The sequence below is a fragment of the Mustela nivalis genome, assembly GCF_964662115.1.
Source record: "Mustela nivalis genome assembly, contig: HAP1_SCAFFOLD_2565, whole genome shotgun sequence".
Classification (NCBI taxonomy): Eukaryota; Metazoa; Chordata; class Mammalia; order Carnivora; family Mustelidae; genus Mustela; species Mustela nivalis.
In genome coordinates this window covers 1-56,000 of record NW_028134100.1, presented here as the reverse complement: position 1 = coordinate 56,000, position 56,000 = coordinate 1, and the positions used below count along the sequence as shown (strand labels likewise).

The following is a 56,000-nucleotide window of genomic DNA, read 5'->3' as shown; positions in this document are numbered from 1 at the left end:
TGAGCATATATTTGTGGGCTTATTTGCCATCTGTATATCTTCTTTGAACTGTCCAAATCCTTTGTCATTTTAAAAATTGGGTTTTCTTACCTGTTGAGTTTTGAGAATTCTTTGTATATTCTAGATATAGTTCCTTTATCACCTGTATTTTTTTTTGCAGAGATTTTCTCTCAGTCTATGACTTTTCATTCTCTCAGCAATATCTTTTTAAGAGCAATTTTTCTTTTTTGATAAAGTCCAGTTTATACCTTTGTTATTTTATGAATTTTTGCTTTTGGTGTTCCTATATGAGAAATATTTGCCTAGCACAAGGTCAAAGGTTTTCTCTCTGCTTTCTTTTAGAAGTTTTTCAGTTGAATAACAAAGTTTTATAGTTTTAGGTCTTACATTTCGATCTGTGATCCATGAGATCCAGTTTGTATTCTTTTTTTTTTTTTTTAAGATTCTATTTGTTTATTTATTTATTTATTTGACATAGAAAGCATGAGCAGGGGGAATGGCAGGCTGAGGGAGATGGAGAAACAGTCTCCCAGCTGAGCAGAGGGCTGGACATGGGGCTTGATCCCAGGACCCGTGAATCATGACCTGAGCTGAAGGCAGCCACTTAACTGACTGAGCCATGCAAGGACCCCCATTTTGAATTCTTTTTTATTTGTGATACAGGGTATGGGTCCAGGTTTATTCTTGAACTTAGTAAGTTTACTTATTAGTTTTAGTAGCTTTTAAAAAAATTCTGTCAGATTTTTCTACATAACCAAAGTTTATCAAACTTTTTTTAAACTACTATTTTACTAATTTCTTAAGGTGGAGCCAAAGGTCATCAGTTTGAGGCTTTTCTTCTTTTTTAGTACATACATTCAGTGCTATAAATGTTCATGTGAGTGCTGCTACTGCAAGATTCCAGAAATTCTTATGTGTTATATGTTCATTTCCATTCAGTTCAGAATATTTTCTAATTTCTTTTTTCTTTACTTCTTTGACCCAGGGGTTATTTAAAATTTTATTTATTTGAGAGAGAGAGAGAGAGAGAGCATGATTGGGAGGGGGGAAGAAGACTCCCCTCTAAGCAGGGATCCCAGAGTGGGGATTGATCCCAGGACCCTGAGATCATGACCTGAGCCGAAGGTAGACACTTAACTGACTGAGCCACCCAGGCGCCCTGACCCAGGGTTTATTTAGATGTGTGTTAATTAGTTTGCAAATATTTGAGTATTCTCCAGAGATATTTTTATTCTTGATTTCTAATTTGATTTCTTTGTGGTCATAAAACACACTCTTATGACTTCAGTTCTTTTGACTTACTTCTCCTATTATAATTTATTTTATGATCCAGAATATCATCTCTTTCGGTAAGTGTTCCATGGATGCTTGAGAAGAACAGTGGTGGTCAAGTCTACTATGTCCTTGCTGATTTTCTGCCTACTGAAATCTCAGACTATAATTGTGAATTTGCTTGTTCCTCTGAAGTTCTGTCAATTTTACTTTATGTATTTTGAACCTGTTAATAAATGCATAAACATTTAGGTTTATTATGCTTCCTTTAGTTGACTGTTTTATCATTATTAAATGAACTTATTTACTGCTGCTAATGTTTTTTGTTTTGAAAACTATTTTGTGTGGTATTAATGTAACCGCTCATGCTCAGCTTTCTTTTGCCCAGTGTTAGTGTGGTCTGTCATGTTTCTGGCCTCTTAACACATTTTTAGTTTTTACATTTAAAATGCATTTTTTAATAGGTGGCAGATAGCTGGGTCTTCCTTTTTTATCCATTTTGATGTCTGCCATTTCATTGAGGCTTTTAGACCATTTTCATTTAATGTGATTATTGATGTAGTCGATTTGAATCTGTCATCATGTTGTTTGACTTCAATTTGTCCTTTCCGTTCTTCATTGCATTCTCTTCTTTTCTGATTTCTTTCAGATTGAGCAAGTAATTTTTATGATTTAGTTTTATTTATGTGTGTGTGTGTGTATGTATGTATTTTTCTTACTAGCTGTAACTCTGTAGTTTTGCTATTTTGATGATTAGAGCCTAAAGTATATGACCTAAGCATCATAGTCCTCCATCTAGTAATGTTATAACAGATCATATGTCGTTTAAGAAAATTATAAAGGTTTACTTCCTTTTCTTCACTCCTAGCCAGATCCTTCTAGATCTGTGGGTTTGTAGTTTTCATTAAGTTTAGAAAGGTTTTGGCCATTTTTTCTTTTCTTTTTTTAAAAAAGATTGTATTCATTTATTTGAGAGAGAGAAGGAGAAAGAGAGAGTTCACGAGCCAGGGAGGAGTGGCAGAAGGAGGGGGAGAATCAGACTCCCCTCTAATCAGGGAGTCTAACACCGGGCTTGATCCTAGGACCCTGAGATCATGAGATCATGACCTGAGCTGAAGGTGGACACCCACTGACGAATCCACTTAGATGCCTCCATCGTTTTTTCTTCAAATATTTTTTCTTGTTCCTTTCCTCTACCTCTTTGGGGAACTGTATATTAGTTACTCTAAGTTTCTCACAGTTTTCCGATGTCAAATTTCAGTCTTTTATTTTGAGCTGTCTAATATGTGTTTATTACAATCCAGTGTGTTTTTCATGTCTGACATAATTTACATCTCTGTAAGTGCTATTTGGTTTTTCAAAAATTAGCTTCTATGCCTCCACTTACCTTTTTATGCTTTCTTTGGAGTTACAGCTCAGTTAATGACAAACAGTTTGATCCTTTCCCATTCTGCTTTTATGAATTGTTAGGTGAATCCAGAGTAGTGTTCAGCCTAGAGCTCATAATTCCCCACTGCTGAGGCACGACCTACTTAACTCTACTCATTGTGCTGCGGGTTATGAGTTTTTCCAGCATGGCTAATGGGGATAGATACTGCCCCTGGTGCTATGTGAGCTCCAGGAAGGGTTTCCTCTGCTCTTTCTAGATGGATCTTTCCCGCGGTCGCAGGAGATTTCCTTACGGGCATGCATTGGTTATTACTCTTCTGATCTCCAGGGTTCTTTCTTTGTTCTGCTTTCTCCTCACCAGGGCTTTGACCTCTGATCTCATCTGTCTTAGTTTCCTCAGACTCAGTTTCATCACCTCAACTCAGGGAGTCTGGTGGAGTTTGTCCGTTTTTTCACCTGTGTCATGGCCTGGAAATTGTCCCAAGGCAGTGAGCTCAGGTATGTGTTAGGCTAACTTCCTATGTTTTCAGGGATCATTGTCCTTCATTGCCTGAATTCCTTTGAAAATGATTTTAAAGTGTATTTTACCTGTTTTTGTTTGGCTTTTTTCAGGTAGGAAGATAAATCAGTACCTGTTATTCCATCATGGCCAGAAGCAGATTGCAATAGAACTTTGGCACATGCTGTAGACTGTCTTTAATGCTCTCCTTCCTCGTTTGCTCACATGCTTCCTGCTCCTCCTTCATTTCTCAGAATAGTTCCTCAGGGAAATCTTCCCTTCTTACCATAGATCAAGTTATGTTATGTGGTCATAGAACTCTTTTATTATAGGAACTATCTGAATTTATAATTGTGTTCTCCTTCACTAGACTTTAAGCTAAATAAAAGCCAGAGATCTGCAGAGCTTAGTGTAATATGTTTTGCTTTTTAAAAAATTTTATTAATTTAAGAGACAGAGTGCATAAGCAGGGGGAGGGGCATGGACAGGGGGAGAAGCAGACTCTCCACTGAGTGGAGAGCCCAATGTAGAGCTTGATCCCAGGACCCTGGGATTATGACCTGAGTTGAAGGCAGATGCTTAACCAACTGAGACACCCAGGCATCCCAGTAATATATTTGATATTGAAATCATTCAATATATATTTGTTTAATGTATGAATGAGTGAATGTGAAAGCATACAGTCTTTTATATGCAAAAAGTACTCATATATTTTATTTAATTTTCTTTTTTTATATTTAATTAATTTATTTGAGAACGAACATGACTGGGGGTGTGGGAAAGAACAGAGCAGGAGGGAGGAAGGGTGGATAGAATCTCAAGCAGACTCTGTGCTGAGTGGAGCCCAATGCAGGGCTCGATACGACGACTCTGGGATTATGTATGACCTGAGCTGAAACCAAGAGTCAGATGCTTAACCAGCTGAGCCACCCAGGTGCCCTATATATTTTATTTGTTTTTGTTTTTTCTCTGATGTAGATTCTGTCAGTTTATTGAAAACCCAGAATGTGGTTCTTTCATATGAAAGACTAATAAAATTTAAAAAAGATCAATGTGAACAACTTAAAAGAAAAAATAAAAAAATGGAAAATATGGCTAAGGGACTACAAAAGAATCTATCAAAGACAAAAGAAATCATATCTAAGTTGGAGCTTCAAAAAATAAAATGGGAGGATGAACTCTGCAGTTTGAGGTATGATATCTTGGTTTTAAGGAAATACTTGTACTATTTACCTTGTGTGGTTTTTTTTTTTTTAATAGGCTCACACAAAATATATGTAGGGCTTGAAGTCAAGAGTGATACCAAGAGTCACATGTTCTACCAGTTGAGCCAACGAGGCACCCCTTGAATTATTTTATCTACAGATGCATAGATGTTTTGAAATTGCTAACTTACCTTGGATTTTATAGGGAAGAAAACTTCTTTAGTATTGTGAAGTATGAGATTCTTCAAAATAATATAGCAAGTTCTTAATAGTGAATACTTTTAATAATTTAATGAATATTCCAAATCATAATCTTAATGACCATATAGAAACCCATTATGTGGAAACCTCATTATTTACCAAATTGAATTTTGGGTTTTTTACCCCCATTTTTCTATACTTTAATTAATGCTGTAAGGAATGTTTTTTATATAAATCTGTTTCTACATTTCTGGTTACTCGGAATAAATTCTTAAATGTAGTGTTGTTAAAGTATAAAAATTTTTAAAGAACATCTTTGATCCTATTTTTAAAATGTTGTCACGAAATTTTATATTAATTTATATGTCCATCAACAGAATAGAAAATGGCCATTTTTCTCAAGACAGAAAAAAATTTAAAAACTAGTTTTAAACATATGTGTGATTAAAAGGTGAAATAGAAAATGATTACTGCTAAGTTTTTCAGCATCTCTCTTATATGTTGATGAAAGTAATTCAAAAGTCTATGCTGCAAGCACATATTACTCTTTATTATTTACTTAATATAGATCCTGTGTTGTTATAAAAAGAGTTTTCAAATGATTTATTAAATGGATAATAGGGGAAACCAATAATACATTATATGTTATGCTGAGTGAAATAAGTCAAGCAGAGAGAGTCAGTTATCATATGGTTTCACTTATTTGTGGAGCATAACAAATAGCATGGAGGACATGGGGAGATAGGAGAAGGGAGTTGGGGGAAATTGGAAGGGGAGGTGAACCATGGGAGACTATGGACTCTGAAAAACAATGTGAGGGTTTTGAAGGGGCGGGGGGTGGGAGGTCAGGGTACAAGGTGGTGGGTATTATAGAGGGCACAGATTGCATGGAGCACTGGGTGTGGTGCAAAAATAATGAATACTTTATGCTGAAAATAAATGAAAAATAAATTAAAAAAAGAAAAAAGATGTATAAGTGTGTAATTTGAGTGTCACCTGCGATGAGAATTGGCAAGCTGTATATTTGAGTATTCTGTTATCTAAAACTGAAAATTTGCTATAGACCATTTTCTCCAAAATAATCCATATGTTTCTGTTATAGAGCTACAGTCCAAATTCACATGTATAATCTTCAACAGAAGGCTTTTCACATACATTTTTTAAAAATTAATTTGTTTTTTTCTTTTATTTTTTATATTTTTAATGTATTTTTTATTTATTTTCAGCATAACAGTATTCATTATTTTTGCACCACACCCAGTGTTCCATGTAATCCATGCCCTCTATAATACCCACCACCTGCTACACTGACCTCCCATCCCCTGCCCCTCCAAACCCCTCAGATTGTTTTTCAGAGTCCATAGACTCTCGTGATTCACCTCCCCTTCCAATTTACACCAACTCCCTTCTCCTCTCTAACACCCCTTGTCCTCCTTGCTATTTGTTATGCTCCACAAATAAGTAAAACCATATGATAATTGACTCTCTCTGCTTGACTTATTTCACTCAGAATAATCTCTTCCAGTCCCGTCCATGTTGCTACAAAAGTTGGGTATTCATCCTTTCTGATGGAGGCATAATACTCCATAGTGTATATGGACCACACCTTCCTTATCCATTCGCCCGTTGAAGGGCATCTTGATTCTTTCCACAGTTTGGCGATCGTGGCCATTGCTGCTATAAACACTGGGGTACAGATGGCCCTTCTTTTCACTACATCTGTATTTTTGGGGTTAATACCCAATAGTACATTTGCAGGGTCATGGGGAAGTTGTATTTTTAATTTCTTGAGGAATCTCTACACTGTTCTCCAAAGTGGCTGCACTAACTTGCATTTCCACCAACAGTGGAAGAGAGTTCCCCTTTCTCCACATGCCCTCCAACACATGTTGTTTCCTGTCTTGCTAATTTTGGCCATTCTAACTGGTGTAAGGTGGTATCTCAATGTGGTTTTAATTTGAATCTCCCTGATGGCTAGTGATGATGAACATTTTTCCATGTGTCTGATAGCCTTTTGTTTGTCTTCATTGGAGAAGTGTCTGTTCATATCTTCTGCCCATTTTTTTGTTATGATTGTCTCTTTTGTGTGTGTTGAGTATGAGGACTTCTTTATAGATCCTGGATATCAACCTTTTGTCTGTACTGTCATTTGCAAATATCTACTCCCATTCCGTGGGTTGTCTCTTTGTTTTCCTGACTGTTTCCTTTTCTGTGCAGAAGCTTTTGATTTTGATGAAGTCCTAAAAGTTCATTTTCACTTTTGTTTCCTTTGCCTTTGGAGAAATATCTTGAAAGAATTGCTGTGGCTTATATCGAAGAGATTACTGCCTATGTTCTCCTCTAGTATTCTGATGGAGTCCTGTCTCACATTGAGGTCTTTTATCCATGTAGAAGAATGAAACTCGACCATTCTCTTAAACCATACACAAAGATAAACTCAAAATGGATAAAAGACCTCCGTGTGAGACAGGAACTTCTCTTTTTAAATAGTAACTAAATTATCTTTTTTTTAAATTAGAAATTAACAATTTTTATTGAACATACCTAAATTTGGAGTAGGGGGGGTCACAGAGTGGGGTCAGGGCACAGGGTACACGGTGCTACAGAAGGGACGGGTGCAGGCCAGGCCTCACTCTCGGGGGTCCATTAGGACCCCTCGCTCGCCGCGGCGCTGCCTAAGATGAAGCCCAGGGCCAGGGACACGGTCTGGTCGAAGGAGCCGCGCAGCTGCTCCACGTGCTGGTTCAGGGTCAGCAGCTGGTCGCGCAGGGGGCCCAGGATGGCCACGATGTCGCCCAGGTGCCCCAGGGTCTGCAGGAGGGCTGCATTCAGCGACGGGGCTGCGGACTGCAGTGGCGCGTGGTCCTCCGGGCGGCTGGGCAGCGAGTCTGGATCCTCCTGGGCGGGGTCCAGAACCGGCGGCGGCAGGGATCCCGGAACGCGGAAAGGCGCGCGGTCCTCGGGCCAGCCCGACGCGGGGCTGGCCATGGAGAGCGCCGTCGCCGTCGGGGAGCCGGGAGCTCGAGGGGCGTCCGCAGACTTGGGCGGGGTCGGGCTGAACCTGAGCGTCCAGGACCGGTCCGCTTCGGGGCCGCGCGTGGCCGCCGGCGGCGGGACGTCTGGCTCCGCGGGCGAGAAGGGCACGGCGGGGGCCGGGCGGCGTCCGCGCGGGGGGCTCCCGGGCCTCGGGGAGCGGCGGCGGCCGCCGCGCGGGTTTCCGTTGTCGCCCAGCAGCCCCATGAGCTCGCGGATCTGTGCGTCGAAGGGCCCGGGCGGCTGGCCCTGCGCGTCACGGAGCTTGTCCTTGAGGCACTTGTAGCGGCGGCGGCACTGCGCGGGCGTGCGGCGCACCTGCTGGCGGGCCAGCGCGGCCGACACGCGGCGGCAGGTGGGCAGCGCCTGGCGGCGGTCCAGCAGCAGCGCGGGCCACACGGCCGGCTGCAGCAGCGTGCCCAGCAGCAGCAGCTCCGTCTCGCGGGCGCTCCAGGGCGTGCGCTGCGCCGAGCCCGGGGACTCGGGCGACCCGGGGAGGCCGGGGGACCCGGGGGACGCGGACGCCGCCAGCGCGCCGGGTGAGGCGGGCCGCCCCGGCGGGGTTCCCGGCGCGCCCCCGGCCCGCTGCGGCTCGGGGTCCGGGCTGGCTGGCGATGCCGGCGCGGGGGCGCGGGGCGCGCGGGGGGCTCGGGCGGGGGCGGCCGCCGCGGCCGGAGCAACATCCCGGGGCCGGCGGAGCTCGCAGGGTCGCGGCGGCGGCCGGCCTAAATTATCTTTTCTAATGGAGGAGTAATTACTAGTATGTGGAAAAAACAATAATTTTCCATTCTTTCTTGAATAATTTCAAAATTCCTTTCCCTACAGTATCTCCCAGAGATGTCTTCCAGAGATACTAGTACTAAGCAGCATAATGCTTTTTCATTGCTTCTTTTCAACTATATATGTCTTTTGGAAGAGATTGAAGTGAGAAATTACAAACATGAGCCCTAGAAAGGAAAATAATTGAGAACATAGAAATTTCATTTGGATAATAAACGAGCATATGTGGCACCAGATCATAACATGAGCTTTTTATTGTTTACAAAACAAATTTTAAAATAAGCACATTTATTTGCAGATTTACTCTAAAACAAGAAATACAAAAAAGAGTAAATGCTGAAATGTTATATGGAAGAATTCAGGAGGAACTAACAAAAAGAGAAGAGCAGTATAAGAAAGAAGTTGAAACGAAACAAGAACTTGAATTTAATCTTACAGCACTAGATGTGGAATTGAGGAATCTAAGAAATAATGTCAATCAGGTAAGTCTTTGATAAAAATTGCATATTTCCATCACTATTATTTATAATATCCCTTTGATTTAATGTATATTACTTAGGTATAAAATAGATGAAAAATTTAGTTTTATACTAATAGGAACTATGATATTTATAGCTAAAATCATTAATTTATTGGAATTCTTGGTTTCTCATATAAACCCTATGTGTATTTTCTGAATGAAGGGATGGAGGGTAAATTGAAATAAATATGCATGTTGGCTATTTTTAAAAAAATATTTCATTTATTTTTAGAGAGAGAGAGCATGAGTAGGGGATGTGTAGAGGGGGAGGGAAAAGGAGGGATAAGAATCTCAAGCAGACTCTGAGTGCAGAGCCTGACTCAGGGTTGGATCTTAAAACCTTGAGATCATGACCCGAGCTGAAACCAAGAGTAGGACACTTAACCAACTGAGCTACCCAGGCACCCCAGTTTTGGATCTTTTATATTAAAATATAGGCTAAATCACCTTGAGACTATGATGGAATTAGTTAAGTGTTTTGTAAAAAAATTTTATTTCACATACTATATCTACCTGTATATCTATGACAAATTTAGCTGTCATTTTTATTAAAATTTGTGTTCATGTAGGATAAAAATCCTTGTATTTAAAAAGGCTACTTCTTTTGAACATTTTTTTTAAGTTCTCTTAAACTTTTACTTTTTTAAATATATATTTATAAAATATAAAATAAAAAATATATATATTATATATAAAATATATGTATATATGTATATGTATATATGTATATATATGTATATATATGTGTTTGTATATATATATTTTCTCCATGTATATATGTATATATATTTTAAAAGCCAACACTGCAAACATAGAGGATTTTTAAAGCATGCATATTTTGAAATTGATATTCAATTAAGTGGATTAACTTGACAGTTAGCTCCAGATTTCCCAAGTGAACTGAATAAAAAGTACAGTATCTCAGTACTTTTTATCCATATATACAGGTATATATTTATAAGTATAAATATATGTATATATGTATATACATATATACTTTAATATATGTGTACATTTATGCAAACTATACATAGTACCTTTATATACATTTTAGGTTGGCTCGATTTTATTATTTATGTAAATTTGAATTTTTAGTCTGAAATCGTGTATCCTTATGACCTTTCAATCCTTTGAAGGCCCTTCCTTTTCATTAAATCATAATTTGGGGCAATTGTGATGAGCTTTAGCAAAACTATATTTGATTTAATCTTCCCACTGCTATTTATAATTTTTTAAGCTATTTTACAAATAATTTGCTCATTTCAAATCTCAGTTACTATCATTTGGGCCTAAGTTTATCCAACAGAAAGAGAATTGTATCTCTGTAATTTATTAACTGGGCATTGGATCTCCATTTTCAGATTAATGAGGGGTGGCAGAATTCTTGTGTAGCAGGAATGGAGGTCAGGGAGAGAGGTGAAAGCCAGGTCATCTAGGGTCTTGAAGGCCATTAGAATGACTTCACTTATGTTCTGAGATAGTTATCTATTAAAAGGATTTGAGCAGAGGATTGAACATGTGAGGAACTCTGACATTAATTGAAGCCTCTAATAAAAAAGAAGGAAAACATTTCATACTGTAGAATTTACCAATGCTAGTCCCACCTATATACCCATTTCTTTTTGAGACTTCAGTCGATTGGGAAGCTTTGGGAAAATTCACCTACAAGGAAAGGGTAGTGGGGCTGAATTAATTAACTAAGTAACATAATACTGACTAGGCAGATAACATCTTTTTGTGTATTTAACCAAATTCATTAAACAGCCATAATGTGTACATGTTAGGAAAAGGAGATGAATCGATGTTTGTAGTGAAATTTTCCAGGTAAATAGGTTAAAGTTATATATTGTTAACATATCTTAATAGTAAGATGATTTATAAAACCAGTAACAGAAATGTCTTATTAGGCTTCTATGAGACAACTTCAAGAAGAACTGGCCAATACCCTAAAAACACTGTCTATGTCAGAGGCTTCACTGGAGGTGAAATCACGTTGTTGTACAAATTTAGAAGATGAGGTAAAAGACTTAAAGGAAAAACTGGCTCAGAGTAAGAATCAGGTATGTATGAAATGTAACATGTCAAGTTAATCTGTAGTTGGTTAAATAATATGAAGTGTTTTAGGATGCTTATTTCCATGGACCACTTCCTTCTCTTTTTCATTATAATTAATTTAGTATAATTTTAGTATCTTCACAATATACTTATTTCTTAAACTTTGACTTTCATTCTGTTATTTGTTTTATACATGTTTTTCTTATGGTAGTTACCCTTAGGAAAGTTGAAACTTATACATCATTCTTCACAGAAATTGGGACTTTTTTTCCTACTAAATAATTTTTTTAAAGACTTATTTATTTATTTATGGTGGGGCGGTTGGAGAGGCAGAGGGAGATGGAGAGAATTTCAAGCAGACCCCTGCCCAGCAGAGAGCCCCAAGCTGGCTTGATTCCATGACCCATAAGATCATGACCTGAGATAAAATCCTGAGTTGGATGCTTGAACAACTGAGCCACCCAGGTGTGCTAAATAATGTTTTTAAATGATCTCTCTGTTACCATCATGAGCTAAGCCATGTAAAAGCAGAAGATAATCTTTAATAGAATGTTTCAGAAAATTGTCTTATTTCTCATCTTCTTTTTTTGAATGGATACAGAATCTGTACTGATTTCAGGATAACTTGTACAGAAAAGTGATTTCACAAACCAGTTGAACTTAGGCATTTCCTTCATTTTCTTTTCCTTTTTAATATATAATAAATGCACAGAAATATTTAGATCATGTATACTATATATACCCAAAAGAGAGAATTAAGAAAATTATCTTGGCCTTGCGATTGGATTTTTTTAAAAGCTGTATTGAGATGGAATGCACATTCCATACAGTTCACCCATTTAATATTTGTAGTTCAATGTTTGGGTATATTGATAGAGTTGGGCAACCATTACTGCCATCAAGTAGAACATTTTAATTACCCTGAAAAGAAACCCTTAATCCTTGCCCCCAGGCTCAGGCAACCACCAGTCTACTTTCTGCCTCTATAGAGTTGCCCATTCTGAATATTTCATATATGGGGAATCACACAATGTGTGGTCCTTTATGACTAGCTTCCTTCGCTTAATGTTTTTGGGGTTCATCTGTGTCATAGCATATATCAGTGCTTCATTCCTTATTATCAAACAGTACTCCATTGTGGGCTAAAACTGTTGTTCATTCATCATTTGATGCACCTTTGGGTTGTTTCCACTTTTTGGCCATTAATAATGCTTCTGTGAACGTTCATTTAGTTATTGTCTGGACATCTCTTTTTATTTTCCTGCCATCACATTTTATCCTCTCAGTTAATTGGGTTGATTTCACCATCTCTCAGTCCTTTTTTTTAAATTAACATATAATGTATTATTTGTTTCAGGGGTACAGGTCTATGGTTCATTAGTCTTACACAATTCACAACATTCAGCATAGCATATACCCTCCCCAGTGTTCATCACCCGGCCACCCCATCCCTTGCACCTCCCTCTTCACCAGCAACCCTCAGTTTGTTTCCTGAGATTAAGTTTGTTTCCCTCCCCGGTCCCATCTTGTTTCATTTTTTCCTTTCCTACTCCCCAAACCCCCCAAGTTGCCTCTCAAATTTCTCATATCAGAGAGCTCATATCATAATTGTCTTTCTCTGATTGACTTATTTCACTCAGCATAATACCCTCCCTCTAGTTCCATCCACGTCATTGCAAATGGCAAGATTTCATTTCTTTTGATGGCTGCATAGTAGTCCATTGTGCGTATATATTTTATTTTATTTTATTATTATTTTTTTAATATAATTTTTTATTTTTTATAAACATATATTTTTATCTCCAGGGGTATAGGTCTGTGAATCACCAGGTTTACACACTTCACAGCACTCACCAAAACACATACCCTCCCCAATGTCCATAATACCACCCCCTTCTCCCAAACCCCCTCCCCCCAGCAACCCTCAGTTTGTTTTGTGAGATTAAGAGTCACTTATGGTTTGTCTCCCTCCCAATCCCATCTTCTTTCATTGTGCGTATATACCACATCTTCTTTATCCATTCATCTGTTGATGGACATCTAGGTTCTTTCCATCATTTGGCTGTTATGGACATTGCTGCTATAAACATTTGGATGCACGTGTCCCTTTGGATACCTACATTTGTATCTTTAGGGTAAATACTGAGTAGTGTGGTTGCTGGGTCATAGGGTAGCTCTATTTTCAATTTCATGAGGAACCTTCATGCTGTTTTCCAGAGTCGCTGCACCAGCTTACATTCCCACCAACAGTGTAGGAGGGTTTCCCTTTCTTTGCATCCTTGCCAACACCTGATGTTTCCTGACTTGTTAATTTTAGCCATTCTGACTAGTATGAGACGGTATCTCAGTGTAGTTTTGATTTGTATTTTCTTGATGCCAAGTGATGTTGAGCACTTTTTTATCTGTCTGTTGGCCATTTGGGTGTCTTCTTTGCAGAAATGTCTGTTTATGTCCTCCGCCCATTTCCTGATTGGATTATTTGTTCTTTGGGTGTTGCATATGATGAGATCTTTATAGATTTTGGATACAGCCCTTTATCTGATATGTCATTTGCAAGTATCTTTTCCCATTCTGTCAGTTGTCTTTTGGTTGTGTTGACCATTTCCTTTGCTGTGCAAAAGCTTTTGCTCTTGATGAAGTCCCAATAGTTCATTTTTGCCCTTTCTCCCCTTGCTTTTGGGGAAGTTTCTAGGAAGAAATTGCTGCGGCTGAGGTCAAAGAGGTTGCCGTCTGTGTTCTCCTCAAGGATTATGATGGATTCCTGTCTCACATTGAGGTCTTTCATCTATCTGGAGTCTATTTTTGTGTGTGGTATAGGACGATGGTCCAGTTTCATTCTTCTGCTTGTGGCTGTTCAATTTTCCCAACACCATTTGTTGAAGAGACTGTCTTTTTTTCCATTGGACATTTTTTCCTGCATTGTCGAAGATTAGTTGACCATAGACTTGAGGGTCCATTTCTCAGCTCTCTATTCTTTTTTATTGATCTGTGTGTCTGTTTTTGTGCCAGTACTACACTGTCTTGATGATGACAGCTTTGTCATAGAGCTTGAAGTCTGGAATTGTGATACCTCCGGCATCAAGCCCTGCATTAGGCTCCCTGCTCAGCAGAGGGCCTGCTTCTCCCTCTTCGTCTGCAACTCCCCCTGCTTGTGTTCTCTCTGTCTGTCAAATACACAAACAAAATATTTAAAAAACCCCACAAAAACTTAATTATGTTGAGCATCTCATCTTTTTATGTGTGTTATTATCCATTTCTATATCTTCCTTATAGACTGAATCAATTATTTTGCCCATTTCTTTATTGGGTTATCTTTTCATTATTGTAAGAGTTATTTGTGTATCCTAAATACAGATCCCTTATCAGATATAAGATTTTCAAATCTTTTCTCTTATTCAGTAGCTTGACTTTTCACTTTATTGATGGTGACGTTTGAAGCAAAGACGTTTTTAATTTTGATGAAATATACTTAATCATTTTTTGTCTTTTGGTGTCATATCTAAGAAACTGTTGCCAAATCCAGTCACAAATGATACACCTATGTTTTTTTTCTGAGAGTTTTATAGTTTTAGCTCTTATGTTTTGAGTTAATTTTGTATATATGTTATGAGGTAGAGTTCTAATATTATTACTTTGCATGTGGATATCCATTTGTCCTAGTACCACTTGTTAAACATGGGGGCTTAAGTGGGTACGAGAAGAATAAATGAAAGAAGATGGGATTGGGAGGGAGACAAACCATACGTGACTCTTAATCTCACAAAACAAACTGAGGGTTGCTGGGGGGAGGGTGTTTGGGAGAAGGGGGTGGTATTATGGACATTGGGGAGGGTATGTGTTTTGGTGAGTGCTGTGAAGTGTGTAAACCTGGTGATTCACAGACCTGTACCCCTGGGGATAAAAATATATGTTTATAAAAAATAAAAAATTATATTAAAAAAAAAAGACTATTCTTATTCCATTTAATTGTTTTATACCCTCATTGTACATCAGTTCACCATAATGTAGCATTTTCTTTTTATATGGTCAATTCTAATACAATGATCTATATGTCTATCCTTATGCCACTGTCCAATCAAATTTTATGAGACATCTTCCCTAGTCCTCTTGCAAATTACCACTCACTTATGTAATAATAAAAATCACTGTAGTAGAACTTAACCTTACTCCTGTAGACATTTTTTGCTTCTTAAAAAGGAGAATTTTACCAACTTATGCCTTGCTGACTCCATGATCCGATGAGAAGTTAGGCTCAAAAAGCTAGAGTCTTGTTTCTTTTCTCCATTCATATCTTCAGTCTCTCATTCAGTGCCTCCCATATCCATTTTCATCAAATCTTGGTTGTAGGATCTACTGTCTACTATTTACTTCATTACGTTTTATGAACTTGTTATAAAGTGTAGACTCATCCATAAATTTCACCATCTAGGAAGGAAAAGATGAACTCTGGGCCTTTAACTTTCCTGTTTTGAAATCTTGCTAATCCAAAATTGCAACTCACAATTAGATACTCTTTTGACCTGGTTCTTGTGTATAACACTGGTGTTGATCCTGTTCTCGGCACAGATCCTACATTCTCAGAAAACACAGTTGCCTTTACCCGTCTTCTTTTAGTTTAAATAGAAAGATATGTACTTTAATAGCTCAATACATAATTAATGGAATAAACATTTATTACATTATTTCAAGGATAGAGCTGTAAATTATCAGGTTTTATTTAATGGAGTTCTCAGAGACAAATACTAGATAATCAGTTTGAATAAATTCAAAGCCTGTTTGTTTTATATGGGAAAGCTTTGTGGCACAACATAAAGATGAGATGGTCTTACTTACCTCCCCACATAAATAAGCTTGGAGTAAGATAAAGGAGAAGTTATACTCAATTTAAATAAAGCCAAAGGACAGTACCTTTGGTTTTCTACTGAAAAGATTAAAAATGATTCCATAATGTTCTCTTTATTTCCTCACTGATGAAAGAAGAATAAAGATTGAGTAGTAGATTGATTAAAAACTACTCAAAGCTGTCTATTTCTTTTAGAATTTCAGTTAATGGAAATCAGGTAAAAGGTCAAATTTTGGTTACCGAACCATTTCTAGTTTTTCAGCTATTATACTTCAAATCATATCGTCTCTCTGCTTGCGAGTTTTTCTTTTCCCCTAACTTGAGGGAGAAATCTGAAAAGGTGTTCCTGCCAGTTGTAATAATTTGTAATTGATGGGAAACTTAGAAAAATATCTCAAGAGTAAAGAAGATGGTGGCAGAGTAAGAGAAACCTAGGTTCACCTAATCCCCGAAGACTAAGAGAACAAAGTCCACTATTAGAGAGGAGGCCACACCAAAGAAGGTAGGAAGTACAGAAATGTGGTTTAGGAGAGAAACAGATCCTGGCTGCTGCAGAGGAGAGGGAGTCATGGTCATGGAGAAAAGCAGGAGGGAGACACGGGACTGTGCAAAAAGAATGCTTTCCTGTAGCCACTGGCTACACTGGAAAGTGAGAGGAGCTTAATTTCATGAGTTCTTACAACTAGGGGGGCTTAAAACCTGGAATTCTACAGGTCATTGGCCTTGGCTGTGATAGAGCTTGTAGTGCACTGTGATGCTCTTGGAGAAAAGGCAGGCAAACAACCTGGGAGCATACACCATGAAAATAATGATCTGAACAGTGTCTGGGGTATACGGTAGGGAAATTACTCACTCTTTTCAGAGCATTTCCCTGAGAGGAAGTGTTCACAGAGACAACTCTCTAGTAACAAAGGAACCAGCTGGTACCATTTCCCTCCAGTGCCCCCCAGCACAAGCACAAGAGCCACCTGAGCGAAGCAGTGCAGCTCTTACACTGGCTGCCTAATCTGCCTACACTGAGCAACATCCCCTTGCATTCCAGTGGAACTGCCCTGCTCAATCATTCTTATTGAACTGAGGCAAGCCTCAGTTCCACCACAGCAGGCCATTCCCCCAGAAAATCAGCACAAGCCCCTGCCCACACCCCTTCTGACAAGATTCAGGAGGGCCTCAGTACCAGTGGAGGTGGTGACAGGTCTCATTTCACAAGCACACCAGGGCACACCTAGGTAAAAGTTGCTACATTCAGGCCAGGTACAAAACACTGCCCACAGCAGTGAGGGAGAGCCTCTGCAGATGTCTGGCCTGAAGGATAGAGCAGCCAGAACACAACAGCAGAGTGCATGCTGCACACACTAGATATACTCCCCTAAGCACAAGACCCTGGGTGCTACATGACGTCTTCTGTCATAAGTCCATTACTTTTGGGAGCAGATGACATAACTGGCTTTTCTAACACAGAGAAGCTGGTAGAGACTTAGATAAGATGAGAAAACAGAGGATTTTATCTCAAATGAAAGAACAGGATAAAGCCACGGGTCCAGAGATTGAAGTGAGACAGATGTAAATATCACGGCTGATGGAGGATTTAAAGCAGTGATCATAGGGACACTCACCAGACTTGAGAAAAGAACGACAACATCATTGAGACCCTTACAACAGAGATAAAAGAGTTAAAAAAGAATCATAGTTGAAGAGTGGAATAAATGAGTTAAGAAACACACCTAATGCAATGAACAGCAGGCTGGAAAAAACAGAGGAACAAATTAACAACTAAGAAGTCAAAGTAATGGAAAGCAATGAAGCCAAAGAAGGGGGAGAAAGAAGAATTATGCAGAGACCAGACCTAGGGAACTCAGTGACTCCATCAAATGTAATAACATTCATGTTATAGGAGTCCCAGTAGAAGAAGACAGAAAAAAGGTGTAAGAAAACTTGTTTCTAGAAATATAGCTGAAAATGTCCCTAATCTAGGGAAGACAACAGACATCAAGATCCAGGAGACACAGAAAACTATCAACATCAACAATAGTAGACTAACACTAAGACCTATTGTAATCGAATTTTCTAAATATACTGATAAAAAAAAAAACATCTTAAAAGCAGGAAAGCAAGTCAGTAACTTCCAGGGGAAACCCCTTAAGGCTAGCAGGAACTTTTTCAGCAGAAACTTTGCAAGCCAGAAGGGAGTGGTATTATCTATTCAACGTGGTGAATGGGAAAAATCTGTAGCCAAGAATACTCTATCCAGCAAGCCTATTACTCAGAATAGGAGAGATAGAGTTTCCCAGATAAAAACTAAAGGAGTTTGTGACTACTAAACTAGCCCCACAAGAAATATTAAAGGGGACTCTTTGAGTGGAAAGAAGAGACCAAATGTGACACTATAAAGGCAGGAAACACAAAAGTAGCAAAAATGAACATTTATATAAAAAATAAGTTTAGGAACTCAGGAAAAACGGATATAAAATGTAATACTTTACCTAAAGCATGGGGAGAAGTGAAAAGAATGGGCTCAAACTTAAAGACCAGCAGCTTAATATAGACTGCTATATGCAGAAGAGGTTATATACAAATTATATATCAAAACCCACTAATAGTGGTGCCTGTGTGGCTTAGTTGGTTAAACATCTGACTTGATTTCAGCTCAGGTCATAATCTCAGGATTGTGAGATTGAACCATGCACTGCACTCTATTCTGGCCATGGAGTCTGCTTAAGATTATCTTTCCCTCTCCCCACTCCACTCATGCCCTCTCAAAAAAAAACAAACAAACAAACAAACAAACCACTGATAAACACTCAAAGAGGAGAAAGAAATCCAAATATATCACTAAAGAAAACCAGTAAAACATTGAAGACACAAAAATGATCAGAGAAAATCTCCAGAAACAACCACAAAGCAAGTAGTAAAATGACAAATACATATCTATCAATAATTACTTTGGATATAAATGGGGTAAGTGCTCCAATCAAAATACATAGGATGTCAGAGTGGATTAAAAAAAGGAAGAAGAAGAAAAAACAAAAAAAAAAAAACAAGACCCATGGTATAAGCCACTTGCAAGAGTTTTATTTTTGTCATAAGGACACCTGCAGATTGGAAGTCAGGGGATGGAAAAAACATGTATCCTACAAATGGATATAAAAAGAAAGCCAGAATAGTAATACTTATATTGGACAAAATAGAATCTAAAAGAACGACTGCAGTAAAAGACAAGAGCACTATATCATAATGAAGAGGACAATCTGACAGGAAGAAGAACTATTGTAAATATTTATGCATCCAATATGGGATCACCCATGTACATAAAACAATTAATGACTAACATAAAAGATAATAGTACAATAATAGTAGGGTCCTTTAATTTTATTATATATGTTTTAAATGAAATTCATTTCTTTTATTCCCACTTGCAAAAGTATCCATGAAGACAATGTACAATTCGGATATTTTAGGAAGGAATAGAAATAATCAATAGTTGGGTACTTTAACTCACCACTTACATCAATGGACAGATCAGAAAGTCAACAAAGAAACAGTGGCTTTATATGATGCACTGGACTAGATGGACTAAGGAGATATATTCAAAATATTCCATCCTTAAACAACAGAATAACACATTCTGGAACATTCTGTAGAATAGATCGCATGTTAGGCAACAAAACAAGTCTTTTTTTAAAATTTAATTTTTTTTCAGTGTTCCCAAATTCATTGTTTATGCACCACACCCAGTGCTCCATGCAATACGTGCCCTCCATAATCCACAAAACCGGTCTTAATAAATACAAGAAGACTGAAGTCATACCATGCACCTTTTCTGATCACAATACTATTAAATTTGAAGTCAGCCATAGGTAACAATCTGAAAGACCACAAATACATGTTGGTTAAGTAACATTCTACTAAACAATGAATGGACCAACAAGGAAATAAGAGAATAAATTTTTAAAAATACATGGAAGCAAATGAAAATGAAAACACAATTGCCCAAACTTTTGAGATACAGTAAATATGGTTCTAAGAGGGAAGTATATAGATAGCAATGCAGGCCTACCTCAAGAAATAAGAAAAATCTACAACAACCTAACCATCACCTAAAGAAGCTAGAAAAAGAACAACAAATGAAGCCTAAAGGCAGCAGAAGGAAGGAGATAATAAAAATTAGAGCAGTAGTAGTAGTAGGTAGCTCAGTTGGTTAAGCAGCAGACTCTTGATTTCAGCTCAGGTCATGATCTCAGAGTCCTGGAATTGAACCCTGCTTTTGGCTCTGTGCTCAGCAGGGAGTCTACTTGAGGATTCTCTCTCTCCCTCTCCATTTGACCCTCTTCCCGCTTTCTCTCTCTCTCAAATACATTAAAAAAAAAAAAAAAACTAGAGCAGAAGTAAACACTATAGAAACCTTAAAAAGAAAAAAATAGGAGAGATCAATGAAACCAGGAGCTGGTTCCTTGAAAAAATTAATAAAACCGATAAGGCTTTAGCCAGAGTTATCAGAAAGAAGAGAAAAAGGACCCCAATAAAATCACAGATGAGAGAGGAGAAATAACAATCAACACCACAGAAATGCAAACAATTATAAAATCATATTATGAACGACTATATGCCAACAATTTGGATGATGTAGAAGAAATGGATAAATTCCTAGAAACATATAAATTACCAGAACTGAAACAAGAATAGAAAATTTGAACAGACTGACAACCAGCAAAGAAATGGAATCATTAATCCAAAAACTATGAACAAACACAAGTCCAGGACCAGAGGCAAATTCTACTGAGCATTTTAAAGGAAGAGTTAGTACCTATTCTCAAACTATTCCAAAAAGTAGAAAAGGAATCTGAGAGTTTTGAAGTGGTGGTGGGGGGGGAGGTTGGGGTACCAGGTGGTGGGTATTATAGAGGGCACAATTGCATGGAGCACTGGGTGTGGTGAAAAAATAATGAATACTGGTTTTCTGAAAATAAATTAATTAAAAAAAACCTTCAAAAAGTAGGTTTAGAAGGAATATACTTCAACATAATAAAGGCCATATATAAAAAATGCACGGGTAATGACATCCTAAATGGGGGAAAACAGAAAGAAAAACTTCTTAGGTCTTGCTTCTAGTTATGGGCGTCTTCTCATTAGCACTGTTTGTCATTATTAAATTAATCTTAGGGCCACCTCGGTGACTAAGATGGTTAAGTGTCTGCCTTCGGCTCAGGTCATGATCTCCCGGTCCTGGGATCGAGTCCTATTTCAGGCTCCCAGCTCAGCAGGGAGTCTGCTTCTCCCTCTCCTCTGCCTCTCCCCCTGCTGGTTCTCTGTCTCTCTGTATCTCTCCCAAATGAATAAATATTTTAAAATTAAAAAAAATTAATCTTACCCTTCTTTTACTTCCCACTTAAATGGAGACCAATTTCTAATATATAAATTATGTATCTTATTAACTCTTTTTGCATTCCATTTTTCTATCTGTTTGTTTTTTCTTAACAAACTCCCCAAAGTTTAGTGGCTTAAATAAATAACGTTTATTTTGTTCACAAATCTACTGTTAGGAAAAGTGTGGCTAGGACAGCTTGTTCTCTTCCCCTAGCTTCAGGTGGGGCAGCTGAAAGGCTTGGGGCTGGAACTGTTTGAAGATTTGTTCACTCATATCTGGTGGTGTTGATGCTGGCTATTGTCTAGGACTATAGTTGGGGCAGGCAGCCAAAACACTTACATGGGCACACCTAGACACTTTGTGGCCTGAATTTTCTTACAAGATGGGGGGCTAAATTCCAATCCAAAAAAGCTGCCTGAACTGCAGAGCAAGGCAGAAGCTCTATTGTCTTTTGTAACCTAGCCTTGGAATACACAGAGCATCACATTCACCATATTCTGTTAGGAGAAAGTCACAAAGGTAGGCCCATGGTCTTTTTTTTTTTTTAATGGGATGAATATTTAAAAAGCTATAGACACATTTTAAAAGCAGCATGATTTAACCACTGGCCACAATTTTTTGTATTCCTCCCACATGAAAAATACACTTGCCTCCCCCCTCCCATACCTCCCACAAATCTCAGTTCTTCATTGGGTTTGGGCTTGAGTCCCAAGATCTTACCATCTTAATCAGGTACAGCAGGGATAAGGTGCCTGAAGTGTAGTCCCTTGAGTGCAAGTCCCCTCCATCTGAACACTTGGGAATTAAGGAAGACAGTTCTCTACCACTCAAAATGGAACACTCTGGTAACCTGTTAAGGACTCTCCCATTGAAAGAAAATGGGAGGCACACTAGTCCATAGCAGTTTTGAAACACAGCCTGAAGCATGCTGTCAGTTCTTCAGTGAGGACTTAGTCCTAACCATGGGAATGCTTCTCCATGGTTGTTTGCTTTACTTTTTGAGCTCTCGGTTCTGTCCTTTTCATGAGGAATGACCTGTGTTTGTAGCTGCTTTTTCAGCCTTCTTCCTCCTGGTGGGAATTCTAAGACTCAAGGCCTATTTTTAGTTTGTACTATCTTGGTCTCTTTTAGTCCAAGCTCGCAAACAGTGTTTTTGCTACTATAATTCTCTTAGTTTTTTGAGTTTTCCATGAATACGATTTGATTTCATGCCATTAGAAAAGCCATTCTCCTGGGTCTTTTGAAATAAGCTTTCACCTCAGGTTTCCTGTGCAGCTCTCATTTGACAATGCCTTTCAAATTCTCACACTCTTAAGATCCTTAAAGAAATTTGAGGCACACCTTAAGTCCTTCTCAAGTCTTAATAAAGGGTTTATAGTTTTGGTTTCATCCATAGGCCATGTCTACCTGGATTTGCTTTTAACCCAGAAACCATTTCTTTATTTTAGCATTATTTGAGAATACAGCATGTGGAGAGGCTATAAATGAGGGAACAGATAGATGAACCCAGTAAGTCCTGGTTCCTTCATATTGAATAGTCTTTCTTTAGCTTATCTCTCCTACCAGATTTACATTCATGTGGTTTGTGGCACAAGTTCCTTTTCCCTCTAGTGTCATTTTCTTCACTTGTCTAGAAGCCTTTGCTGTAAGCCCCTTCAAGGGACATCAGGTTTCCACTCACAGTCTCTTGGAAACCCATTTGGTTTTCATTCTTACTCTTCTCTACTTCTCACTCTTACTCTTCTTTCAGGTTCCACCCACCTCCTGGTTCAAAGAAGGTTTAGTTTCAGTTTTTTGGTTTTCTTTTTTAATGGCAGCACCCCATTTTAATGTCAGTATCTGTGCCAGTTATTTATTGCCATATAATAAACCATCTCAAAACCTAGTGGCTCAAAAACAGCATTTATCTTGTTCACAAATCTTTGGACAAGGCTGAGTAAGACCAACTCATTTCTTATTCATTTGGCATCACCTAGGATGACTGGAAACTGGGAACTAGAATCATCTAAAACCTTTTTCATGCACATGTTTGGCTGTTGAGGCTGGCTTTTGGCTAGGATGTTAGCTTGGGCAGTCTCAGCTGGAATATTTGCATGAAGACTCTCTAGGTACCCTGGGCTTTCCCACAACAGCTGGATTCTAAGGGGGAGGTTTCCTAGAAGAAGAAAGTCATATGGAAGCTATATCACATTTTCTTACCTCACCTTAAAAATCACACAGCAGCTCTTCCATATTCTGTTCACTAGGAACCAGTTACTAAGGCCAGCACATATGAAAGGGAGGGATTGTCACGGGAGAAGTGTCAGTTTATAAACCCACCACATCCACTTGTCTTTCCAGTCATATTTAAAGGAAAGGAGTTCTTCCCAACTCAGCATCACTGAAACTCCAGCAAGTTTTTTGGTTGTTTTCATTGCTTAGTATATTCTCTTAGTTTGTGGGAAGTATCAAAGGATTGTAACACTGTCGAGTTAAAGAATATTTTTTAATCCAAAAATATATGAATCATCTCACTAAATTTTTCCCCACTACTATTTTTCTTTTTTACTGAGAGATGTGATTTCTTAATCTTGTGAATCATTTCTCCTCAGAATGCAATTCAAATTAGCATAAGACATTTGTAATTCAGAAAAAAGGCTTATGGCAATAGAATCAGCATTTATAGATTCATTAATTAGAGTCTTATTTTCAATGTCTTATTTTGGTAAGCATTTATTGGCTCAGACCTACATAAGTCAATATGGTATTCCTAAAACTTCTTTAAAAATTATGGAGTACATGGGCACCTGGGTGGCTCAGTTAAGTGCCTTTGGCTTGGGTCGTGATCCTGGGATGCTGGGATTGAGCCACATGCTTGGCTTCCTGATCAGTGGGGAGTCTGTTTCTCCCTCTCCCTGCTCTTGTGCTCTTGCTGTCTTGCTCTCTCTCCCTCTCAAATACAGATATAAAATTTTTAAAAATATTATGGGGCATTAAGATGAGGGAAGGGTTAAGAGACTTTCTACTAAGACGTGACTTACAGTTATCTTATGGAGGAAAAATCTGAAACAATCAGAAAAATAAAAGTATAACAATTAAATAGAAATGTGTGGCAAAGAGGATGACAGCAGAGATCGATTTTAGCAACTCTTAGTGGTTTGAATTTTGTTCATTTTCTGAGTTATTTGAGGTTCTGCATTCCAAGACTGTACTACAATATAGATAATGTTTTGTTGAAAATGAACTTATTTTAAGATTTGAGCACCTGCCCGGAGCAGTCAGTAATGTATGTGACTCTTGATCTTGGGGGTGTGAGTTCAAGCCCCATATTTGGTGCAGATATTTAAAATCTTTGAAAAAATTTTGGGCTCTTAGTTTTGCATTAGACTCTTTTCACTTTACTTCCAAACTGTATTATTTTATTCATGCAGGTGGATGATCTTACAGCAAGAAACCAGGTTCTTTTTAAGGAATTATCATCTATGAAAGAAATACAAACAAAATGTGAAGAGCTAGAAAAGAATAAAAAGAAGTTGGAACAACAAGTAGTAAAGCTCAGAAGTTGTGTAGAAGTCAACATGTTAAAATATAGTGAAATGGAACAATATAAACGGGATTTTGAAGAAACTACAAGATTGAACGTAGCAGAAAAATTAAAAGAAGTTGATCTATTTTTAGAGGTTAATTTATTTGTCTATAAAATGTTTTAATTCATTTAACTGCAAATTACATTTTGGTTATATGCAGTGTAGAGTTTTCCTCTACTTCCTTTATAGCAATTTGGTAAATTTCTGGAAGCATTTGTTCCTTCCCTTTAAAATTTTTAGTTTTCATTATTATTCACACTAATTGATCTTTCAGAATGATTCACTGTAGAAAGTCATTTTATTTTTTAAGACCAGTTAGTATAAAACAAGGCGATTGAGAGGAAAAGAAAAAACTGTGCTTTAAAAATTTTGATCATGTGGTACATGGGTGGCTCAGTCAGTTGCTTGTTTGGGCTCCATTCTGGGCATTCCTACATAAAAGAAGAAATGGTACCATACTTGGATTATTCCTTTTTTTAAAATATTAATTATCTTATTTACTTATTTGGAAAGCAGGAGTGGGGGATGGACAGGTAGAGAGAAAATTCCAGGCATATTTCATGCTGAGTAGGACACAGGGCTTTATCCCAGGACCCTGAGAACACTAGCAGAAACCAAGCGTCAGGCACTCAGATGACTGAGTCAGCCAGGCACTCCAGGTACCTCTCTTATTCTTAAGTTGTATTGTTCACTTTTTAAAAATTTAAATGATTTTATTATTCTTTGAATTATCAGATTGCATGAGCTCTAATGTAAGAATGAACATTATTCACATTTAATTCAGGTTCACATTAGTGATAAATATTTTACATTTCAGCTTTTTTTTTTCACTTTAAAAATTTCTCTCTGAATCATTGACACAAAACTAAAAGAAAGAAATATACTGTAATTACCCAGGTTGTAACAATTTTAAAACTATGCTTTTGATTTGCTTTAGATGCAAGTAGCATTTCAAGAAAGCTTAGCACAGGTAAGAGAAAAAAATTATGCTTCAGGAAGACGTCAAATGGAACTCAGAATTAAAGAGCTGGAATTTGAATTATCCAAAATGAAAAATTCTCAAGATGCTACTCAAACAGAATTGGACTTATACAAGCACCTCTACCAAGAAGAAGTAACACATCGAATGTCATTGACAAATGAACTGAACAAGTAAGTTAAAACAATCATAGAAAGTAGAGTTAGCTTATTAATTTGCCTCTAAACCATACTTTTTATGGAGCCATGTTAATGAGATCAGTAGTAAGTGAAAGCCAACTAGATAGTATAATTTTGAAAAATGATGTTTGTAAATGAACTTATTGTCGAAATGCTTGTCCAAGTCAGTTTGAATTTCTCTCTCTCTCTCTCTCTCTCTCTTTTTTTTTTTTTGGTTTTAAATGTTTTTATTTTTTTCCGTTGCATATTTTCAGTTAATCTGATCTCCTAGTCTTTAAACTAATTGTTGGAAGGTTTATAATTTAGACAGCATATTATTACAAAATTGTCAGAATTACCCTAAATAGAAATGAGTTTATTAATAAATATTTATCAATGTTAGTTTATTTTTGGAAGAGTACATCTTTAACCCAAAATGTCAAGATGGAAATGGTAGATTCCACCCCCAGTACCTTGGTATCTGTGTTATAACCTAATTGCCTCTGGAGCTGTTTCAGTTCTTTCTGATCACAACCCTGCCATCTACTTGTCCTCTAGCAATTGTTCATCTAAATTTTTCCTCAGTGCCAAATGCTCAATCTCTCTGAGGTAATGTGTGAAATGTACAAGAGTGGTGAAAGCCAATGCTTGAAAAATGTCTTTGAGGGATTTTTAAAATTTTTATTTTCCTTTAAATATTTTACATATTTATTTGACAGAGAGAGAGAGAGCAAGTGAGCACAAGCAGAGGGGAGCAACAGGCAGAGGGTGAGGGAGAAGCAGCTCCCTCAAGCAGGGAGCCCAGTGTGGGGCTCAATTCAAGGACTGTGGGGTCCTGACCTGAGTTGAAGGCAGATGGTTAACTGACCGAGCCACCCAGACCCCCAGGATTGTTTATTTTTGCAGCTCTAAACTGGTTTACTAAGTATAAGTATGTATCATGGCATCCCCAAGAATCTTTTAAGTACAACCATTCCAGAAGGCAGCAGGTATAACCTGTTAGTCCATGAACATCACTGATAGCCATTTCTCTCCCTCCTTAATTTGAATTACTTGTTAGTTAGGAACCCTAGAAATATATGTACTTCTTTAGAACAGTTTTAAACCTATAATTTTACATAGTGGGTCTTCTCTGTCACATTTACCATGTTAAAACACTATTTAATGGCACATTCTGTTTACTATTATGGAAACTTAAAAAATGCAAGTAATTTAGGACTGATTCGGGGAGAAATGAAATACTAAGCATTGTGTTTTGTTATCTGAACAGGACTAGTGCGGTCAATATGAGGCCAGCCCCATATCTGCCTTATGGCATAAATGTTAATAATAATAGCTCGCTATTCAATAGAGATTTTTCTCTAAGAGAAAACATGGTGATTGGTACCTCAAACTCAAGGCGTTCAAGTAATGACATCGATACTTACATCACCAAGGTTAGTTATATTATTTTTCCTTTTTTTCCTTGGGTTTCAGATTCCTGATATAATTTTTGTTTTTAATTTGGTAAAATTCTGAGTTGTTTAGCTAACTAATACACACTAAGTAAAAGTCATAATTATTTGTGCTAATAAAGAAATGAGACAGAAATTTTGATTTTTTTCTTAGATCCTGGAACTCTTACTTTCAAGAGATACCTATTATAACCTTTATCAATAAATATAACTAAACTGACATTTTATTTTTTTTCAAGATTTTATTTATTTTAGAGAGAGAGTGTACAAGAGGGGGAGAGAGTGTGAGATTCTCAAGCAGACTTCCTGCTGAGTGTGGAACCCTCCATGGGGCCCAGTCTTACAATTCTAAGATCATAACATGAGCCAAAAACAAGAGTCAGACACTTGACTAAGTTACCCAGGCACCCCAAAATGGACACATTTGAAATTTCTTAAAAACCTACATCTAAATTCGATTTTAGAAAGTAACTTTTATTGCTCACTAATGAAATTTATACTTAGATGCTTTGATTAATTTCCTGGTTGGCAATGGTTCATAACAATTGTAAAGTTTGCTATTACCCATTATTCCCACCCCTATGTATAAGTGAACAATAAGAATCCAAACACATAATCACATATGGATATTTATTATTTAAAAGAGCCTATGATAAGTCCTTTTTATGAATAAAATAAAATAAAATAAGAGATTAATTTTTCTTTTTCAGTTGTAATTGCTGTCATTTTCTCACCTGAGAGTACATCCTTAATTGTTGTGTTACTTGGAGCATTTTTTAAAACTTATAACACTTCTATTTCAATTTTTACAAAATGTCCTGCTGAGCAATTGGTAGAGCATTTTCTAAATCGCTAAATCAAATCAAACAGATACAGGATTCTTCTTCTCTCTCTCTCTCTTTTTTTTTAGAGAGATAGAGAGGGTGAGAGAGAGTACATGCAAGCTGGCAGTGGGGGGTGAGGTGCAGAGTGTAAGCAGGCTGCATACTCAGTGCAGAGCCTGATGCAGGGCTCAGTCTCAGCAATCCCGAGATCATGACCTGAACCAAAGTCAAGATCAGATCTTTAACTGACTGAGCCACCCAGGTGCCCCCAAATGGAATTTTAAAAATGAAGTTCACATATATCTACCTTGCCATCACTTGAATGACTGATGACTAAGATGGGAATAATAGGGAGTCTCTAAGTAGCAGCTGGTTTCCATTGTGTATCATTGTTATTAAAATATCCATTTCAATCAATGTACATAGGTTTATGGTTTTGAAAGTATATTCATGGTCTTACTAATGTAGACAAAAGTAGCATAGGCTCATGGTAAGTGAGGCCTCAATCTTGTTCTTTCATTTGGTTTACTTATTGTCTTGCTCTCATCCCTCCTAATTTGAGGACTTTCTTTAGTGATCACAATGAAGTTCATATATAACATCCCATGCATATAGAAGTCTTTAAGTTGATGGTTACTTAAGTTCAAACACATTTTAAAAACACTACATTTTTCCACCCCACCTTGTTTTATGTATTTGATGTCTTAGTTTACATCTTTTTATTTTGTGTATCTCTGAACTAATTACTGTAGATACAATTGTTGTTACTACTTTTGTCTTTTAACATTCATACCGACTTTATAAAACTGATCTATTACTTTTATTGTATGTTTGCTTTTAGTAATAAAACTCTTTCATAATTTTCTTATTTCTAGTTATGGCTTTGTCTTTCTTTATTCTTTCTTTCTTTTAATCTATTTTTGAGAGCAAGCAAGAGAGAACACAGATGGGAGGGGAGGGCCACAGAAAGAGGGAGAAGCAGACTCCCTGAGCATGGGGCCTGGTGTGGGGCTTGATCCTAGGAGGTCCCTTAACCTGTCCTCATTTTAAAAATTTTCTTGTCTTTTTGTTTTTTGGCTTGGATGGCTTCTGCTGCCCTGTCCCGTAGATCACTGATCTGTTCATCTGCAGCTTTTAATCTGCTGTTGATTCCCTCTGGTGTATTTTTTCTTTTCAGTTATTGTATTTTTCAGCTCTGATTGGTTCTTCATTATATTTTCTCTTTGTTGAGGTTCTCACTGAATCCATCCATTCTCCAAAGTTTGCTGAGCATTTTTATGACCATTTCTTTGAACTCTTTATCAGGGATATTAGTTATCTCTGTTTCATTAGTTATTTTTCTGAAGCATTGTATTGTTCTTTCATTTGGAACATATTCCTCTATCTCCTCATTTTGTCTTACTTTCTGATTATTTCTTAAATTGTTCTTTTCAGCTTTTTTCCCTCTTTAACGTATGTTGCTTTGAATAATGAATGTTAGGTATAAAGTCAAGGAAGAAGAAACCATTTCTAAGTATTGTCTGATCATTTTTCTTGTTGGAACTATGGTGGAGTAGGTGGCAGATGACATTGCTCTTCTTTTTCTGAGTTGAGAACACAGGAGTCAGGCAGCTGGAGACAAGCTTAGTGACTTGAATACATAGTAACAACTTGGAGGATCTGTCTTAGGTATGTAGCCACAGCGAACTTCCTAATACTTTATTTCAAATTAGGCACTTCCACACAGAGTTGTAAATGGAAGGAACAGATGTTTGATGCCCATCCCACAAAGATGAAAGCAGACCTCAATTCATGTTACTATGGCAGGCATAGTTTTACAAAGAAGAGATTTGGAAGCACATAGCATTGCTTAGTGCCTTCTCCCAAATTCACCCACTAGGTAAATCTCCTTTCCTGTCATGAAGAAGGTAAAGAAGTGTTCTCACATGGAAATGAAGGTTTACCTATAATTTCTGAGTGGATTTAATTTATAATTAAAGTTAATCGTGTCTTTTGTACATATGAACTAATGGAGAAGCTAGATGGCAAAGAGAAATCTGTTCAGTGTTTTAAATTTTGCTATAAATAACTCACAACATAGGTAACTCATTTGTTGATTGATTTTGATAAACCAAGTTTTATTTGAAGGAAATGAATAATTCTTTCAAGGAAGAATTTCCTCAGTTTCAGGTTCTTTCGTTCAATTAAAGATTTTCTTCTTCAAGTTCTGTGTCCCTTCAAGTTAAAAAAAATTGTGCTTATAGGGCACCTGGGTGTCTCAGTGGGTTAATCCTCTGCCTTCGACTCAGGTCATGATCCCAGGGTCCTGGGATTGAGTCCCACACTGGGCTCGCTGCTCAGCAGGGAGCCTGCTTCTTCCTCTCTCTCTGCCTGCCTCTCTGCCTACTTGTGATTTCTCTCTCTGTGTGTCAAATAAATAAAAATCTTTAAAAAAATTTATGCTTATAAATTGAATATATTGACTGTTACTAATAGGAGTTAAGGTAACTTCCTTCCTTTATTTCTGTTCATGACTGTAAAAAATTATGGTTAGAAAGCTGTTTTCTGCCTAATGCTTTAACTTTATTGAACCACATGACAAAGGTTTATGTATTCATTTTCTTTGAGTTCTAGTTAAAAATGCATGTATTTTTCCTGAATATCAGAAAGGAACTCTCATAAAACACTAGGCTCAGTAAGAACTAAAACACATGCCTGGCTTGCAATGAGGTGGTTTTTTGACCTCAGGCAAACTACAATCTTTCTGAAGCCTTTTTGTCTCTTATGTAAAATTAGGGACTTTGACTAAGTTAGTGACTTTTATACTGCTGGGGGAAAATTTTTTTTTAAAAGATTTTATTTATTTATTTGACAGAGAGAGATCACAAGTAGGCACAGAGGCAGGCAGAGAGAGAGGAAGGGAAGCACGCCCCCTGCCGAGCAGAGAGCCCAATGCAGAACTTAATCCCAGGACCCTGAGATCATGACCTGAGCTGAAGGCAGCAGCTTAAACCACTGAGCAACCCAGGTGCCCTGGGGAAAAATTTTTTTCCCAAAGAATAGAACTTAGCTTTTTAAAAAAAATTATTTATTTTCAGCATAACAGTATTCATTGTTTTTGCACCACACCCAATGCTCCACGAAATCTGTGCTCTCTCTAATACCCACCACCTGGTTCCCCCAACCTCCGACCCCCCGCCCCTTCAAAACCATCAGATTGATTTTCAGAGTCCATAGTCTGGGTATTTACCTTAAAGATAGAGATATAGTGAAAAGAAGGGCCATCTGCACCCCAATGTTTATAGCAGCAATGGCTACGGTCGCCAAACTGTGGAAAGAACCAAGATGCCCTTCAATGGATGAATGGATAAGGAAGACATGGTCCATATACACTATGGAGTATTATGCCTCCATCAGAAGGATGAATACCCAACTTTTGTAGCAACATGGACGGGACTGGAAGAGATTATGCTGAGTGAAATAAGTCAAGCAGAGAGAGTCAATTTTCATATGGTTTCACTTAGTTGTGGAGCATAACAAATAGCATGGAGGACAAGGGGAGATGGAGAGGAGAAGGGTGTTGAGGGAAATTGGAAGGGCAGGTGAACCATTTTGCATTAAACTGTATTATATAAAACAGAGACAAGTAGACCTGTTTAGCTAAAGGAGAAAGGAGACTACACCTATAGACTTCCTTGTCCCTCAATCCTGCTATGTCCCATTGGACCCTAAGATTTCTATGAGCCATAGTTTGAAAACTAACAGTTATGAGAAAACCCTTCTAGTTAATAATTCTTTGAATTAAAATTTGCTGATACATTGAACATTGTTTTTCTGTGTATAATTTTCTTACCCTCCTAATTTTTTGATAAATGGAAAAGTATAAATAAAATTGCAAATGCGTTCTCCTTATTAGTGGACTTCAAGCTATTTCTACATCTAAACACAGTTCTCTCCAGGAAATAAAGGTCACAGAAGTAAATATTTAGGAAATTATGGGGGAAAAGATAGTAACATTACATTGGTAATTCCTTGTCATGTCATATAAAAATATTTTATATTTTACATAGTATTGATTAATGGTATTATAAAATTGCTTCAATAAAAGTTTTTCCCATCAAGTGGTATTGAGTTATTAGTTTTAAAAGGCTGTCTAGTAATATTGTCAGATTATTAATTTATAAGGCCAGAATAGAATGGTATTGTCAAAAAATGTTATGATTCCTCAAAAAATTAAAAATAGAAATGCAGTACAATTCAGTAATTCCACTACTGGGTATTTACCCAAAGAAAATGAAAACACTAATTTGAAAAGTTATATGCACCCCTATGTCTTTTGAAACATTATTTACAATAACCAAAGTATGGAAGCAACCTCAGTGTCCATCAATAGATGAATAGATGAATAAAGAAGATGTGATATATATATATATATATATATATATATATTCAGCTATAAAAAAGAATGGGATCTTGCCATTTGTGACAACATTGATAGACCTAGTATTATGCTAAGTGAAATAATGCAGAGAAAGGCCTATACCATATGATTTCGCTTCTGCATGGAATCTAAAAAACTAAACTACTAATAGCCTACTGGTGACTGGAAGCCTTACTTATAACATAAATAGTTCATTAACACAGGTTTTGTACTTTACATATATTATATACTATATTCTCACAATAAAGCTAGAGAAAAAATGTTAATGAGAAAAACATAAGAGAAAATACACTAAAATACAGTATCAAAAAAGTCCATGTGTAAGTAGACCTGCACCATTCAAACCCATATTGGTCAAGAGTCAGCTGTATATTATAAGTATTCCCATTTAGAATTTTCTTACTCATGAAAGGTATCCTCTCTCTGAATGCCCAAGATGTGGTCTAATGTAGGGTACCAAGTGGTGCGTGGGTGGCTTACCTGGTTAAGTGACTGCCTTCAGCTTAGCTCATGATTCCTTGGTCCTGGGATAGAGCCCCACTTCAGGCTGTCTGCTAAGTGGGGAGTCTGCTACTTTCTCCCCCTCTGCCTCTTCCCCAACTCATGCTCTCTATCTCTCATTTTGTCTCAAATAAATAAATAAATAAATAAATAAATAAATAAAATTGCTGGCATAAACATTGGTGTTCAGGTGCCCCTTTGGATCAATATATTTATATCTTTGAGATCAACCCATAGTAGTGCAATTGCTGTGTCGTTGGGTATCTCTATTTTCAGCTCTTTGAGGATCCACCATACTGTTTTCCAGAGTGGCTGTATCAGCTTATATTCCTACCAACAGTGTAAGCGGTTTCTGCTTTCTCTGCATGCTTGACAACATCTGTTGTTTCCTGACTTGTTCATTTTAGCCATTCTGACAGGTGTGAGATAATATCTCATTGTGCTTTTAATTTGTATTAATTTCCCTGATGCCAAGTGATGTTGAGCATTTTTTTCATGTCTGTTGCCCATTTGTGTGTCTTCTTTGGAGAAATGTCTGTTCATTTCTTCTACCAATTTCTTGACTGGATTGTTTGTTTTTCGGGTGTTGAGTTTGATAAGTTCTTTATGGATTTTGGATACTAGCCCCTTATCTAATATGTTCAATTGCAAATATCATTTTCCATTCTGTACGTCATCTTTTTATGTTGTCAGGTGCTTCCTTTGCTATGCAAAACCTTTTTATCTTGATGAAGTCTTTGTTTCCCTTGCCTTTGGAGATGTTTGTAGCAAGAAGTTGCTTTGGCCAGAGTCAGAGAGAATACAACCTGTGTTCTCTTTTAGGATTTTTTTTAAATTTTTTCAATTTATTTATTTTCAGAAAAACAGTATTCATTATTTTTTCCACCACACCCAGTGCTCCATGCAATCCGTACCCTCTATAATACCCAACACCTGTTACCCCAACCTCCCACATCCCCGCCACTTCAAACCCCTCAGATTGTTTTTCAGAGTCCATAGTCTCTCATGATTCACCTCCCCTTCCAATTTACCCCAACTCCTGTCTCACATGTAGGTCTTACATTCATTTTGAATCTTATTTTTGTGTGTGGTGTAAGAAGATGGTCCAGTTTCATTCTTCTACTTGTGGTTGTCCAGTTTTCCCAACACCATTTGTTGGAATGACTGTCTTTTGTTCCATTGGACATTCTTTCCTGCTTTGTCACAGATTAGTTGACCATAGAGTTGAGGGTCCATTTCTGGGCTCTCTATTCTGTTCCATTGACCTGTGTGTCTGTTTTTGTGCCTATACCATACTGTCTTGATGATGACAGCTTTGTCATAGAGCTTGAAGTCCGGAATTGTGATGCCACCAGCTTTGGTTTCCTTTTTTGACATTCCTTTGGCTATTTGACGTGTTTCCTGGTTCCATACAAATCTTAGGATTATTTGTACCAGTTCTGAAAAAAATGCTGATGGTATTCTGATAGGGATTGTGTTGAACGTATAGATTGCTCTGGGAAGCATAGACATTTTAACAGAATTTGTTCTTCCAATCCATGAGCATGGAAGGTTTTTCCATTTCTTTGTGTCTTCCTCGGTTTCTCTCGTGAGTGTTTGATAGTTTATCGAAGAGGCAAGTACCGATCCCTTGCCTCTTTGGTTGGGTTTATTCCTAGGTATCTTAATGGTTTTTGGTGCAATTGTAAATGGCTTTGACTGCTTAATTTCTCTTTCTTCTATCTCATTGTTGGTGTATAGAAATATAACTGATTTCTGTGCATTAATTTTATATCCTGCCACTTTGCTGAATTTCTGTAGGACTTCTAACAATTTTAGGGTGGAGTCTTTTGGGTTTTCTACATAGAGTATCACATCATCTGCAAAGAGTGAGAGTTTGACTTCTTGCTGATCCAGATGCCTTTATTTCTTTTTGTTGTATGATTGCTGAGGCTAGGGCCTCTAGTACTATGCTGAACAACAGTGGTGAGAGTAGCCATTTATGCCGTGTTCCTGACCTTAGGAGTGAAGCTCTCAGTTTTTCCCCATTGAAAAACAATACTCGCTGTGGGCTATTTGTAGATGGCTTTATGATGTTGAGGTATGTTCCCTCTATCCCTGCACCATGAAGAGTTTTAATCAAGAAGGGATGCTGTACTTTGTCACGTGGTTTTTCTGCCACTATTGAGAGTATCATATGGTTCTTGTTCTTTCTTTTATTAACATATTGTGTCACATTGATTGAGTTGTGGATGTTGAACCACCCTTGCAGACCAGGAACAAATCCCACTTATTCATGGTGAATAATCCTTTTAATGTACTGTTGGATCCTGTTGGCTAGTATCTTGGTGAGAATTTTTGCATCTGTGTTCATCAGCAGTATTGGTTTGTAATTCTCATTTTTGGTGGGGTCTTTGTGTGGTTTTGGGATCAAGGTAATGCTGGCCTCATAGAGTTTAGAAGTTTTCTGTCCATTTTTATTTTTTGAGACAGCTTCAGAAGAATAGGTGTTCATTCCTCTTTAAATGTTTGGTCGAACTCTCCAGGGAAGCCATCTGTCCCTGGAGTTTTCTTTGTTGGGAGATTTTTGATGACTGCTTCAGTTTCCTTGCTGGTTATGGGTCTGTTCAGGTTTTTCTGTTACTCTTTCTTCCAGATTGCCTAATTTGTTGGCAAATAGTTGTTCATTATACGTTCTCAAAATTGTGTTTCCTTGGTGTTGGTTGTGATCTCTCTTCTTTCATTTGTGATTTTGTTAATTTGGGTACTTTCTCTTTTCTTTTTGAAAAGTCTGGGCAGGGGTTTATTGATCCTATTCTTTCAAAGAGCCAGCTCCTAGTGTTGCTGTGTTCTACTGTACTTTCCGTTTCTTTTTCATTGATTTCTGCTCTGGTTATTATTAATTCGCCTCTCCTGCGGGATTTAGGCTTTCTTTGCTGTTGTTTCTCCAGGTCCTTTAGGGGGAAGGTTAGGTTGTATATTTATGACCTTTCTTATTTCTTGAGAAGGCTTGTATTGCTCTATACTTCCCTCGTCAGGACTTCCTTGGCTGCATCCCAAAGATTTTGAATGGTTGTGTTTTCAAATTCCTTTGTTCCATGAATTCTTTTACTTGTTCTTTAACTTCCTGGTTGACCCATTCATTCTTTAGTCGGATGCACTTTAACCTCTGTGTATTTGAGTTCTTCCCAAATTTCCTCTTGTGATTGAGTCAAGCTTGAAGCGACTGTGTTCTGGAAATATGCAGGGAATGATCCCAAACTTTTGGTACTGGTTGAGACCTGATTTGTGACCCAATATGTGATCTCTACTAAAGAAAGTTCCCTGTGCACTGGAGAATATGTATTCTGTGGCTTTGGGATAGAGTGCTCTGAATTTATCTGTGAAGTCCATCTGGTCCAATGTGTCATTCGAACCCCTTGTGTCCTTGTTTATCTTCTGCTTAGATGACCTGTCCATTGCAGTGAGTGAGGTGTAGAAGTCCCCTATTTATTGAATCATGCTCAATGTGTTTCTTTAATTTTGTTATTAGTTGGCTTATGTAATTGGCTGCTCCTATGTTAGGAGCAAAAACTCTTGACAATCGTTAGATCTTCTTTTTGGAGAGATCCTTTAATTATGATAGTGTCTTTCCAAATCTCTTATGATGTCCTTCGGCTTAAAATCTAATTTATCTGATAGAAGGATTGCCACCCTGGCTTTCTTTTGATGTCAACTAGCATGGTAAATTGTTTTCCACCCCCTCGCTTTCAATCTGGAGGTGTCCTTGGGTCTAAAATGAATCTCTCGCAGATAGCATATTGATGGGTCTTGCTTTTTTTTATCCAATCTGATACCCTATGTCTTTTGATTGGGGAATGTGGCCCATTAATTTTCAGGGTATTATCGAAAGATATGAATTGAGTTGCCATTGTATTACCTGTAATGTCATTGTTTCTGTAGATTGTTTCCTTTCTAGTGTATCTCACTTTGAGGCTCTCGCTTTGCTTAAAGGATCCCCATTACTATTTCTTGCAGGGCTGGTTTGGTGGTCACAGTTTTTTTAGTTTCTGTTTGTCCTGGCAACTCTTTATCTTTCCTTCTATTTTGAATGAGAACCTTGCTGAATAAAGTATTCTTGGCTGCATATTGTTCTGGTTTAGCACCCTGACTATACCTTGCCAGTCTTTTCTGGCATGTCCTGAGCTGCTTTCTGGATTTTCTCTTTGTCTCTGAAATTTGCAAGCTTCACTACTATATGTCGAAGTGTTGGCCTATTCTTATTGATGTTGAAGGAGGTTCTCTGTGCCTCCTGGATTTGAATGCCTTTTTCCTTCCCTGGATTATGGAGGTTCTCTGCTATAATTTCTCTGATATACCTTCTGCCACACCTCCTTTCCTCCTCTTCTGGGATCCCAGTTATTCTAATATTGTTTTGGTTTATGGTGTCACTTATTTCTTGAATTCTCCCCTCGTGATCCAGTAATTGTTTATCTATCTTTTTTTATCAACTTCTTTATTCTTCATCATTTTGTTTTCTATCTCACTAGTTCTTTCTGTTTCGTTTATCCTACCCGTTAGAGCCTCCAATTTTTTAAATTTGAAATAGTTAATATTTATTAGTTAATTATAGCTCAGTAAGTCTATAAAAGATAAGAAGTGTTTTATTTCACCATTACCCATTATGTATGTGATGAATTTTTAAAATTTCTATTCAGTTAGCTGATACATGATATATCAGTTTCAGATATAATGTTCAGTTAACCATCAGTTGTATATAATACCCAGTGCTTTACACATCACCTGCCCTCTTTCATGCCCATCACCCAATTACCTACCCCATCCTACCTCCTCTTCAGCAAACATCTGTTTTATTTTCCTATAGTTGAGACTCTCATGATTTGTCTCCCTCTTTGATTTCTTCTATTTAGTGTTCCCTCCCTTCCCTTATGATTCTATGCACTGTTTCTTATATTCCCCATATGTATGAAACAATAAGATAATTGTCTTTCTGTTATTGACTTATTTCTCTCAGTATAGTGACCTACATTTCCATCTACATCAATGTAAATTGTAAGAGTTCATCCTTTTTGATGGCTTTGTAATATTCCATTGTATTTATATATACACCACATCTTCTTTATCCATTCCTCTGTTGATGGACATTTGGGTTCTTTCCACAGTTTGGCTATTGTGGAGATTGCTTCTATAAACATTGGTGTCCAGGTGCCCCTTCAGATCAGTATGTTTGCATCTTTGGGGTAAATACCTTGCAGTACAATTACTGGGTCATATTTTTAACTTCTTGAGGAAACTCCATACTGTTTCTGGAGGCAGAGCCTCCATTTTTTTATTGCATCTCCTCAATAACCTTTTGATTTCAGCTTGGTAATATTTATGTTCTTTTATTTCTGCAGAAAGGGATTCTCCAGTGTCTTTTGTGCTTTGTTCAAGCCCAGCTAGTATTTTCATAGTTGTTATTCCATGTTCTAATTCTGTCATCTTACTTATATCCATACTGATTAGGTCCCTGACAGTCAGTAGTACCTCCTGTTCTCTTATTTCAGGTGAGTTTTTCCATTTAGTCATTCTGTCTAGAGAAGAACAGAAAACGAGAGAACAAAATACTAAAATAACAACAACCCCAGAGAAATAAAATTTTACCAATCAGAAGAGACCAGAAACCAAAATAAATAAATAAATAAAATAAAAATTAAAAAAGAGAGAGAATATAATCAGGTGATGAGAACAGAACAATACACTAGATTCTGTGTATATTTTAGTCTGTTTGCTGGAGGAAACTACATCCCAAAATTGTAAAGAAAGAAAAAAATATATATAATCAAAAATAAAGTTAAACACTATGAAAGGATAGAATGTAACTATAAAAATTGAAATAAAAAAATTTAAAAACCCGAGTTGATAAAATGAGAAATTAGTTGAAATGGAAAAAAAAAAAGAAAATTAAACTAGAAAGATTAAGGAGCCATGAGTCCTATATAGTATTTTCCCCCAGCACTAGAGTTTTGGAGTTCTCTATGATTGGTTAAAGTTGATCCTAGCGCTAAGTTCTTGCTGATTTTCTGGGGGAGGAGCCTTTGAACTTTAGCTGATTCTTGGAGGTCTTCACCCTGGTGGTATTGCACTGCCCTTGCCAGGGGGCAGGCTAAGTAAGGGCTTCCAGATTCCTCTTTGTGGCTTTTGTTCTCTGATGGTTTTCCACACCACTTGAGAGGATTAGAATGAAAATGTGAGCCTCCCAGTGTCCAGCCCTAGAGCTGAAAGTGGGCACACTCCACTCTTCAGGGTGCCCTCACAGAAAATCTGTCAATCACTCTTGTCTCCCTGATTTCTGTATTCACTCTCTGCATGCTCAACCTTTGAACATTTTTATCTCAGCCATGCTACCCCCTTTGGAGTTTCCAAACTTTTCAGTCTCCTGTGGCAAGCCTTCATGCTGCTCCTAGAGGGGAAGGGAGGGAGGTCTTGCCCTGGCTTTTCTGTGTGTTGGGCCCTTACCCTAAGAGCAGTTACCCAACGGGATGTGGTTTGTGGTTAATGGCAACACTGAGCTGAAAGCCCCCTCCTCTGCTCTTTGATTGCATCTGGCTTCCCTGCTAAAACACCTGGGAACTCTCCCATACTCAGGCACCCCATTCTTTCTGTGACCCCAGGGATCCTGAGATCAGGCAGTTCTACCAAGGATTCCGACCTACTTCTCCACCTGAGTGCTTTTCAAACAGGGATGTCTCTCATCAGATTAGACTTATAAAAGTTTCAGTTTGCATGCCACTGCTATATCACTTTCTGATAAGCGGTTTATGCACCCCACCCCACCAACAGTTTAGCTTCCCATGTATCACCTTGGATTCACTTCTCCATGCCACACCTCCTACCTTGCAGAACATGGTCACTTTTCTATTTGTAGAATTATAACAGTTCTTTTCTTAGATCTCAGGTTGAGTTCACAGGTGTTCAGAATGATTTGAAAACTCTAGCTGAATTCCAGGGACTGGACAAAACTATGGTCCCCTACGCCTCTGCCATATTCCTCCACTTCCAGAAATTTTGTATATTTAATAGACCAGTATTAATTGTACTTTTTATCAGATTTATCTAAATAGCATTACCTGTATTTCTTCTGTTACCTAAGATTAAAAAACGTAGGGGTTTATTTTATTTATGTGATTATCTTTCTATTTAAGCAATCCCTAACTTAGTCTCTAGTAGTGGTTTTTTTTATATTAAATTTTTTTTAATTAATTTCTTTTCAGTGTAACAGAATTCATTGTTTATTCACCATACCCAGTGCTCCATGCAATCCATGCCCTCCATAATACCCACCACCTGGCTCCCCCAACCTACCACCCCCAGCCCCTTCAAAACTGTCATTGTTTTTCAGAGTCCATAGTCTCTCATGGTTCATCTCCCCTTCCAATTTCCCTCAACTCCCTTTTCCTCTTGAGAGTCCATTATCATATGGTTTCACTTATTTGTGGAGCATAACAACATGGAGGACATAATAGTGTTATTTTAAGTTCACATTTCATAAGATATATATAATTCCTACAGTAAAGTCTCTTGTTTAACTTGAACATTATAAATAATATTTGACTAATTTCAGGCGCTGCAGGAGTTTGACGAAACTCTAACTAGAGCAGCAAAGGAAGGTATGTTGCCAAATTTCTGAATTAAGGTGGTCATTGATTTCTGAAGTAAACTATGAATACTAAATGGCATTGTTTTCTATTGTTTGGATAATGGTACTATGTTAAAATTTTTAATATATATCTAATAAAATGTAAAACATAAACATAATGAGATATATATTTATTCCTCATTTAGTCATTGTTTCAGACTTAAAAAAAAAATCTCCAAATGCCTATTTATCTGTTATTTCAAGCTGTAATCTTCCTTCACTTTGGCCATCCCTCTGGAACTGTAAACCTAAATATGTGGGCTTTCTCAAATCCTTGTTTCTGCTAATGATATAAACATCCTCCCCCCCCCCAAAAAAAGAAGTCTTGTCTTAGGTAATAGTTAAGCAATTATAGTTCAAATAGCTGTCACTTGACAGGTGACATTTAAATCTTCAGTCATTGATTTTGTCATTGATTTATCATTTGCCATTGGGTAAAATTCCAAGCTCCATACATGGAATAAAAACACCCAAATCAGTTTGGTTCTTGCCAGATTTTTCAGCCTTCTCTATTTCTAACATTTACCCTACTCTGCAGCTTTGCTCTCCCACCTCTTCAGCATCAACTACTTGCAGTTCCACAAGTGTTCTTTCTCACTCTCTGTGTACATTCTTTGTATATGCATCTTCCCTCTACCTACATGCTTCTTCCCTGTCCTTCAGGTATCAGCTTACATATCCCCTCCACCAAAAAGCAGACAATATTGATAGAAAACTAGGATTTTCCTTCTGTGAGTTCTTATGTTCAACGCTGAAACTTGCCTGCTTGATTTTTCAGTCTGTCCTATATGATCTGCTCTGTTATCATCTTGTAATGAGAAAAACAGAAGCTCTGATATTTATCCACAATAGCTATTACCTCAGTGGGCAACCATGAGCAAAATATATTTAAAAGTGATCTTGTAGAAGCAATCAGGTGGCTTGTTGGTCTGGAAGGTTCCCCTCTCTTCCTAAAGACAGGAGACTTTTCTGCTGGTCGTGACCATAAAAATCCAATGGGCCCTGCCATACTTGACCACAGAGATAAGAATAGATGAATGAGGTAAGCAGGATGGCTGGGAAGTAGGAGTAGGCGCCCTTTCAACCTGTATCCTAAAGTGAGCTGATTACCTTCCAAAGAACTCCAATCACCCACAAAATCAGCCTATATCAGAATTATACACATCTGGATCTCTACCGGAGCAGAAGACGCTAGTGGGCAGTCTTTTTGTTTATCTGTTTTTGTTTGTATACTTCATCAATCTTACCTTGGGGCCCATTTGGGCTGAACCTTCTCTTTTATCTTCCCTTTCTTCCCTGTCTCTCTTTCTCTCTCTTTCTTTTCTTTTCTTTTCTTTTTTCTCTCATTTGGGTGGGGAATCCTGATTGCTCAGAAGCGTTCCCGGGTGCACCTTGACTGCACCACGGTCGATACATCCAGCTACATCCATTCAGCCATCTCTCACCAAGATGACTAGGAGGAGGAATGCCCAACAGAAGAAAAATACAGAGGATGAGCCTTTTGCAACAGAGCTAACAGCTATCAACATAGACAATATGTCAGAAAGAGAATTTAGGCTAACAATTATCCAGGCATAGTTAGGTTGGAGAAAGCCATGAATGATCAAATGGAACCGATTAGGGCTGAATTGAAAGCAAAGAGAGATCATGTTTTTAATGTTAGGGAAGAGCTGAAAGCTACCAGGAATGAGCTTCACAATGCTCTCAATGAGTTCCAATCTAATCTAAATTCTCTCTAAAGCTAGGGTAACTGAGACAGAAGACAGAATTAGTGATCTGGAGGACAAACTTAAAGAGTCAGGAGGAAGCCTGGAACAAACAGCTTAGAAGCTATGAAAACAGAATCAGGGAAATAAAGGATGCCATGAAACATTTCAATGTCAGAATTATTGGAATCCCTGAAGGGGAGGAGAAAGAAAGAATTCTGGAAGATATAGTGGAACAAGTTCTTCATCAAAATTTTCCCAATCATGCTAATGGAACCAGCATTCATGTACTAGAGGCTGAACGGTCTCCACCCGACTATAGATTCCAGAAAAACATCAAGGCACCTGATAGTCAAATAGAGGAATCATAAATGTAGATATAATCTCTAGAAAGCCGCTAGGTCAAAAAGGCTCCTTACGTACAAAGGAAAGCCCATCAGAAAACGTCAGACCTGTCCACAGAGACCTGGCAAGCCAGAAAGGTCTGGAAAGATATATTCAGGGCACTAAGTGAGAAGAACATGCAGCCAAGTATACTTTATCCAGCAAGAGTGACATTCAAAATGGATGGAGAGATAAATAGTTTCCAAGACCGGCAAGTCTTAAAAGACTATGCAACCACCAAGCCAACACTGCAGGAAATATTAAGGGGGTTCTGTAAAAGCAGAATGAACCTAAGAATAGCATTGAACAGAAATATAGAGACAATCTACAGAAAGAAAGGCTTCAAAGGTAACACAATGTCAATAAAAATGTATCTATGAATAATCACTCTCAATGTGAATGGCCTAAATGCACCCATAAAATGACACAGGGTTGCAGATTGGATAAAACAACAGGACCCATCCATATGTTGTCTACAAGAGACCCATTTTGAACCTGAAGATACACCCAGACTGAAAATGAAGGGATGGAGAGGCATCTTACATGCCAATGGGCCTCAAAAGAAGGCCGGGGTAGTGATTCTCATATAAGACAAATTAGATTTTAAACTAAAGACTGTAGTCAGAGATACAGAGGGACACTACATCATTCTAAATGGAGTATCCACCAAGATGATCTAACAATTGGAAATATCTATGTCCCCAACACGAGAGCAGCCAATTACATAAGAAAACTGTTAATCAAGATAGTCATTGATATGAATACACTAATCGTAGGAGATCTTAACATGCCTCTCTCAGAAATAGATCATCAAAGTGGAAAATCATTAAAGAAAAAAGAGCATTGAATGACACATTGGACCAGATAGACCTCATAGATATATACAAAACATTCCACCCTAAAACAACAGAATACACATTCTTCTCAAGTGCACATGGAACCTTCTCCAGAATAAACCACATACTGGGTCACAAATCAGGATTCAACCGATACCAAAAGACTGAGATGATTCCCTGAACATTCTCAGATCACAATGCTTTGAAACTGGAGCTCAATCACAAGGAAAAGTTCCGAAGGAACTCAAACACCTGGAAGCTAAAGACCACCTTGCTTAAGAATGCTTGGATCAACTAGGAGATCAAAGAAGAACTGAAACAATTCATGGAAACCAATGAGAATGAAGACACTTCACTCCAAAACCTATGGGATACAGCAAAGGAGGTCCTAAGGGGGAAATACATAGCCATCCAAGCCTCCCTCAAAAAAATTGAAAAATCCAGAACACAGCAGCTGTCTCTACACCTCAAAGAACTGGAGAATCAACAACAAATTAAACCAACTCCACACAAAAGAAGGGAAATCATCAAGATTAGAGCTAAAATCACTGAGGTAGAAACCAGAGATGCAGTAGAAAGTATCAATGAAACTAGAAGCTGTTTTTTTGAAAGAGTCAATAAGATCCATAAACCACTGGCCACACTAATCCAAAATAAAAGAGAGAAAGCTCAAATTCATAAAATTATGAATGAAAAGGGAGAGATCACAATGAATACCAAGAAAGTAGAAACAATCTTCAGAAGTTATTAGCAACAGTTATATGCCAATAACCTAAGCAACCTAGATGAAATGGATGCATTCCTAGAAAAATATAAACTCCCAAAATTGAACCAGGAAGAAATTGAGAACCTGAACAGACCAATATCTAGTAATGAGATTGAAGCAGTGATCAAAAACCTCCCAAAAAACAAGAGCCCAGGACCTGACAGATTCCCTGGGGAATTCTACCAAACTTACAAAGAAGAAATAACACCTATTCTTCTGAAGCTGTTTGAAAAAATTGAAGCAGAAGGGAAATTTCCAGACTCTTTCTATGAAGCCAGCATTACCTTGATCCCCAAACCAGGCAAAGACCCTACCAAAAAGGAGAATTTCTCAACAACATTCTCAACAAGGATCCAACAGCACATTAAAAAGATTATCCACCATGACCAGGTGGGATTCATACCTCGGCTACAAGGATGGTTCAACATTCTCAAATCAATCAATGTGATAGAACAAATTAATAAGAGAAAAGAGAAGAACCACAAGGTCCTCCCAATTGATGCAGAAAAAGCATTTGACAAAATCCAGCATCCGTTCCTGATTAAAATGCTTCAAAGTATAGGGATAGAGGGAACATTCCTGAACTTCATCAAATCTACCTATGAAAGACCCACAGCAAATATCATCCTCAATGGGAAAAAGCTTGCAGCCTTCCCTTTGAGATCAGGAACACAACAAGGATGCCCACTCTCACCACTCATGTTCAACATAGTATTAGAATTCCTAGCAACAGCAATCGGACAAGAAAGAGAAAAAAAAAATGCATCCAAATTGGCAATGAAGAAGTCAAACTCTCTCTCTCTTTGCAAATGACAAGACTCTTTATATGGAAAACCCAAAAGGCACCACCCCCAAACTACTTGAACTCATACAACAATTCAGCAATGTGGCAGGATACAAAGTCAATGTACAGAAATCAGTGGCTTTCTTATACACTAACAATGAAAATACAGGAAGAAAAATTAGAGAATCGATTCCATTTACTATAGCACCAAGAACCATAAGATACCTGGGAATAAACCTAAGCAAAGAGGTAAAGGATCTGTACTCGAGGAACTACAGAAGACTCATGAAAAAACTCGAAGAAGACATAAAAAGATGGAAGACCATTCCATGCTCTTGGATCAGAAGAATAAACATTGTTAAAATGTCTATACTGCCTAGACCAATCTATACTTGTAATGCCATTCCGATCAAAATTCCACCAGTATTTTTCAAAGAGCTGGAGCAAATAATCCGAAAATTTGTATGGAATCAGAAAAGACCCTGAATCGCTAAGGAAATGTTGAAAAACAAAAATAAAACTGGGGGCATCACATTACCTGATTTCAAGCTTTACTACAAAGCTGTGATCACCAAGACAGCATGGTTCTGGCATAAAAACAGACACATAGACCAGTGGAACAGAGTAGAGAGCCCAGATATGGACCCTCAATTCTTTGGTCAAATAATCTTCGACAAAGAATGAAAAAGTATCCAGTGGGAAGAAGACAGTCTCTTCAATAAATGGTGCTGGGGAACCTGGGAAGCAATATGTAGAAGAATGAAACTCGACCATTCTCTTACACCGTACACAAAAATAAACTTAAAAAGGATAAAAGACCCCAACGTGAGACAGGAATACATCAGAATTCCTAGAGGAGAACATACGCAGAAACCTCTTCGATATCAGCCACAGAAACTTCTTTCAAGATAAGTCTCCAAGGGCAAAGGAAACAAAAGTGAAGATGAAGTTTTGGGACTTCGTCAAGATCAAAAGATTCTGCACAGCAAAGGAAACACTCAACAAAACAAAGAGGGTTCTCGGAATGGAAGAACATATTTGCAAATGACAGTACAGACAAAAAGTTGATATCCAGGATCTATAAAGAACTCAAACTCAACACACACAAAACAAACAATCATATGAAAAAATGGGCAGAAGATATAAACAGACACTTCTGCAATGAAGACATACAAATCACTATCAGACACATGAAAAAATGTTCATCATCACTAGCCATCAGGGAGATTCAAATTAAAACCACATTGAGATACCACCTTACACCAGTTAGAATGGCCAAAATTAACTAGAGAGGAAACAACATGTGTTGGAGGGGATGTGGAGAAAGGGGAACCCTCCTACACTGCTGGTGGGAATGCAAGTTGGTGCAGTCATTTTGGAGAACAGTGTGGAGATTCCTCAAATTAAAAATAACCCTGCAATTAAAAAATGACCCTGCAATTGCACTGCTGGGTATTTACCCCAAAGATACAGATGTCGTGAAAAGAAGGGCCATCTGTGCACCAATGTTTCTAGCAGCAATGGCCACGGTCGCCAAACTGTGGAAAGAACCAAGATGCCTTTCAACGGAAGAATGTATAAAGAAGATGTGGTCCATATACACTATGCAGTATTATGCCTCCATCAGAAAAGATGAATACCCAACTTTTGTAGCAACATGGACGGGACTGGAAGAGATTATGCTGAGTGAAATAAGTCAAGCAGAGAGAGTCAATTATCATATGGTTTCACTTATTTGTGGAGCATAACAAATAGCATGGAGGACAAGGGGAGATGGAGAGGAGAAGAGAGTTGAGGGAAATTGGGAGGGGAGGTGAACCATGATAGACTATGGACTTTGAAAAACTATCCGAGGGTTTTGAAGGGTTGGGGTTGGGAGGTTGGGGGAACCAGGTGGTGGGTATTGGAGAGGGCACAGATTGCATGGAGCACTGGATGTGGTGCAAAAACAATGAATACTTGGGTGCCTTGGGTGGCTCAGTAGGTTAAGCTGGGAACTTCGGCTCAGGTCATGATCTCAGGGTCCTGGGATTGAGTCCCGCATCGGGCTCTCTGCTCAGCAAGGAGCCTGCTTCCTCCTCTCTCTCTCTCTGCCTGCTTCTCTGCCTACTTGTGATTTCTCTCTGTCAAATAAATAAATAAAATCTTTTTAAAAAAATAAATACTGTTATGCTGAAAAAATTATGAAAAAAAGTACGCAGGAGAAAATAAAAATAAAAGTGATCTTGTATTTTATATTGTAGTTGTATTAGACATATTTCATTCTTCATAACACTCATTAGGCTTCAACTTTGTTTTTTTAGTGACTTTTAATTAAAAATGAATTATTATAGATAAAGACTGTAATTCTTTTTCTTTTCAGCTGCTACTGAATTTGGATTAGGCTTACCTGGTGAGGCCACCTCTTTAGAATCTACTTTTGAAAGACATACAGATTGTGACGACTTAACGAAAGCATACAGAGAGTACTCAGAGTTTCTGAAGCAAAAGTATAGCATCTGAAAGATAAATAGTAAAAATTTATTTACTGGATGTTTACACAACATTTTAATTGTTTCCTATTAAATGTATGATATGCAAAAATCTTTAATAAAGGAAAATATTTCTGGACCATGTGTGTAATGAAAGTTTATATAATATTTTAAGCTATGTTTCTCGGCAGCTAATTAACTTTTAAGCAGACTTTTTATGTGGAAATCAGCATTATGGGTTTTACATGCTCCAGGCTGCCCAAATACAAGCTTTCTTTTTTCTTTTCTTTTTTTTTTTGGGGGGGGGGAGACACTTTTCAATTGGTTGCTTACATTTCTGCATTTTTTTTAATTTTTTATTTTTTATAAACATATATTTTTATCCCCAGGGGTACAGGTCTGTGAATCACCAGGTTTACACACTTCACAGCACTCACCAAAGCACATACCCTCCCCAATGTCCATAATCCCACCCCCTTCTCCCAAACCCCCTCCCCCCAGCAACCCTCAGTTTGTTTTGTGAGATTAAGAGTCACTTATGGTTTGTCTCCCTCCCAATCCCATCTTCTTTCATTTATTCTTCTCGTACCCACTTAAGCCTCCATGTTGCATCACCACTTCCTCATATCAGGGAGATCATATGATAGTTGTCTTTCTCTGCTTGACTTATTTCGCTAAGCATGATACGCTCTAGTTCCATCCATGTTGTCGCAAATGGCAAGATTTCATTTCTTTTGATGGCTGCATAGTATTCCATTGTGTATATATACCACATCTTCTTGATCCATTCATCTGTTGATGGACATCTAGGTTCTTTCCATAATTTGGCTATTGTGGACATTGCTGCTATAAACATTCGGGTGCATGTGCCTCTTTGGATCACTACATTTGTATCTTTAGGGTAAATACCCAATAGTGCAATTGCTGGGTCATAGGGCAGTTCTATTTTCAACATTCTGAGGAACCTCCATGCTGTTTTCCAGAGTGGCTGCACCAGCTTGCATTCCCACCAACAGTGTAGGAGGGTTCCCCTTTCTCCACATCCTCGCCAGCATCTGTCATTTCCTGACTTGTTGATTTTAGCCTTTCTGACTGGTGTGAGGTGATATCTCATTGTGGTTTTGATAAATACAAGCTTTCTAAACAGCACCCAACCAACCAAGTTTTCATGAATACTTCAGTCATGTTAATTGATAACTTCTTGGTATTTTCCAATTGTTATTACTCCATATGAACGTAGAGATTTAGACAGACATTACTTTGATATATTGCTGCTAAGTTTAATGTCAATGTTTACACGTATTCTAATTTTTATAGTGCCATAATACCTATGTATAAATTTAATTTTAAATACTGATTCTGGGTTGCTTGGGTGGCTCAGTGGGTTGGGCTTCTGCCTTCAGCTAAGATCATGGGACCATGATCCTGAGATCGAACACCACATCAGGTGCTCTGCTCAGCGGGGAGCCTGCTTCCATCTCTCTCTCCATCTATCTCTCTGCCTACTGGTGATCTCTCTCTCTCTGTCAAATAAATAAATAAAATCTTTTAAAAAATTTAAAAAATAGATAAATAAATAAATACTGATTCATAGCTCTTCCCTCACGTTAAATAAGATTTGCCTCAGGCTTTTCACCTTTTCTGTTTATTTTTTACTTTTATAGAACAGTCTTAAGATTAGAAGAAAAAAAAGGAACTTTTACCCCAGAACCATTTGCAAGACAATTGTTAAATTATGTCTGATTACCATAGCATTTATATCCTACAAGTCAGTACATTCTGCATAACTACTGTACCACCTTGACAATCAGATAATTAATTCTAATACAGTTGACCCTTGAATAATGCAGGGGTTAAGGTCACCGACCCTTTGCAGTCAGAAATATGTGAATAACTTTTGACTCCCCAAGCACTTGAGTACTAATAATCTGCTGTTGACCAGGAAACTTACATGTACAAAAACAGTTACTTAACCTGTGTTTTGTGTTATATGTATTCCATACTATATTTTTACAATAAAGTAAGTTATACAAAAGAAAATGTTATTAAAATCATAAGGAAGAAGTTCCAAAAGTTCATTTTCGCTTTTGTTTCCTTTGCCTTTGGAGACATCTTGAAAGAAGTTGCTGTGGCTGATATGGAAGAGGTTACTGCCTATGTTCTCCATTGATCTATGTGTCTGTTTTTGTGTCAGTACTACACTGTCTTGATGATGACAGCTTGGTAATAGAGCTTGAAATCTGGAATTGTGATGCCACCAACTTTGGCTTTCTTTTTCAATATTCTTTTGGCTATTTGTGGTCTTTTCTGGTTCCATAAAAAAATTAGGATTATTTGTTCCATTTCTTTGAAAAATAATGAATGGGATTTTGATAGGGATTGCATTAAATGTGTAGTTTGCTTGAGGTAGCATAAACATTTTCACAATATTTGTTCTTCCAATCCATGAGCATGAAACATTTTTCCATTTCTTTGTGTCTTCCTCAATTTCTTTCATGCCTACTTTATAGTTTTCTGAATTTATATTCTTCATCTCTTTGGTTAGGTTTATTCCTAGGTATCTTATGGTTTTTGGTGCAATTGTAAGTGGGATTGACTCCTTAATTTCTCTTTCTTCTGTCTTGTTGTTGGTGTAAAGAAATGCAACTGATTTCTATGCATTGAATTTATATCCTGACACTTTACTGAACTCCTGTACAAGTTCTAGCAGATTTGGAGTGGAGTCTTTTGGGTTTTTCACATATAGTATCATATCATCTGCACAGAGTGATAGTTTGACTTCTTTGCCAACTTGGATGCCTTTAATTTCTTATTGTTGTCTGATTGCTAAGACTAGAACTTCTAGTACTATGTTGAATAGCAGTGGTGATAATGGACATCCCTGCCATATTCCCGACCTTAGCAGAAAAGTTCTCAGTTTTTCTCCACTGAGAATGATATTTGTTGTGGGTTTTTCATAGATGGCTTTGATGATATTTAGGTATGTACCCCCTATTCCTACACTTTGAAGATTTTTGATCAGGAAGGGATACTGTACTTTGACAAATGCCTTTTCCACATCTATTTAGAGTATCATATGTTTCTTGTCCTTTCTTTTATTAATGTATTGTATCACATTGATTTATTTGCAGATGTTGAACCAAACTTGCAGCCCTGGAATAAATCCCATTTGGTTGTGGTGAATAATCCTTTTAATGAACTGCTGGATCCTATTGGCTAGTATTTTGGTGAGAATTTTCGCATCTGTATTCATCAAGGATATTGGTCTGTAATTCTCTTTTTTGATGGGATCCTTGTCTGGTTTTGCAATCAAGGTGATGCTGGCCTCATAAAATGAGTTTGGAAGTTTTCCTTCCATTTCTATTTTTTTTTGATTAGTTTCAGGAGAATAGGAATTAATTCTTCTTTAAATGCTTGGTAGAATTCCCCTGGGAAGCCGTCTGGCCCTGGGATTTTGTTTGTTTGGAGATTTTTGGTGACTGTTTCAATCTCCTGGCTGATTATGGGTCTGTTCAGTTTTCTATTACTTCCTGGTTCAGTTGTGATAGTTTGTATGTCTCTAGGAATGCATCCATTTCTTCCAGATTATCAAATTTGTGGGTGTAGAGTTGCTCATAATATGTACTTATAATTGTTTGAATTTCTTTGGTATTGGTTGTGATCTCTCATCTTTCTTTCATGATTTTATTTATTTGGGTCCTTTCTCTTTTCTTTTTGATAAGTCTGGGCAGGAGTTTATCAATTTTATTTATTCTTTCAAAGAACCAGCTCCTAGTTTCGTTGATTTGTTCTATTATTTTTTAGTTTCTATTTCATTTCTGCTCTGATTTTTAATGTTTCTCTTCTCCTGCTGGGACTAGGTTTTCTTTGTTGTTTTCTCTCCAGCTCCTTTAGGTGTACGGTTAGGTTGTGTATTTAAGACCTTTCTTATTTCTTGAGAAAGGCTTGTATCGCTATATATTTTCCTCTAGGACTGCCTTTGCCATGTCCCATAGATTTTGAACCATTGTGTTTTCATTATCATTTGTTTTGAATTTTTCAGTTCTTCTTTAATTTACTTATTGACCCATTCATTCTTTAGAATGGTACTGTTTAGTCTCCATGTATTTAGATTCTTTCCAAATTTCCTCTTGTGATTGAGTTTTAGCTTAAGAGCATTTTGGTATGAAAATGTGCAGGGAATGGTCCCAATCTTTTGATATGGGTTGAGACCTGATTTATGACCCAGGATGTAATCCATTCTGGAGAATGTTCCATGTGCACTAGAGAAGAATGTGTATTCTGTTGCTTTGGGATGCAATGTTCTGAATATATGTGTGATGTCCATCTGGTCCAGTGTGTCATTTAAGGCCTTTATTTCCTTGTTGATTTTTTGCTTGGATGATCTGTCCATTTCAGTGAGGGGGTGTTAAATATTGTATTATTGTCTCCTATTATTATTGTATTATTGTCTATTTGTTTCTTTGAATTTATTATTAATTGTTTTAATAGTTGGCTGCTCCCATGTTAGGGGCATAGATATTTAAAATTGTTAGGTCTTCTTGTTGGACAGACCCTTTGAGCATGATATAGCGTCCTTCCTCATCTCTTATTATAGTCTTTGGCCTAAAATCTAATTGATCTGATATAAGGATTGTCACCCCAGCTTTTTTTTGATGTCCATTAGTATGGTAAATTGTTTTCCACCTGGGACAAGGAGTCTTAAGCAGACTCTGCATTGAGTGCAGAACATGATGCAGGGCTCCATCTCATGACCCTGATCATGACCTAAGCCAAAACCCAAATCTGCATGCTCTACCAACTGTGCCAGCCAGGCACCCCTGTCTTCAGATCTAGTAGCATTTGCTTAATATATTTCGGTGCTCTCGTGTTGGATGCATATATGTATTTATGATTGTTGTATCTTCTTGATCAGTTGACTCTTGCATCATTCTATAATGGCCTTCTTTGTCTTTTGTTACTACTTTTGGCTTAAAGTCTCTTTTGTCTAATGTAAATAAAGCTACATCAATTGCTCTTTTTCGGTTTCCACTTGCATGGAATATCTTTTTCCATCCATTCACTTTTAGCCTATATGTATTAAAGCTGAGGTGAGTCTTTTGTAGAAAGCATATATGTGGGTCTTATATATTTTATCTGTTCAGCCACTCTGTGTTTTTTTCCTGGGAGAAATTAGTGCATTTTCATTTACAGTAATTATGGATAGATAAAGATTTACTTATGCCATCTCATTGTTTCCTAGCTGTTTTATAGTTCCCTTATACCTTTCTTCCTCTTTGACTGCCTTCCGTTCTGAATTGATGATTTTCTGTAGTGGTATGCTTTGATTCTCTTCCACGTATCATTTGTGAATCTATTGTAGGTTTCTGCTTTTTGGTTACCATGAGGCTTACATGAAACATCTTATATGTATAGCGGTCTATTTCATACTGATAATAATGAAACTTCAATCACATGAAAACTCTACCCTTTTACTCCCTTTTATATTTTTATATTATAAATATAAATATATATATATATATTTTGTATTATATACTATATGTTATATAGTATATATATATATTTTATATTATATACTACCCTTTTATATTTTTGATGTCACAGTTTACTTCTTTTTATATTGCATACCTATTAATAAATGTAGCTGTAGTTTTTATTTTATTTTACTTTTTTTCAGTGTTCCAAAATTCATTGTCTATGCACCATGCCCAGTGCTCCAGGTGATACGTAGCCATAGTTATTTTTAAAAAGTTTTGTCCTTTAACTGTGAAACTAGAGTTAAATGGTTAGCATACCAGTGTTGTGTATTTTCATGTGTTTTCATGTTTCTAATTATCATCCTTTCATTTCAGTTTCAAGTACTCCTTTCAGCATTTCTTTTAAGGCAGTTCTAGTGGTAGTGAGCTCCATCATCTTCCTTTTTTTGGGGGGGAAGTCTTCATTTTGCCTTCCTTTCTGAAGGCAGCTTTGCCAGGTTAAGTATTCTTGGTTGGCAGTTTCTTTCTCACAGGATTTTGAAAATATCATTCTATTCTTTCCTGGCCTGCAAGGTCCCTGCTCAGAAATCTGCTGTAGCCTTATGGAGCTTACCTTGTATGAGAGAGTTTTTTTCTCTTGTTGCTTTTGAAATTCTTTCTTTGTCTTTGATTTAGTGAGTTACATTACAATACATCTTCTAGAAGATCATTTGGGGTTAAAATTTTGTGGTGACTTATTACCTTCATTAACTTAGTTAACATTAACTTCCAAATATCTCCCCCAGGTTTGGGAAGTTCTCGGCCATTATTTCTTTAACTAGGCTGGCTCTTCACCACATTTTTCTCTCCTCTTTCTGGGACTCCAGCAATCCTTACATTGTTTTTTGTTTTCTTTTGTTTAGTTTTGATGGTGCCTCATAATTTTCATAAGTTTTCTTTATTCTTTTTCATTCTTTTTCCTTCTAGTTCCCCTATTTGGATAATTTCAGTTAATCTCTCTTTTACATCACTGATTCTTTATTCTGCTTTGTCAAGTCTGATATTTAAGCTCTCTATTGAACTATTCAGTTACTGTATTCTTCAGGTCCAAAATTTCCGTCTGGTATTTTTAAAGAATGTTTTCTCTTGGTTGAACTTTTCATTTTTCTTCTGTATTGGCTTCCTGATTTTGTTAAGTTGTTTATATGGTTTTTTTTAATAGTTTCCTGAGCATCTTTAGAATAACTGTTTTGAATTATTTGTTGAGCAATTCTTGGATCTCCATTTCTTTGGGGCCAGTTACTAGAGGTTTACTCTATTCCTTTGGTGGAGTCATGTTTTCCTAATTCTTTGTGATTCCAATAGCCTTTTGTAGATCTATGCATTTGAAGTAGTCACCTGAACTTTATGGCCTGACTTGGGTAATATAAGACTTTGATCTCAGAGTGGGGGCATGCTGATGCAGGGCACCAAGTGTGGGGTGTGGGTGGCATGGTTCTCTTTGGCTAGGGCCACTAGGGTTTACAGCATTGACAACACTGTTGTCCTTGGTAAGCATTCAAGGGATCCACAGTGACTTCAAGGGTAGTTGGGGTCCTCAGTGACACTTCCAGGTACAATGGCTAGGGACAAGGCATGTAGTGATGATGGTCAGAGCTCACGGTGGCATACTTGGCTTCAGAGTCTAGCTGCAAGTGCCTGTGTCATGTCATGTCAGTTGGCCACATCATGCAGTGGTGGGGTTATGGAAGGCAGCAAAGGGCAGGCCCAGCTACAGGCTCACTGGCATGCACTACTGTAGCTGTTGGGTATTGCCATGTGTGTATAGTAGAGTAGACCATTGACAGGATTCAAACCTGGGATGTGTGGGTACACAGTCAGTGGTGCTAGTGACAGAATACAGGGCCTAATCCAGGCCCACAAGCAATTACAGAATCCCTGGCTGTTGGTGTGCTCTTCTACGCCTCCACAATCTCACTCCAAGGCCTGCACACTTCATCAGAGGCCAGTGACAATTGTCAGGCTTGCCAGGCCTGCAGTGTGCAAGTTCACAGGTAGTTGGGCTAGCCCTAAGTGCACACATGGTGGTGGGGTAAGTGTCGGGGGTCTAGACTGGCATCTTACGCTTGTGCAACAACAGAGGACTGGGCTAGCTGCTGGTGCAGTTTCCAGGCTCTTTTTGCAGCCAGAGAGGGGAATTAGAGGGAAGAGACCCCGACAACAGGTGTCAGCAAATGCCAATACCTGAAAGCTGGTGAAAACTGCAGGTTTTCATCTTAGTGAAATTTAGTGAAACTTACTTCCATGGAGGCTAAGTTGGTGGTTGATTTCTTCACTGACAAAACCTGCTGGGCTTCACTGCAGTGGGTCCTGCTATGTGGCTGCTATTAGTAGCTATTGTGTTTCTTGTTGTTCCTAGCCATCTATGCATATCTCACATTTTTTGGTCTCTGGGTGGGGTAAAACTGAAGTGGGACCTTTGTGCAGTATCCTGAAAGCCTGGAGAAGCTGGTCCCTCACTCTGCTTTTCCTCTTCTGGTAAGTGGAACTCTTTCTGGCTGGGGACTCTTGGCACTGAGCAGTGCCAGCTTGAAGGGTGAGATATGCAGGCAAAATGAAACATTTTTCTCTTCTTCTGCAATTATTCTCAATTTTTTTGTTTCACTGTGTTGCTAAGATTTCTTAAGAGGACTCCTAAGCTCTTCCAGAGCCATTTTTGTTCACGGATAGCTTTCTGATTATTGATCTTTGTGAAGGGATGGAGGTCTCCTACATCATTATTTTGGTAATGTCACTCCCACCTTTCCCAGATTTTTAAATGTACTCCAAAATTTGTGAATAATTGTGCAAGATAGTAAAGGAGGGAGAAGTCAAGA

General features: G+C 37.7%; 1 protein-coding gene and 1 pseudogene across 2 annotated transcripts; one reads left to right on the top strand and one right to left on the bottom strand.

Moving 5' to 3' along the window:
- Nucleotides 1-7,195: 7,195 nt before the first annotated feature.
- LOC309858480 (undifferentiated embryonic cell transcription factor 1 pseudogene) lies at nt 7,196-8,282 on the bottom strand (annotated as a pseudogene). Its single transcript has one exon. The product of its transcript is annotated as an undifferentiated embryonic cell transcription factor 1 pseudogene (transcript).
- Nucleotides 8,283-10,812: 2,530 nt separating this feature from the next.
- Nucleotides 10,813-47,686, top strand: LOC309858479 (ankyrin repeat domain-containing protein 26-like; the record flags this gene model as incomplete). The annotated part of the gene is made up of 6 exons (XM_082751155.1): nt 10,813-10,959; nt 24,573-24,821; nt 25,666-25,880; nt 27,136-27,301; nt 40,647-40,692; nt 47,560-47,686. Coding segments are annotated over 6 exons (950 nt in total), but the record flags the coding sequence as incomplete, so codon positions are not given.
- Between the last annotated feature and the right edge of the window lie 8,314 nt (nt 47,687-56,000).